Source organism: Phacochoerus africanus, chromosome 9 (assembly GCF_016906955.1).
Source record: "Phacochoerus africanus isolate WHEZ1 chromosome 9, ROS_Pafr_v1, whole genome shotgun sequence".
Classification (NCBI taxonomy): Eukaryota; Metazoa; Chordata; class Mammalia; order Artiodactyla; family Suidae; genus Phacochoerus; species Phacochoerus africanus.
This window is the reverse complement of record NC_062552.1, coordinates 80,772,322-80,844,410: the sequence shown is the minus strand read 5'-3', so window position 1 is coordinate 80,844,410 and position 72,089 is coordinate 80,772,322. Positions and strand designations below refer to the sequence as shown.

At 37.2% G+C, this 72,089-nt stretch overlaps 1 protein-coding gene and 3 pseudogenes across 1 annotated transcript; all 4 read left to right on the top strand.

The window, feature by feature from the left end:
* The first annotated feature begins 170 nt into the window (after window positions 1-170).
* Window positions 171-1,106, top strand: LOC125136703 (olfactory receptor 4F3/4F16/4F29-like; annotated as a pseudogene).
* A 32,145-nt stretch (window positions 1,107-33,251) lies between these two features.
* On the top strand, window positions 33,252-34,192 carry LOC125135996 (olfactory receptor 4F3/4F16/4F29-like; annotated as a pseudogene).
* Window positions 34,193-52,924: 18,732 nt separating this feature from the next.
* Window positions 52,925-53,879, top strand: LOC125135891 (olfactory receptor 4F3/4F16/4F29-like). The gene is given in 2 exon segments (XM_047796387.1): window positions 52,925-53,197; window positions 53,199-53,879. Coding segments are annotated over 2 exon segments (954 nt in total).
* Window positions 53,880-72,059: 18,180 nt separating this feature from the next.
* Window positions 72,060-72,089, top strand: part of LOC125136702 (olfactory receptor 4F3/4F16/4F29-like) — an 890-nt pseudogene continuing 860 nt past the window's right edge.

Sequence of the window (72,089 nt, the reverse complement as noted above, 5' to 3'; positions counted from 1 at the left end):
GCCACTAATTTTTCTGTGTGATCACATTGCAAAGACTGTGAGGTCACTTTTCATGCTAAAGTAGAAATAAGCATTCATAATTGACTTCTATTCTAATTTATTAACATAATTATTATATTTTAAATTTTCTCCTATCATCTTCCTTCAGGTAGCAATTGCCTACAAAACCAATGTATGAAGCAAATGAATCTGTGGTGTCAGAGTTTGTGTTCCTGGGACTCCCTAATTCATGGAAGATCCAGCTTCTTTGTGTTCTCCTCCACATTTTACATGGCAAGCATGATGGGAAACTCCCTTATTTTGCTCATGGGGATTTCTGACCCTCACATTACACTCCCCATGTATTTTCTGTTGGCCAACCTCTCATTCACAGACCTGGGAGTTTCTTCTGTCTTTACTCCTGGGATGATTTATGACTTTTTCAGGAAGGAGAAAGACATCTCCTTTAATAGCTGCGTCAGTCAAATCTTCTTCATCCATGTTTTGAGTGGTGTGGAAATGGTGCTGCTCATAGCCATGACCTTTGACAGATATGTTACCATATGTAAGCCTCTCCATTATCCAACCATCATGAGCCCAAAAATATGCATCTTCTTTTTAGTAGCTGCCTGGATAATTGGCCTTACCCACTCCACAGTTCAACTGGCTTTTGTGGTAAACTTACCCTTCTGTGGTCCTAATGTGTTGGATAGCTTTTAATGTGACCTTCCTCAGCTCATCAAACTTGACTGCATAGACACAGATCAACTAGAGTTTATGGCCTGTGCCAACTGTGGATTCCTCTATTGGCTCCTTCTTCATCCTGATCATTTCCTGCATTGTCATCATTCTAACTGTTCAGAAACACTCTTCAGCAGGTTCAACCAAGGCTCTCTCCACACTTTCAGCTCACATCACTGTGGTAGTCTTGTTCTTTGGTTCTTTGATATTTTTCTATATGTGGCCTTTTCCCTCCACACACCTGGATATTTTTCTATATGTGGCCTTTTCCCTCCACACACCTGGATAAGGGCATCTTTGATGCCCTTCTCACTCCTTTCTTGGATCCTGTCATTTATACATTCAGGAAACAAGAAATGAAGGTGGCAATGAGGAGAGTATGCTGACGCCTAATCAGTTACAGAATGTCTCTCTGTTTTTTTTTTCTTTTTTTGGTTTTTAGGGCCATACCCATGGCATACGGAGGTTCTCAGCCTAGGGGTATATTCTGAGTTACAGCTGCCAGCCTACACCACAGCCACAGCAACACCAGATCTGAGCTGCGTCTGTGACCTACACCACAGCTCAAGGCAATGCTGGATCCTTAACCCACTGAGTGAGGCCAGGGTTCGAACATGCAACCTCATTTGTTTCTGCTGCACCATGACAGGAACTCCCCAGAACATCTCTTAAGTGATGACTGTATTGTAATTGTCCTTGTTGTTTATCAGTGTTAATTACTGATGATCAACCTTTCAAAAAAGCTCTTGTTTGTACTACCTTGACTTAATTATACACTGACATTGACTCCATTTTTCCTTTCACATAGGAGGCAGAGACATTCACTTTTGAAAGAGAGACTTACATAGAAAGTATTTGCAAACCCAGAGATTATAATAATCTTGAGCCTAAATTCCTGTGATAATATTTATAAAAAGTTGTTTTTCATAAATAACTATAAGGGAATATTTCTTTGAGGCTTTCAGAACAGGAACAAATCTTTCCCAATCTACCCTAATGCAGGAGGAATCCAACTTAATTTGACTACATCTGCATGCTTTATATTTCAAATATCATCGGGTTCAGAGAGACAGAGGCTTAGGATTTCAACATGTCTGTTTGGTTTGGACACATATCAATCTACAATACTAATACAGGTAGTATAGTTATTTGGAAAGAAGGATGACTGTAGGATTAATATACCTACTGATAAATGTGAAAATATATTTAATATAAACAGTACAAGACACTTCGGCTCTTTTAAATGCAATTAACTCATCTACCCATCTACTTACTTAATCACTCCTCCAACCACCACTATTATAGCCGCCCCATTGATGGGAGTGGTGCTGGGAGGCCTGTGGGCATAGAAAAATAGAAAAGGCTCAGATGTTTCCCTGAAAAAAATTTAGAATTTTATGCAGTTTATCAACCTTGGCATATATGGGGCTGGGTAATTCTTGGTTGTGGAACTATACGTTATCCTATGCAATATAGGATCTGTAGCAGCATTTCTGACCTCTACCCACTAGATGCCAGCAACAACTTTGTTCTCCCTACTAGCCTCTCCCAGCACCCCCACCCTAAAAGTGTTTTCAGGCATTGCCAAATGTCCCTGTAGGGAAGTTCAAAGCATCCTCAGTGAGAATCCTGGTTTAGTGAGAAAGACTTAAAAGAACATCATTTCCATGCATTTGATCAGTCCTACAATACAGGTGTGTGTGTTGGAAATGTGTTTTGGATATATTCTGGCCTTGCGCTGGTCATTACTAATATGCTTCTGCAAACTAGTTCTTAGTTCAATCCCAAAAGGAGATCTGGTATTTCCCTATAACCCATGGTTGACTTCTGTGCTCTGCAGTGATTATTGTCATGCCATGTGATAAATCTTCAGCCATGTGAATATTTTAGCCAAACAGCCAGTTAGACTCTATTGCTTTTTTTTTTTTAAATTTCACTGTGGTGAATAACTGTCAGAGCTATGTAAAAGAAAAATCTCTTTTTTAAAAAGTATTTATTAAATATTAAACTGTTGAAAATGAACCAGTGTATAGATCAGGATGGGAAGAACTGGAATTTGTAACCAACTCAGCAAAACATATTTGGGTTGAGGAGGATATGTTTCTTTAAACAAAAATGTTTTATTACTTTTAAGTGAGGTTATTATTACTTTTATTTTAATAATTTTCCAAGCACAGAGCTGTAGTGATTAGGTCAAAAATGAAGACTGACAATAGTTAAAGTAAATGATATTCTATTAAATCTAACTGGGTTTGAGGCAGTTGCACTGATTTGCTCATGTAGCAGATGATATGGGTCCCTTATTTTTATATTTCCTTTGCTTACATAATTACATTTATTGACCCTCTCATGGTGCTTTCTCTTAAATTCTAGATTGAAACATATTTTTGTTCAGTTTGGGAAACTGTTGATAAAAATGTTATGGTTCTTTATGTATTTTTAATTCTAACATTCAAGTGATTATTTGAATATTGCTTCAAATGCTTCACCCTCCTCACTCAATCCTATAAAACTTTGAGTATGTACAGAAATTCTCTACCTACTGTCGCCAAGTGTAAGTGGGAAGAATTTGCAATATCTCTTTGCTGAGGTTTCTGATACTTCGTAGGTTTCAGTGACAGCAGAGTTGTTCTACTATAGTGTTGACTATTATTAGCTCTTTACTTTCAGAGATGAATATTCTTCAGTGTTTAATTCACCCTAGCTGTACACCTATCTAGAGAGGCTAGGGAGAAGTAGCTTCTCCTGTGCCTAACTCCTTAGAGATGTCTTAAGGAGGAGTACAACTGACACTTGACTGTAATAGTCCAAGGTTCATCCCTGGAGGTCTTCAGTTAACTACACACAGATTACTCCGACAGCTCTAGATGTCTTGGCAAGACAAATGCATGTAAAACAAAAAGAGAATGATTCCCCTGTGTCTTTTGCCATTTATGGTAATATAAGTGGCTAATATATTCTTTACAATATATATCATATATCAAAAATTCCAACTAGGTTATGACAATGTATTCAGCCTTTATCACTATTTGTGTTATTGAGTTCAATAATGTTCTACTTATTGTATGAAGGATCATTCATTTATTTCCCTCAGATTCCATTATTAAAGCTTAAAATGCCTATTTATTCTAGAGTCCATTTTAAATTTGGTGACTAAATATATATTTACTCTATTAGCACCCTTCATACTTTCATAGATTTGGGGTTTTTTTGTTTCTTTGTATATGAAAACTTGGCATCAAGGTGCACTATTTCAGTCTCCAAATGTCAAGGTTGTTTACAGGGCTGGACATTTTACTCTGCATCATCTCAGAATATCAAAACTATAACCACTTCTCACTACCTCTATGTTTTATCACCCTGATCTGTCACCATCCCCTCTTGCTTGGGTGATTGCAATAGCTCCCAATAATCTCCCTAATTCCAACCTTGAAAGTTTAAGTGCATTCACAATGCAGCCACCAGAGTGATCCTTCAACATTGTAAGCCAATTTTATTGTTCTCCTGATCAAAATCCAATTGCTTATCTCACTCAGAATAATAGCCATAGTCCTTACAATGGCTTATAAGGCCCTCCCCGACCCCACCCCCATCTGCCTATTCAGGTTCAGCATCTCTAGCCTTCTTATAGTTCATTGAACATTCCATGAGTGCGCACCTTATGGTTATTCTTGGTATATTCTCACCTGGTATATTCTTTTCCTAAATAACACTCATGGTCTTCTGATTCATCTTCTTTAGCTTTCTGATCAGTCAACTTATCCACAACTGCCAAGGTCCAGCCCCAGCAGCCAGGGAGTGGTGAAGGAGAGGATGGGCTACAAACAGCGTGGAAAGAATTGGAGCCAACTCCTCAGCTGCATGCTGCAGATGACCTGATTTATTAAATGAAAAGCATCAGCTTTTATACCATTTCACAATCAAGTCTTGTGTAAGATTTGACATTAACATTTGATTTAAAGCCCTTTCTGTTCCCTCCACCTGAGATTTAAAAAAAAGAGGTTAGTTAAAACATGTTCCTTCAGTTTCAAATTTTTCTTCAAGATTACAAACTTAAAGTTTCACACTGTATTTTTCTTAAAAGGTCAATAACAGTAGCTATTCTATTCTATATTAAGAACAAAGCTTTAATAAGTAACAGACTGTGGTACCTAACATTCTTTAGCTAGAGGTATATGTAGTTAACAGAAATGCATGAGAGCCTTAGGCTCATGACATTCTTGAGGCTGCGGTTTATTTGGCGCCAGCAAGCTAAGCATATAACCTATTGTCCTGACTTACGTAAACTCCAAACCACCAATTTCAATAGAGAGGAGTATTATACCTGAAAATTGCCAAGTGCCCCCACAAGGGATGATAAAAGTTACAGGTGACACTGTTATTTCATAAAAAATATATCTGTTGTAAAAAACGGCAATTTGTAGGCCATACAACACTTTTACCAGCCCCGGACTTCTCATGTGAAGGGACTGAAATCATAAAAGTTTCCCTGTATATTCTTACAAAATAGGTGCCATAAATTGTTACTCCAAAACAAAGGCTTTTTCCATTACACTGTTTAAGCGACTTCACTCTGTTTTGGTCCAGGTGTTTATGTACCCAGGGCAAATCCCTAGCTATAAGAAAACTGTGAATCAAAGATAGAAAGAGAAGGATAAACACAAAAAAAAGATTAACATATTTTTTAGGGGGTGTCATTTTTCTCTTCTAGGAAACTGATGTTTTTCAAGGAATTGTTCCGCAATCCTTCTTCTTTCTTCAGGCTGTCTGTAGCTCTGCCAACCAGACAAGCCTCACGCATCTGTAATCCTTTCTTCAGCTTGTCTGTAGCTCTGCTAACCAGACAAGCCTCACGCAGGTGCTGACTATGGCTTTGTTTTCCTTACCGGAGCAGCCATGTGGCTCCTGACACACAAGGAATTTCCTTTTAAACATACTTTATAATAACACTCCCAATTCCCCTTTCTAGCTTAATTTTTCTTTACAGTGAAATTGTTATCTAATACCCTATGTAGTTTTGTGTATATTTATTTTTAATTATCTTTTTTTCTCTGCTATAGTATAATTTTATGAGGACAGAAATTTTTGTGTGATTTATTTATTTATTGTCATTTTAAGGCCACACTAGTGGCATGTGATGGTTCCGAGGGTAGGAGTCAAATCCAAGCTATAGTCTCTAGCCACAGCCAGAGCAATGCCAGATCTGAGCCACATCTGTGACCTATACCACAGCTCACAGCAACACCAGATCCTTAACCCACAGAGCAAGGCCAGGGATTGAACTTGCATCCTCATGGTTACTAGTCGGATTCATTTTCTGCTGAACCGAGATGGGAACTCCCGTCTGATTTATTCTTAGCTATATTTCTAGTGCTTAGACTCTTCCCTGACACATAGAAGATCCTTGATAAATATTTGCTGAAGGAAATGAGTTAATAAGTAGTAAGTATTTCATTCCAATCATTTATTCATTCATTAATACTTTTTCACCACCTAATATTTGCAAGATACTGTATGAGGATAAAAATTTAAAGTCAGGGTGATTTATAACCTTGAGTAGAGGAAACAGACATTGAACAACTATAAACAGAGTAAGAAAATGTAAATGTATAGTTAGGTTATGAGGAAGGTTAGGCAAATGAGGTACCATTTGATCTGAATATTAAAGAATTAATAATATTTGGGGAGTTCCCTTCTGGCACAGTGGGTTAAGATTCCAGCCTTGTCACTCCAGCTCCCTGAATCACTGCTGAGGAATGGGTTTGATCCCTTGCCTGGAAACTTCTGCATGCCACAGGCATGGCTAAAATAATAATAATAGTAATAATAATTGGATAAATATAAAAACAGGGAAGGATCATTTCTGGTTTGAACAATGAAATCAGAGTCACAGGATCTTACAAATCTTTCTGTCTTCTGTCACATGATAGTCTTCTTTGGAAGAGGATGGTTAACAGTCACCATACTGATAAGCAAGTTAACATCCCTTTGTCTGTGTTTTCATCAGGTGCACCCCTGGGATGAGTCCATAGATCATTCACCATTCCTTGTGTTAGCAAGACCACCTGGCAAGTCAGTTACTGTCATATATAATCACAATACTAGTGGCTAATAGATGATACTAGATTTCTGTGAAATGTTCAGGTCATTTTTGACTTCTGAAATTTATACACATATCCATAGATGGTGTTAATACAATACTACTAATTTATAATTGAATTATTTTCTTATTATTTTGGGGGATTTATTCACTTATTTTTAGGCCCACACCCTTGGCATATGGAAGTTCTGAGCCTAGGGGTTGAATGGAAACTACAGTTCCCAGTCTCTGACACAGCCACAGCAATGCCAGATCCAAGCCGAATCTGAAACCAACACTACAGCTCACAGCAACACTGGATCCATAATCCACTGAGTGAGGCCAGGGATCAAACCCATATCCTCATGGATCCTTGTCAGGTTCAGTAACCACTGAAGCATGAAGGGAACTCCCTCATTTTCTTCCTTTAAATAACAGAAGAATGAACAACAAAATAAGCCAATGAATGCAGCCAACAGTCTGTGGTGTCTGAGTGTCTTCCTGGGAGTCTCCAATTCCTGGGAGATCCAGCCCCTTCTTTTTTTGCTTTTGTCTTTCCTATGTGTCTAATATGATGGGTAACCTCCTCATAGTGGTCACTGTGAGCTCTGACCCTTATTTATACTCCCCAAAGTATTTTCTGTTAGCCAATCTCTCCATCATTGCCCTGATAGCTTGCTCTGTTGCAGCACCCAAGATGATCTGTGATCTTTCCAGGAAGTGAAAAGTCAGCTCCTTTGGGGTCTGTATAGTTCAGATTGTCTTTAGCCATACAGTCGGGGGGCACTGACGTGTTGCTGCTTATCACCATGGCCTATGACAGTACATGGCCATGTGTAAGCCTCTTCACTGCCTGAACATCATCAGCTCACGAATGTGCATTCTGATTTTAGTGGTTACCTGGCTCATTGGTCTCATTCACTCATTGGCCCAGCTGGCTTTTGCGGTCAGCTTTTCCTTCTGTGGACCTAATGTCTTAGGCAGCTTTTACTGTGTCCTGCCTGAACTCATCCATCTTGCCTGCACAGATAGCTATAAACTGGTGTTCGTGGTCATTGCCAACAGTGGCTTCAGTTCCTTGGGTATTTCCTTCCTGCTCATCCTCTCTTATATCTTCATCCTAGACACCCTCCAGAAACACTCCTAAGGGAATTCATCCAAGGATCCTTCCACTCTGTCAGCTTATATTGCCATGGTGCTTTTATTCTTTGGTTCACCAATTTTTTTTTTCCTAATATGGCCCTCTCTTTCAGGACATCTGGATGAATTTCTAGACATATTAGATGCGGTTTTAAATTCTTTCCTCAATCCAGTCATCTACACACTCAGGAATAGGGGGATGAAGATGGCACTAAGGAAAGTGTTTTGTCAGCTTACGAATTTTAGAAAATCACAAAGAGGCTTTGTTAAAACAAAATTTCCAAGTGACTATTGATAAACTTTCTGTCCCTACTAGCCAATACTCATGAAAAAGGGACTACCTTTCTGAGGTTTTATCTCTCCTTTTTTTCCCCCCTTTGGAACACATTCCTCTGTTTCTTCATTTTTGCTACTCCTTGTGTTGGTTTCAATGCATTAGATAAAACAATCACTTCTCCCAGTCTTGAAGGAGGAGCCTTATGTAGGGGATGAAGCCTATGGTTCAACCCTACCCTACTCATGGTAGTCTCTCAAATATTTGTGATTGTCCAAGTAACCTATTATATTTTTAATTGCCCGCAGGAGTTGAGGGTGTGCCAATAACTGTCAGTGTCAAAAAGGGAAGGATCCTAGATTCAGGCTGATCGGAAACTAGACCCTCAGGCATTAGGTTTCAAAGAAGCAAATAGAGTAGTATTCTGATGGTTCAGCAGGTTAAGGGCCCATCATTGTCACTGCTGTAGTGCAGTTTTATCCCTGGCCTGGGAACTACATGCCACAGACATGGCCAAAAAAAAAAAAGTGCAAATAGATGTAGTCCTGAAGGGCCACAGCATAAGCCCCACTGTCCACCAGAGCCAGGAAATCTAAAGGTGTCCACTGGGTGGCAGTGGCAAAAACGGATGCTACAGAGGAATAAATAAGCTCCCGTCTGGAGGACAGCAGTGAGTTCTACTGAGGCAGAGGGAGGGTAAGAGTTGCCTGAGTTTCCTGGAGGCAAGTCCATCCACAGGCACCTACAGGAGGCCAAATCTGGAGCCACCCCTCACGCTAAAGCTCCAGGACAGGATAATTACCAAAAGACTACACATGGGTCTACAGTCTGTCAAGTACTGTCAGGGGTGGTAGCCTGCCAAGAACTCTCTCTCCAATTGTTACAGTCCTGTGGGACCCAGGAACCAAACCCTGGCCACCAGAGCCACCGGCATCAAGGAGCAAGTGGCAGCTGCACAGATGAGAGAACACCAGCCACAGGTAAAAGCAGCCACGTGTAAAAGCTCCCGCAAGAAATCCCCGCGTGGGGGCGTGGCTGGAACGTGAAGATGACGCCACTCCGTCTCCTTCCCGGGAGGCGTCAGCCGGCCTCCAAGTCGGCCGCAGACCAACTGCCTGCCCCTCAGGCCACCCTCCAGGACAGGCACAGAGCAAAGGAGCTTCTCCCACACAGTCTGCGTGGCCTTGGATCACAAGGGTCCTCAGGTGCTGAGCCCTGCCAGGCAGGTGAGAGTGGAACACCAGCCCTTTAAGAGCTGATTTTCAGATGTTCCGTGGAAAAGAGCCCCGCTGGTTTTCAAAGCTAGACGTTTTTGGACACTCCGTATTCAGGTGCAGGTTTTAATATTTACTGGTGCCTGGTGGGGAGTTCAAACCTTTTGTTCCTGAGGAGGAAGCGCTGGGTTTTGAGTTCCCTGCTGACTCTGGTCTCAGCGCAGGGAATGAGGTGGGGGGAGGGGGGCGGAGCTGTTAGGCGGGACCCTGGACCAGTCGCTGAGACTTGCTTCCCTTTGAGCTTGCTCTCCTTGGCCTGAGGCACATTTTTTTTTTTTTTTTTTTAAGAGGTAGCCATTCTACACGAAGCTGTAGATTCAGTGTGTTCACAGGAGGAGGGTGGTCAGGACCCGCTTACGTCGCCATCTTGAACCAGAACAGGGACCGTCTTTCTAATGTGGATAGAAATAATCGGCTACCAGTCTGTAAGAGGAATAGAAAAGAGTGTGAGCCAAACTGAGGACTGTAGCCCAGGAGTCACAGATTCAAGAAGCACTTGTACTGTGTTCCATGGACTACAAAATAGGGGAGACCTATAAAGGCCAAAAGCAAAAAATTACATAAATTGTCAAGAATTAGGGTTGGAGCTGTCAGGAAGTAAGGTGACTGTTAACAAAGATTGATTGGGTTCTGAAATGGTTGCAAAATTATAAGGGAGGAACTTGAGACTATAATGTTGCAACTAGCACCTCCTAGCAGATAATAGTTTTGGGAATGGTTAGTAGTGTCCTTAGTTTGATTCAGTTCAGAAATTTCAGGTTGTCAGCAATACCGAATGTGCCTAAAACCACATCCACAATGGCCCCCTGGCTTCACTTTCAATGCCCAAACCATAGTTTTCAAATGTATTTTTTTCTTTAATGGTTAAAGCAGATGTACAGTGCATGTTTAATAGGCTACAAAGAGGCTATTTTGGATCACCTAAGGTTCCAGTAAAACCATGCATAAGCCAGAATGAACTCTGCATTCCTCAACATGTGAAAATTTCTCCCATCACTATCACTCACCACTAAGTATTCATGGTCTTTCAATGCCTAGAGGATGGGTCTATTTTGTTCTCACTGAAGAATGTATGACATTCTTCTGTAAAAAGTGAGGGGGTGCTTTGTACTAATGATATAGAAAGAAAAGTTTATATTAGGCCTTAATTTTCAGTTCTGAAATAACTGTACCAGTAACACATTTCACCTATATTAAATAATGATGTAAGTAAGTTTGTTTCTCACAATGAGCATACTACTGTTATCAAACTATCCTGCCCCATAATTGGTCCATTTGTTAACATCATGCTTCATTATCTGTATTCCATATCTCCCTTTTCACTTGTTCTGCTTTATTGTTTAAGTCTTTTGGTGATGAGTCTGTGGTTACTTTCACATTCTGATTCACGAGTCTTGTTTTCATGCCTTGTTCCATATGTTGAAGAATGTTCTTGACTTCATTTTTAGCCAGGTAGATCAGGTGTTGGCAAATTTTTTTCTGTAAATGTATAGATTGTAAATAGTTTTGTATGTGGGCTATATAATTTCTATTGCATCCACCTAGTTCTGCTGTTGTCATATCCAAATAGCCATAGATAACACATAAATCAATAGGCATTGCTGAGTTCCATTAAAATGTTATTTACACAAGGAGGAGCCAGTCTAGATTTGAGGGACCCACTATATAGATTTGGCTATTCTCCCAACTATCAATCTTTGCCTTAAGACAAGAGTCTAAAATGAAAATTAATATAGCATCTCACAAACTTTGCAGGTAAAATTCAGAGATTCTGGTTCCAACAGCACCAACTTATTTGCTGTGTTATCTTTCCAAAGCCAGTTAATGTCTCTGAATTTGTTTCTTCAAAGGCTCCAAGAGAATTCACAAGTTTATGGTTATGACCTAATGAGATGCTATTTGAAAAAAAACTATCAGTTTCAAATTAGCCTGTTTTCCTTTTCTGGACTGTAACCATTTGCTTGGAGTCTATAAGCTTGAACATTAAAGGTGTTTTATTTTGCAGTGCACATTAAACTTGGTTTCTATTTGTTCCCTGTCTCTCTCTCTCACACACACACACACACAAACATCTTGTGATGTGTCTCCTTTATCTTGTCTTCATGGTATTGTGGTATGTACTTACATTGCCCTCTGTCCCCTGCCAAATTGAAGATTTAATAGTGTACTTCCTTCTCCAGTTCAGTGAAAAAATAATAATGGGAAATATTTACAGAGTACCTGTTGTTAGTCATACACTGCTCTTAGCTTTACCTGTATTAACTCATTTAATCCTCACAGCAGTCTTTGAGATTGATGCTTCTACCATTATCTCCATGTTACAAATTTGGAGATGAAAGCACAGAGAGGTTAAATAGCTTATCTAATGTTACAAAGTAGTAGAGTTGAGTTTTAAGTCCAAGGAGTCTGAATCCAGAGGCTGCATTTTTAATCATTATGCTATTTTTGTTCTTAAGAAATAGGTTCATATTGATTATTGGATAATGGTAGCTTACTTTATTTAGGGAAAATTTGTCTAGGTTATGTTTCCCCTATATTTATGTTACTTGTTGTTATTGGTAAAGCAGTTTTAAACTGAAGTATGTTATGAACCCAGGCACAGTGTATTATGCATATAATACAGCTCAACTATTAAGTAAAGAATATTTAATTACATGAAAATTTGCTCAAGATAATAAGTAAAAAAGGCAATAACAAAACAAGGTTTAAAACTTGATATAGTGTAAAATAATATCTGTATATGAGGTAAAATATTAACATCTTCCTTGGGAGGATATAGGTGTTTTTATTATCTTCTTATACTTATTTCTAACTTTAATACTCTCATAACAAATACTATAGTGTAATAACAAAGGAAGCTACTAAAGTTGTCACAAAGATCTCTTAAACCCTGGTAGTTTCCTGGGAGACCAGCTCAGCAGGATGGGGCTGAAGAACAGGTGCTATGGGGCTGAAGAACCGGTGCTGTAAAACTTAAGGAAAAAAAAGTTAACATAAAACAAGACACAGAGACATTTATCTTAAGTAAAGTTCGGAACTGGGGGACTCAAGGTCTCAGGGACCAAGAGCCCTGCCTCAAGAAACCACACTGCTTTTATTGTGCTCTTGAGGATTACATCAAGCGAAAAGGGGGTTGTAGGTGCAGGGTATAGGTTTTTCTTTATTATTTTAAAAGTCACTTAGCTGGTAAATGGTTAAAGTTTTTACTCTAAACTGTAGGCATTTAAGGATCATTAGCATTTAAGTTAGCTATCTATGCATAGCATTTCAGAGAACCCTCAAATCATTTACCATCACCATGACTGTTTCTCAATCTGGAAGACAGGACAAAGTAAGGAAGGACAAGATGGAGTTTTCAGCAAAGAGGCTAAGAAAATATTATAAAAACATGTCTCACAACAGTTTCCATAGATTTTTGATTCTGATTCTTAACAAAGGCATTTCACTAATCTATGTAAATCATAATCATTTGTGGTACTTTATTTTCCTTCATAATTGGCCTCTAAAACAATCCTAACAGTCATAATGTTTAGAAAAAAATAAAAATAAATCATATTTCCCCTAGTATATCTCTGGTGAATCTAGAGATCATTCTATATTTTATCATCCTCTCTGATAGGGAAGTATATCTAAGTGGTCCTACAGAACCTTCATTGTGTTTGGGGCCACCAGTAATACTAGGATACTTCCATATGCAATTGATGTACTCTTTAAAAATGGAGGTTACAATGGAAACCCCTAATTCTCTGCATAATTCATAAGAAAGTACACTTTGGACAGGTTGATGCTACTTTAAACCTTGGGTATTTGTTGTTGAAAGTAAGAATAGACCAACTGGAGTTGTCACCAAGAATGTGTGCAGTCTGACTTAGAGGAAAGCACTAAAAGCCAGTTACCACATTAAGGAAAGATAAAATCCTCTTAATGTTTTTCCATACAGTAATCAAATATGGTATTTACATGGACTGCTGTGGCATATTTAGTATAGCTTGTCTTCGTACCTTCTAACAATCACTGAATGTCTACTGAATGCACAGTGTTCCATGAGTTATGGATAAATGGACAAATATGGAGTTAGGGATAAATATTATAAACTGCCATTGACTTTGGAAATTTACAGTCCAAGGGAACCAGGCCTTTAGAGAAGGAAAGATAGTCTATTTTCACTTCAAGTTAGTGGAAGGGAGATGAAGAATTCCCTGAAAAAAAAAGCCTTTCTTCCTAGGAATTTAGCAATACTTGGAGTAAAGGGCGATTTATGTGGAGCAAAATGTTTACATTGATATGCTTCCAAAATCAGATATATGTCAAAGAGAAAGACCTCATCACAGGAAAATTCACAGAAGAATGCTGTAAAGATTGTTATGCTTTAAGTTTGTATGACTTAATATTTTTGAGCCATACCTCATCCACTCTAATCCAGAATTTGCATATTCTCTGTCTTCACACCAGGTAAAATTTAAGGTAGCATATTAAATAAAAGAGTATTGCAATTAGTTATCTTCTAAGAAGAGAAATGAGGACCCAGAAAAGTTTAAATGTCTCTGAAAGGTTGAATAATTTTTTTACTGAGAGCTATTTAATTGTGATATACCTTTTATATAGTTAATATATATATTACCTCAGTTTTATTGAGATATAATTAACACATAGCACTCTAAAGATTTGATGTATAGCATTGTTTGACTTACATCATGAAATGATTATCACAGTAAGTTTAATGATTATCCATCATCTCATATAAATATACAATTAATGCAGTAGAAAAAAATTTTCCTTTTGATGAAAAATGAATCATAGGATTTACTCTCTGGACAGCTTTCATAAATAACATACAAGTGTTAATTATATTTATCATGTTATACAGTACATCTCTAGTATTTACTTATCTTATAACTGAAAGTTTATACATCTTGATTGCCTTCATTCAATTGCCCTACCCATCCTCATTTCTGGTAACAAAAAAATCTGATCTTTTTTCTATGAGTTTGTTTGTTTAATTCTGAAGTATAATTGGCCTTTCACACTATTTAGTTACTTTTATGAAACATAGTGCTTTGACATTTCTATACATTTCAAAAAGATCACCAGGAAAAAATCTAGTTATGCTGTGTCACCACAAAAATATTACATGTTTATTGCTAGATCCCCAAACTGTACATTTCATACCCATGAGTTATTTGTGTTGCAAATAGAAGTTTTTACTTCTTGATTTCTCTCACTTATTTCTTTCTTCTTTTTTCTTTACTTACAATGTTGTGTTAATTTCAGGTGTACAGCCAAGTGAATCAGTAATGTATGTGTGTGTGTGTACCCACTCTTTTCGCATATAGGTTATTACAAATGATTGAATAGATTACTCTTTGGTATACAGTAGGTTCTTTTTAATTGTCTATTTTATACATAATGTATATATGTTATTCCCATCAACCTAATTCCTTCCTCCCTCTGCCCCACAGTTTTCCCTGTAGTAACATAAGATTGATTGTGAAATCTGTGAGTTTTTTTTGTTTTATAAATAAATTTTTGTATAATTTTTATTAAATTCCACATATAAATGATACTATGTGATCATTGTCTTTCTCTGTCTGACTTACTTCACTCATGATATGATATGATACCATATCATGATAATCTCTAGGTGCAGCTAGATTGCTACAAATGGCATTAGTTCAGTCTTTTTGTGGCTGAGTAAAGTCCATTCCTCTGTCAATGGACATTTAGATTGCTTCCATGTCTTGGCTATTTTAAATAGTGTGGCATTGAATTTTGAAGTGCATGTATATTTTTGAATCATGGTTTTCTCCAGATATATGTCCAGGAAAATGACTGTTAAATTATATGGTAGTTCTGTATTTAGTTTTTTAAGGAACCTCTCCACTGTCCTCCGTAGTGCTGCACCAATTTATATTCCCATCAACAATGTAGGAGGGTTTCCTTTTCTCCATACCTTCTCCAGCATCTATTGTTTGTAGACTTTTTGATGATGGCCATTTGGACCAGTGTGAGGTGAAACCTCATTGCAGTTTTGATTTAATTAGTAATGTTAAGCATTACTGTAATACTTAGTGGTGTTGAGCATCTCTTCATGTTCTTTTTGTACATTTGTCTGTCTTTGTTGGAGAAATGTCTATTTAGATCTTCTGCCCATGTTTTGATTGGGTTGTTTTATACATAGTTGCATGAGACATTTGTATATTTTGGAGATTAATCCATTCTCAGATACTTTTTTTTGCCAAGATTTTCTCCCATTGTGTGGGTTGTCTTTTCATTTTTTTTATGGCACCCTTTGCTGTGCAAAAGCTTTCAAGTTTAATTAGGTCTCTTTTAGATATTCATGTTTTTATTTTCATTACTCTGGGAGTTGGATCAAACAAGATATTGCTGCAATGTCAAAGAGTGTCTCTGCTTATGTTTTCCTCCAGGAGTTTTCTAGTATCAAGCCTTTTGTATTTCCATACAAACTTAAATTTTTCTGTCCTAGTTCTGTGAAAAAAGTTATTGATATTTTGATAGGGATTGCATTGAATCTGTGGATTGTCTTGGATAGTATGGTCATTTTTACAGTGATAATTCCTCTAATCCATGAAGATGGCATATCTATCAATGTTTTTGTTGTCTTCAGTTACTTTCATCAGTGTCATAATTTTCTAAGTATAGGTTTTGTATCTCCTCAGTTAAATGTATACCAAGGTATTCTATTCTTTTTGATGCAACTGTAAATGGGATTATTTTCTTACTTTCTCTTTCTGATAGTTTGCTGTTAGTATACATAAATGCAACAGATTTCTGTATGTTACTTTTGTATCCTGCAACTTTATTGAATTCATTGATGTCATGTTGATTATGTCTTTAGGATTTTCTATGTGTAATATTACATCATCTGAAAACTCTGAAAGTTTTTCTTTTTTTGGATTTTCCATATTTCAGCTTTTATTGACCAACAAGTAGACTGACAGGGAAAAATACCTTTGTTCTATCGTTGAGAGTTTTCACTTTGAAATCTTTTTTGTTGTTATTGTTTTCATTTTTTTTATTTCCCCAATAAATTATTTTTTTCTACTGTATACCATGGTGACCCAGTTACAGATACATGTATACATTCTTTTTACTCACATTATCATACGCCATCATAAGTGACTAGACAGAGTTCCCAGTGCTACACAGAATTAAAAGGCATCCAAATAGGAAGAGAGGAGGTAAAATTGTCACTGTATGCAGATGACATGATATTATACATAGAAAACCCTAAGGACTCAACCCCAAAACTGCTCACACTGAACAACAAATTCAGCAAAGTAGCAGGATATAAGATTAACATTCAGAAATCACTCACATTTCTGTACACTAACAATGAAATATTAGAAAAGGAATACAGAAATACAATACCTTTTAAAATTGCACCCCCCAAAAATCAAATACCTGAGAATACACCTGACCAAGGAGGTAAAAGACTTATCTGCTGAGAACTATAAAACATTAATCAAGGAAACAAGAAGATGTAAAGAAATGGAAAGATACTCTATGCTCCTGGGTTAGAAAAATTAATATTGTAAAAATGGCCATACTACCCAAAGCAATCTACAGATTCAATGCAATCCCTATCAAATTACCCATGACAGTTTTCACAGAACTAGAACAAACCATCCAGAAATTTATATGGAACCACAAAAGACCCAGAATTGCCAAAGCAATTCTGAGGAACCAAAACCAAGCAGAAGTCATCACTCTCCTAGACTTCAGGCAATATTACAAAGCCACAGGCATTAAGACAGTGTGGTACCGGTACCAAAACAGACACACAGACCAATGGAACAGAAGAGAGAACCCAGAAATAAATCCAGACACCTATGGCCAAGTAATCTTTGACAAAGGAGACAAGAACATAAAATAGGAAAAAGACAGTCTTTTCAGAAAATATTGCTGGGAAACCTGGACAGCTACATGCAAATCAATGAAACTAGAACACACCCTCACACCATGCACAAAAAACAAATTCAAAATGGCTTAAAGACTTAAAATATAAGACAAGACACCATCAAACTCCTGGAAGAGAACATAGGCAAAACGTTCTTTGACATCAACCTTACAGGTCAGTCTTCCAAAGCAACAGAAATAAAATAAAAAATAAACCCATGGGACCTAATCAAACTGACAAGCTTTTGCACAGCAAAGGAAACCAAAAAGAAAACAGACAACTTAAAGAATGGGAGAAAATAGTTTCAAATGATGCAATTGACAAGGGTGTAATCTCTAAAATATACAAACAACTTACACAACTCAACAGCAAAAAAGCCAACAACCTAATTCTAAAATGGGCCAAAGTAGTGAATAGACATTTCTCCAAGGAAGATATACAGGTGGCCAACAAGCACATGAAAAAATGTTCAACATCACTAATTATTAGAGAAATTCAAATCAAAACTACCATTTGATACCACCTCACACCAGTCAGAATGGCCGTCATTAATAAGTCCACAAATAACAAATGCTGGAGGGGCTGTGGAGAAAAGGGAACCCTCCTGCGCTGTTGGTGGGAAGGTAAGCTGGTACAACCACTATGGAGAACAGTATGGAGGTACCTTAGAAAACTGTGCATAGAACTACCATATGATCCAGCAATCCCACTCTTGGGCATATATCCAGACAAAACTTTCCTTGAAGAAGACCCATGCACCTGCATGTTCATTGTAGCACTATTCACAATAGCCAAGACATGGAAATAACACAAATGTCCCTCCAGAGATGATTGGATTAAGAAGATGTGGTATATACACACAATGGAATACTACTCAGACAAAAAAAGAATGAAATAATGCCATTTGCAGCAACATGGATGGAAGTAGAGACTCTCATCCTGAGTGAAGTAAGGCAGAAAGAGAAAGACAAATACCATATGATATCACTTACATCTGGAATCTAATATTCAGCATAAATAAACCTTTCCACAGAAAAGAAAATCATGGAATTGGAGAACAGACTTCTGATTTCCAAGGGGGAGGGGAAAGGAGTGGGTTGGATTGGGAGCTTGGGGTTAATAGATGTAGACTATTGCCTTTGGAATGGATTATCAATTAGATCATGCTGTATAGCACTGGGAACTATGTCTAGTCCCTTATGATGGAGTATGATAATGTAATAAAAGGAATGTGTACATGTATGGGTAACTGGGTCTCCATGCTGTACATAGAAAAAAATAATGTATTGGGGATATTTTTAAAAAAACATATTCTGTTTGTGTTTTCCTATAAGAGTTTTACAGTGTCCATTCTTACATCTAGGTCTTTGAACTCTTTTGAGTTTATTTTTGTATATATTTTAGAAAGTGTTCTTATTTCATTCCTTCTTTTGTAACTATCCAGTTTCCCAACATCATAACTGAAGAGACTGTCTTTTCTCCATTATATATTCTTGCCTCCTTTGTCAAAGTTTATTTAGCTATAAGTGTGTGGGGTTTTTATGGGCCCTCTGTCCTCTTCCATTGATCTATGTGTCTCTTTTTGTGCCAGTCCCACACTATTGTTCATACTGTGGCTTTGTAGTATAGTCTAAAGTCCAAAGTCCTCCTGGTTCTCAAGATTTTTTTGGCTATTTAAGGTCTTTTGTATTTCCATATAAATTTTGAAATTATTTGTTCTACTTCTTTAAAAAATGCCACTGGGAGTTCCCATCGTGGCGCAGTGGTTAACGAATCCAACTAGGAACCATGAGGTTGCGGGTTCGGTCCCTGCCCTTGCTCAGTGGGTTAACGATCCGGCGTTGCCGTGAGCTGTGGTGTAGGTTGCAGACGTGGCTCGGATCCCGCGTTGCTGTGGCTCTGGCGTAGGCCGGTGGCTACAGCTCCGATTCAACCCCTAGCCTGGGAACCTCCATATGCTGCGGGAGCGGCCCAAGAAATAGCAACAACAACAACAACAACAAAATAAATAAATAAATAAATAAAAAATGCCACTGATATTTTGATTACTGTGAATTTGTAGACTCTCTTGAGCAGTATGGACATTTTAGCAATATTAATTCTTCTGATCAAGAGCATGGTATAGCTTTCCATCTCTTTCTGTCATAAATTCTTACAGTTTCTGAGCGTAGATATTTTACTTCCTTAGGTAAATTTGTTCCTAGGTATTTTAATCTTTTTTGATGCAATGGTAAATGGAATTATTTCCTAATTTCTCCATCCAATAGTTTTGTTGTCAGTATATAGAAATATAACAGATTTATATATGTTAATTTTGTATCTTTGTATCCTGAAATTTTACCAAATTTGTTGAAGATCTCTAGTCATTTTCTGGTGACATCTTTAAGATTTTCTATGTATAGTATCACATCGTCTGCAAACACTGATAGTTTTATGCTTCCTTTCCAGTTTGTATTACTTTTATTTGTTTTTCTTCTCTGATTGCTATGGCTAGGACTTCCAAACCTATGTTGAATTAAAGTGGCAAGAGTGGACATTGTTGTCTTGTTCCTGATCTTAGCAGAAATGCTTTCAGCTTCTCACCATTGAGTATGATGTTAGCTGTGGGTTTGTCATATACAGCTGTTTTTTTTGTTGAGGTATGTTCCCTCTGTGCCCACTTTCTGGAGAGTTTTTATTGCAATTGGATGTTGAACTTTATCAAAGTTTTTTTCTGCATTTATTGAGAGAAGCATATGATTTTTATTCTTCTGTGTGTTAATGTGGTGTAACACACTGATTTATCAGGAAATATTGGAAAATCCTTGCATTCCTCAGATAAATCCCTCTTGTCATGGTGTATGATACTTTGAATGTACTGCTGGATTGGATTTTGTTAATATTTTGTTGAGGATTTTTGCTTTGTGTTCATTTATCAGCGATATTGTTCTGTAATATTCTTTTTGTGATATCTTTTCTGGTTTTAGTACCATAGCAATGCTGACCTCATAGAATGATTTCCAAAGTGTTCTTTCCTCTGCAATTTTTTTTGAATCATTTCAGAAGGATAGATGTTAACTCTTCTCTAAATGCTTGATAGAACTCACCTGTAAAACTGTCTGGTTCTGGACTTTTGTTTGTTTGGAGTTTTTATATTACTGATTCAGTTTTACTAGTGGTAGATTGTCTGTTCATATCATGTAATTTCTTCCTAGTTCCATCTTGGGAAATTATATATTTTTAAGGAATTTATCCATTTCTCATTGGCATACATTTGTTCATAGTAATCTCTTATAATCCTTTATATTTATGTAGTGTCAGTTATAACATCTCCTTCTTCATTTCTGATTTTTATTTAAGCCTTTTCCTTTTTTTCATGAAGAGTCTGACTAAAGTTTTATCAATTTTGCTTTTGGATGGATGTCATATATGGATATGTATATCTAGATAGATATAGATCATTGGTTGCCAGGCCCTGCCTTGTCTAGAGGCAGCCAACTGCTGGTGGGTTTCAGGTCAGAAGGCAGCTGGCTAAAGAGCCCTGGGGGATCATGGAGCTGGTACTAGCCCATTGGTGGATGCAGCTGGGTTCCAAGGAGTGTGATTGTGGGGTGAGGGTTCCTAGATCTGGTCTTAATCTGCTGGTGGGCAAGTTCACTTCCTGAAATGATTGATGGTGAAGTCCTGAATAGTCCAAAACTGGTATCAGCCTACTAGTTAGTGGGGCTGTATCCGAAGATGACTGGTAAGTTATGTCCTGCTACTCCACCATCTTAGACCTCCTCAGTTGCAATCAGATTCTTAACCCACTGTACCACATCAGGAACACCTATGTTTTTTATTTGTGTTTACCATGAGGTTTATTTATAACAAGCTAGGTATATATGTGGTTATTTTCAGTTGCTGATCTTTTAAGTTCAAATATATTTTAACAATCCTGCATTTTATCACCCCCTTTTGCATGTTTCATGTTATGATTTCAGCCAGCTCTTGGGTGGGGTAATTCCTCACATATCTGTTGGTGGAAGCCAGGGTTTCCCAAAGTTCTGTCTGCATACTGGTGTCTGGGGTCAGATACAGACAGTCTGGCTGAGGTCACTATACTTTTCCATTGCATAATAGTGGGAGGGATCAGGGCATGGGGATTTTCAGGGGTAGTACCAAACTGCTCATTGGTGGGCATGGTCCTGCCATGGCTGGCTGAAGGGCTCTAGGGGTTCTGTGGCTGGTTACTGTCCTCTGGTGGATGAGGCTGTATCTATTCCTGGCTGACTAGGATTGAGCTAGGTTGTGGGGTCTTTGATGCAGGGCCCAGGGATCCTAATGCTCTTGTTGGCCCATTGGTGGGAAAGGCCAAAACCCAAGGTGTCCCTGAGCAAGTGCCAGTTCTCTGGTATGTGTGACCAGGTCCTGGGTCCTCTGGTGAGTAGAGTGAGATCCCAGAGCAGATATAAGCTCAGGGGTTCTTAAGACAGCCAGTCAATTGATATCTGTGGCTATGTTCCTGTCTGGCTAACACTAGGCCTGAGACTTCCTTGTACTGGTGTTGACAGGCTGGTGGGGTAGGCTGGTTCCCTGCTCTAATAAGCTAGAGGGAGAATTCCAAAATGGCGCTTCCCAACACTTTGTCTTCATGGTATTACAAGCTCCCCATGGCTTCTGCCACTGTCTGTGTCCCCAAGGTAAGCTAGAGTTGCATCCTGCCTCTTTAGGGGGCTCTCCAAGACCAGCAGATGGGTCTAACCCAGGCTCCTTTCAAATTACTACTTCTGCCTTGGGTCCCAGAGTTGTGAGATTTTGTATATGCCCTTTAAAAGTAGAGTCTCAGAGTTCTCAGGTGCAGCAGGTTAAGGATCTGGCATTGTCACCGCAGTGGCTTGCTTGGGTTGCTCCTGGGGCACAGATTTTATCCCTGGCTTTGGAACTTCTGCATGCTGCAAGGATGGCCAAACATTAAATACAAAATAAAATAAAAGTAGAGTCTCTATTTCCTATAACCCCCTGCCTCTCCCTAAAATCGGCCCTACCATCCTTCAAAGACCAATGTCCTTGGGACTCATGTTTCTGTTACAGGACCCCCAAGTTGGGGAGCCTGATGTGACACTCATACCTCTCATTGTTTGGGGAGCAACTTTGCAGTTCTAATTATCCTCCAGTTTCTGGGTTGTCCACCCAGAGGTATGAGCTTTGATTAATCTGGGTTTCTACCCCTCCTACTCATCTCATTGTGTTTCCCTCTTTATAGCTTTAGTTTTAGGAAATCTTTTCTGTTGGTCTTCCTGTCTTTCTCATCAATAATTGGTCTGTAAATAGTTGTAATGTTGGTGTGCCTGTGAGAGGAGGTGAGGCCAAGGTCTTCCCTCTCTGCTATCTTGCCCACCACTCCTAAAATTTTGAATATTGGATATGGTACAACCAGTGGACTTTGTGTTCAAATGAGAATACACCATTGCAAGGAGTGATGGTATTCAACACTTACAAAGGTGATTGTTCCTGTGATTACCACACCCCACAGTAGGAATTTGGAGGAGTCATTAGTTTACAACATTAAAAAAAGAACATTAGAAATGATATAGATGTAAATTACATGTAGACAATTGATCTTTGGCATTATCAGTTTACCTATCTTGTAGCCCCAGATTATTTCAAATAGAACCTTGTTTTGATTTTATATGAGATCATCCATGATAGTAAGGACAAATGTGCCATGTATCTAAATCAGTAGTACCAGGGAAATTTTAGAAAAATCACTTAGAATTCCTCTAATACATGCCTCATTTCCAAGAAAATAATTCTGAAACCTCTAAATGTTGGGCTTATATGTGAGTCACGGACTCGCCAAAATGTGGGTGCACATTTAAATACTTCCAAATTGACTTCCTGCTATTACTTTCGATGATGGTATATGAATATGTGTGCGTGTGTGTGCTTTCAGAATGGTCAAAGTCTTTCTCCATTAAAGATCAATGACTGACACTGGTAAAAATTTCCTCACTTTTATTTTCCCTCTTGGGGAATTATGATAATACTCTCATTAAGCAGTTCTGCAAGGCATTATTATTTTCACAAAAACTCCCCTATCCATACCATCTCTCATCATCTGGCATAGTAGAAAAAAGCAAGTGAAATTCTCAAGATAAAATTAGTCAAACTTTCAGAAATATTGGAGCTGGCATGGTCCATAGTCTCCCTTCTTGTGGTTAGTGACAGGCTAATCTGTGCATCTAAGAATGTCATGTGATCATAGACTCCACTCTGTTGCAAGCAGCCCTGCCCAAATACTACAAGGAACTCATGTAATACATTCAGTCTTATCATCAAGTGTGAACATCTTTTCCTTATGTTCCCAAGGAACTCTACATGACCCAAAACCTGGAGAATTTCCCAGAGGCACCACTGATTCACTTTTTCTGGCACCATCCAAGAGGGGGATTATTAATTGGAAAACATGTTCAGAAATTTGTAATTAACATTAGCCAAACTTATAAATGACTCTGTGACAGCTCTTGAGGTTGAATAGGCAAGTCTGAACATTTTTGACTATGTGATAGTGGACAACCGAATATCTTCAGACTTTCTATTAGCTAGCCAGGTAAGTGATGCCTGTGCTATTGCCAAGACTTGGATAAATGTGTGAGCCAGAAGGAACAATTAATTCCTAAACTGAAGATGATAACTTACAAAGGTAGATAAACAGCTTCTGAGACAAATGATTTTGGCCTGTGTTTGGTAATCGTAAAGTATGTCCCTGAAGCATTCTGCATTACTCAGCTATTGAGTTTCTGTGCATTACAACTGCAAGTAATTTCCAAAGTTTTAAGTGCTACTGTACAGACCCAGTTATATCACATGATCCAACACTCATCACCTGACAAAAGGATCGTGGAGCTCAGTCCTTAACCGGACTTAAGACTTTTGTTTTTATGTCAATGATGCCATCTAGAAATGTTGACAGTGATGCAGATCAGGAGTGAGGCTACTTTTTTTTTTGATGGCCCTCTGATTTGGCTAAAGCACAATTTTTCAACATTGAGCACTGGAACAGAAATTTTCATCAATTGTGTAACTACAATGAGGGGATATCTTGTGATTCACATAACCCTTCCTGCCTTGCATCAAACCTCACTTTTCCTGCATTAACTCTTAAGACATCAACTGATCTATCATTAAGATCACAGCAAAAAAAAAAAAAGACATGGAGCAAAGAAAACAATGGGAAAGATCAATGAAACTGAAATGAAAAGATAAAACCAACTGATATACCTTTATCCAAACTCATCAAGAAAAAAAGAGGGTGGGGAGAGGGCTCAAATCAAAATCAGAAATGAAAAAGAAGTTGAATCAGAAATATGAAAGATCTTAAAAGAGTACTTCAAATAACCATATGCCAATAAAATGCAGAACCCAGAAGAAATGGACAAATTCTTAGAAAGCCACAACCTTCCAGCACTGAACCAGGATGAAATACAAAATATAAACAGACAAATAACAATTATTGGAATGGAAACTGTGATTCAAAAGCTTCCAACACACCACAGTCCAGAACCATATCACTTCATTGGTAAATCCTATCAATCATGAAGAGAGGAGTTAAATCTATTCTTCTGAAACTCTTCCAAAAAAACTGCAGAAGGAACACTCTCAAGCTCATTCTATGAAGCCACCATCACTGCTGACTACCATTATAATGATACCACAAAAAAAGAAAATTACAGGCCAATGTCACTGATAAACATAGGTGCAAAAATCCTCAAAAAAATGCTAGTAAGCTGAACCCAACAATATATTGAAAGAATCATACACCATGATCAAATAGGATTTATTGAAGTAGTAAAAGATACTTCAATATACACAAATCAATGTGTGATACAGCACTTTAATAAACTGAAGAATAAAAACCATATAGTCATCTAAATAGATGCACAAAAAGCTTTTGAAAAAATTCAAAACCAAATTATGATTTAAACTCTCCAAATATTGGGCATAGAGGAAACATACCTCAACATTAAAAAGGAAAACCCACATCTGCTATCATATTCAATGGTGAAAAACTGAAAACATTTCTGTGAAGATCAGGAACAAGGCAAGGATGTCCACTCTCACAAATTTTATTTAACATAGTTTTGGAAGTCTTAGCCATGACAGAAAAGAAGAAGAAATTTTAAAAATCCAAATTGGAAAGAAGAATTAAAAGTGTCACTGTTTGCAGATGATATGACATATACACAGAAAATCCTAAACATGTCACTAGAAAACTACTAGAGTCATAAATGAATTGGGTAAAGTTGTAGGATATAAAATTAATACACAGAAATCTCTGGCACTCCTTTTCACTAACAATAAAAGATTAGAAAGAGAAATCAGGGAAACAATCCTATTTACTATCACATCACAAAGAATAAACTGCTGAGAAATAACCCTACCTAAAGAGAAAAAAAACCTATACTCTGAAAACTATAAGATGCTCATGAAAGAAATCAAAGATGACACAAACAGATGGAAAGATGTACAGTGTTCTTGGAAGGGAAGAATCAGTGTTGTCAAAATTACTATACTACCCAAGGCAATCTGCATATTCAGTAAAATCCCTATCAAATTACCAATGGCATTTGCACAGAGCTAGAAGAGAAATTTTTAAAATTTGTATGGAAATACAAAAGATCCCTAATTTCCAAAGAAATCTTGAAAAAACAGAAGCAGAAATGTAGGAATCAGTCTCCCTGACTTCAGGCTATACTACAGAGCCACAGTCATCAAAACAGTATGGTACTTGCACCAAAACAGAAATATAGGTCAGTGGAACAGTATAGAAAGCCCAGAAATAAACTCAAGCATCTGTGGTGAACTAATCTATGGCAAAGGAGGTGAGAATATGCAGTGGAAAGAAAAGGCAGTCTCTTCAATAAGCAGTGCTGGGAAAACTGGACAGCTACATGTAAAAGAAAGAAATTAGAACATTATCTAACACCATTAGAATACACACCAAATAAAACTCAAAATGGATTAAGGACATAAATGTAAGTCTGAATACTATAAAATTCTTAGAGGAAAACAACTTTCTTTGACATAAATCACAACAATATCTTTTCAGATCCACCTCTTAGAGCAATGGGAAAAAAAAAACAAAATAAACAATGGGACCTAATTAAACTTAAAACCTTTTGCACAGCAAAGGAAACCATAAAGGAAAAGACATCCCACAGAATAGGAGAACATCTTTGCAAATGTAGTGCCTGATAAGGGATCAATCTCAAAAATATTTAAACATCTTATGGGGCTTTATTTCAAAAAAGCAAACAACCCAATCAATAGATGGTCAGAAAGGAGTTCCCTTGTGGCACACAAAGTTAAAATCCAGTATTATCAATATAGCTGCTCAGGTCACTACTTTGGTGTGGCCTTGATCCCTGGGAACTTCCATGTGCTGTGGTTGCCCACCAAAAAAATAAATAAAATAAAATAAAATAAAATAAAATAAAATAAAATAAAATAAAAAGATCAGAAGATCTAAAGAGACATTTCTCCAAAGACAAACAGATGCCAAAAAAAAAATATTCAACATCAATAATTATTAGAGAAATGCAAATCAAAACTATGATGAGGTACCACCTTACAGGAGCCATAATTGGCTTCATCAAAAAGTCTACACATAAATGCTGGTGAGAGTGCAGAGAAAAGGGAACCTTCATTCTCTGTTGGTGAGAATGTAAATTGGTCCAACCACTATGGAAAACAGTGTGCACATTCCTCAAAAAAACAAAAAATAGAACTACCATATGACCCAGCAGTTCCACTCCTGGGCATCCATCTGGAGAAAACCACAATTTTAAAAGATGCATCCACCCCAAGGTTCATTGCAGCACTATTTACATTAGCCAGGGCATGGAACCAACCTAAATGTCCATCAACAGAGGAATGGATTATGATGTGATTATTTATGGCATAGATCTCTATTATACACATACACAATGAAATATTACTCACCCACAAAAAAGAGTGAAGTAATGCCATTTGCAGCAACATGGATGGACCTAGAGATTAGGAAACTAAGTGAAGTAAATTAGACAAATATCATATGTCTCTTATATGTGGAATGGAATTAAAATGATATGAAAGAATTTATTTACAAAACAGAAACAGACTCAAAGATTTTGAAATCAAAATCTTTATGGTTACCAAAGGGGAAACATGGGCGAAGGATAAATTAAAGGTTGGGATTAACATATACACACTGCTTTATATAAAATAGATAAGTAGCAAGGACTTACTGAATAGCACAGGGAAATCTACTCAGTACTCTGTAATTACCTATTTGGGGAAAGAATCTGAAAAAAATGGATATATGTATATGTATAACTGAATCGTTTTGCTCTACACCTCAAAATAACACAATATTTTAAATCAACTCTATTCCAATAAAATATTCTTAAAAATAAAAAAATCAAAATTAGAAAATGAATTTTCCTTTCATTAGAGAATCACCCTGGATCATATAATAAAATAAAGATTAAAATTATACAAAAAAGCAAAGGTGGATCTTTGTTTTTATAAGAAAATTATGCATTCCTATGCTCCCTCCCTCACAATCCTGTGAAACAATTCCCTTGGCCTGATGACCTCAGTCTGACCATCCCAGAACTCTAAGGCATCACTTGGTCACCATCTTCTAAATCTCATTAGTCATCTCTGAAAGATAGCAGCTTCTTCTTATAGGGCAGGTGGGTGGAAGGATGTGGGCAATACTTACACACAGGAGAAAACTTAGTTTGTGGGACTTCTCAGACTCCCTAACCATGCTGCCAACTGAGATCTTTTCATAGATTAGGTAGGTGGTGGTAGAGGGGTTGCTAGACTGTAATCTACCACAAGAAGAATCTCCATCTTATGGCTCCAGAGAGGAATGCTGTAATAGAATTAGCTGCAGCAGAAACTGTGTAGGAAGGAAGAGTCAAGGAAATTGTGTAGAAATAGGCACATGAGAGAAAATGAGGATGTTTTATTTTTCCTAGATTTATTGAAAATAATGACATACACCATCATATAAGTTTGAAGTGTACAATAAGATGATCTGATTTATGTATATTGTGAAATGATTACCACAGTAGGTTAATATCCATCATCTCATATAGATACAATTAAGAGAAAAAATTCTCCTTGTGATGAGAACTCTCTTATTTACTCTCTTAATAACTTTGCCAATATATCATGAAGCAACATTAACTCGTCATCAGGTTGTAGTGAAGTTATTTTTTAATTGGAATCCAGATTGGAGAATCAAGATAGGGGAAAAACAGGAGTTACCATAAGCTTCTCATTGCTGTTCCTGCTTTTAAGATTCTGTGATCCATATTCTATTTTTCTCCATGTTCCAGGTCATCTTTGGCTTCACTCATATTGCCCAAAATGGAATTTGATCAGACAACATCAGTGTAACATGTACACCCAAGGATCTCTGCTTTTTTTTTGATACTTCATTCAGCTTAATACGGTAAGCAAATGTGCTACTCAAAAATCCTAAGTATTTTGTTCCTGAGTGTTTCGGAATGATGTCACAAAAATACACCATCTAGTGTTTGCCCAAGTTCATGAGTCTCATCTTCAATAAGATTCTCAAAGTTGCTTGGAAATTTTTTTTATTTTTTAACGGTTTATAGATTCCTGCCACTGTACAAATTTTGTGCACATAACAAATTCCCTTCTTTTCATAGTCACCCTGAAAAAAACATTTCTTCCTCTATTGTTGAAATGATTGCCATTCTGATTTTGCTTTCTCCACTTGGTCACCATGGTTACCCCCTACAATCTTGATTTTCTCTTTACTGGTTGATTTCACCTCCTCTCCTTAATGGCACCAAAGATATCTAAATCCATGCATTTTTCTTAGTCTTTTTCCTTTTTGATCTCTGTGCAACTTGTGAAAGTGACAGCCATTACTTACCCCTTTGGCATTCCCTTCTCTCTTGATTTTATTGTCATGCACAGAAAAGGGTCTTTTTAAAGGCCTAATGTATTAAAATGGTGGTAAGAATAATACAATAAGAATGGTGATAAATACGAAGTATTTGTTCTTTAGGGGCCATGTGTGTTTTCTCCATTAATTTTCTTTTATCCTGTTTATACGTTGTGCTTTAAACAAACCATCTTTCTCATAACTTCACCTTTTAGATGGCTTCTTAAATTTTGTCTCTAGCTTGGGATTTTTCTTGCCTCTCAGTTATTACCACTTTTTAGGAATAAATTGCCTTGTAATTTGGTGAATCTTTTACTGGCACCAAAACCTTGGTGTATTTGGTTCTTTCTCATTCTAACCAGAAACACCTTTTTCCTTTCCCCTTAACTTATACCAGTAATGCGTGGATTTACTGTATATCCTCTGCTAGTAGAAGCTGATGAAATCTTGGGTGCGTTGATGTATGTGTGTGTTAAATATTTACATGTATAGGATGGGATATTCTTCAGAATAAATTGTATGCTTTTTTTCCAGCTTTATTGAGATATGATTGACATGTAACTTTATGTAACTTTCAGGTGTACATTTTTTAAAATTCTACTTTAAATTTATGATAGGAATAATTTTTTAAGATTATGAACAAAGAACCATATTGCATTCTGCATGTTGTAGTTAAAGAGCAAGGTATTTAGTATCAGAAATGCCTAATTTTGGGTTCCAAAATCAGTAAGTTCTGTTTTGGGATAAGTTACTAACTTGTCTGAACTTGCAGTTCCCCCTCTATAAGTGATAATAATGCTACTATGGAAATATCCCTCCAAAAGTAATCATAACAATCCAATATGTAGTAAATATGTGCCATACAGGTAATGCATGCTTTTCCAGCTCTAAAATTCCATCGTTAACTATTTCAGGAACTTTAATAATGTGATTTTAAAATATCTATATTTTCCTCTCTGACTTTAAGGATGCCATGAAAAATGACTACTACCTATATCATGAAAAATGGAAATGGAAAAACTTGAGATTGTATAAGTTCCCTGCTATGCAGGCTGTTTTTAGAATTACTGCTTCTCTCTCTTTCTATGTCTCTTTCTGTTTGTCTCTGTCTCTGTCTCTCTCTCTCTTCCTCCCTCTTACCCTTCCTCCCTTATTCCTTCTTCTCTCTCTCTTTCTACATGCTTCTTACTGTTTTCTAAACTTCAGAGGTTAAACCATGGACCACAATAAGGCTTGAGGTAAGCCTTCCCTACTCCACAGCTGGAAATTTATAGCAAGAATATCAGGCATTCTCTTGGGAGTGGTTGAGAAATGTGTTAATGTTCAATTTTGATTTTGGAAACTTTACTTATCCTTACTGGACTTAATGAGAAAAAATGATAAGCTGGAAAATGAGAACTGTGGAAAACTATGCACCTAAAAAAATGGCTTTACTTAGAGAAGTGTTGTTGACTAAACAATCAAGTAATCTTTGCTACTTCTTTCAAGCAGTATTAAAAAAATACACAATATCCTGAAAAATGGTCATTGTCTTCTATATTTAGGTAGAAAGAATCGGTAATATTAAAAGTTTTGGAAGTTCCTGTGTTGGCTCAGGGGTAATGAACCCATGAGGATGTGGATTCAATCCCTGGCTTCACTCAGTGGGTCAGGGATCTGGTGTTTCCATAAACTTTGGTTAGTTCATAGATGTGGCTCAGATCCCACATTGCTGTGGCTGTGATGTAGGCCAGTGGCTGCAGCTTCCCTACCCTGGGAACTTCCATATGCCTTGGATGTGGCCCTAAAAAGACAACAACAAAAAACTCTTGAAGGATTATGATAAGTGGCAAAGGATTTGGCCTAAATAAAGGATCATTTATTCTTTTCTCAGAATACCTTCCACTCTGCTCTCAGCTTAATAAACTCTCATTACTGTTTCAAATCTCACATCAAGTCTTTCTCTATTACAAAGCTGTCTCTAAATTTCCCAGCAGATTCCCGTGTATCCTTCCTGGCCAACAACAAGCACCTAGGGTTTTTCAGATGCCATATATGTGGTTTATTTTTGTTATTTTTAGTTTTCAATAAAATTTGTTTCCTGATTTATAGTAATAATATAGGGGAGGCTAATATAAGAGTCAGAGTTACTGGGGAAATTTTTTTGGCAGAAATGGAATTTTGATCGACTTTTAATGGATGAGCAGTGATTGTAAATGTTCTGTATTGTGTACATAACCACTAGCCCCACAGAGCTACTGAGTACTAGAAGTATGGCAAGTGCAACTGAGAAAATAGATTTTTAACTTCATTTAATAACCACATGTAATAATGGCTACTGTTTTCACTGTTAGAAGTTTGGCTAATGTCTTCTCACTTTGTTATTTTTCTAGTATGTGGACTCTGAAGCCACATGTAGACTAGAAAAATCTAGTTTCTCTGTCCCTAACCAGTTACTTGTTCCCCACTGATCCATGGTATTCTCACTGATAAATTATTAACTTGGTCTAAATCATCACTATTGACATTTGTGGGAAAATAATTTTATGACAGATTCCACTCATAATGTAGACAGATGTGTGCATATGTGTGTGCATAAACGCCCATGTTAAAAGGCAAAGCTTTGAGATCCATTTTTTCTATTTCTGAGTTTCTCTTGCCCCTTCAGAGTCAGGTCTGAGGCTTTTTGTGTTCCTGTACCTTTATTTTACCAGCCCTTTACTGTGTATGCTCCAGCCTCCTCTTTTTCTCAACTCACTCCAGTTTTTAGCTGCATGTCCAAATATTCTGGGAGCAGAAGGACTTGACACTGAAGGATTAGACTCACAGAAAAGAGTATTTCTTCTATGTGGCAAAAGTGTATTCCCTGAAAGATCTAGAGAAGTTCATGTAGTATTCCCAAAATATGGTCAGGAAAGAGTCAGACTTGTCATCAGATGCCAGACAAGGGAGGTTTAAAGTATAGAGATAAGATAAGAAGGATAAAGGGGACTCAGGGAGGGGGAGAAACAGTAGAGGGTGAATGGTTCTAGAACAACTGTGACATGAATGTGCATCTCTTCATTGCCAGGAAATTCTAAGGGTAGTGCTTAAATAGCTATAACCGAGCTATATGCAAACCTCAAGAGAATGAGAAGAATCTGGAGACATAAATCAAATTGGGCCTGCTTAACTCCCTGATTTCCTGTAACACAACTTCCCCACCCCAACCTCCAGTCCCACCACACACATCCTGAACATGGCCTGGCTGCTAACCACTCTTCTAGGTACTTTCACTTATTCTCCTGGGAGCCCATGCAGATGCCCTGTGCTATGACTATCTAGTCTATCCTTTCCTGGGGCCTGTCCTAGTCACCTCTATGCCCCATGACTGATTCTCTTATGCTCATCACTACTCTTGATCTTTGTGTAAATTGTGAATGTGCTTATAAGAGTGTTATAAAGTGACTCAAGAGACATATTGTGCCTGAGATAGGTGAGGTTAAGAAATGACTACAATTTGAATAGCCAAAGAATTGTTTTATGACCAGTTTTAAAAATAGAACCTGTGAGTTCTGCCAAATGCCATTGCTACCTCTTCCTTTTTTCTATCTTTCTGTTGCACTGTACCATCTAGACTGCCCATCCCAATCTTTGCTCTCCACAACTACTATGTTTTCATACTTGTTTCATTCTCTTTTATTTATAGCCAATTAGTCCTAGAGGATGTGGTAAAGGGATATTGCATGTGGAAGTGACACAACCACTTTAAGTGACCACAGGTAAAATGCTTATTTGGTAATGATATAGCCTTGAGGAGGAATTCTGCAAGAGTTATAGTCTTCACACTGTTTATATCCTTGAATAATGAATTATTATAATATAGGACATTATTAACATACCTATTTTCATTTTCTTTGCCTTTTCCTTTATCTGAAAACATTCCAGCTAACAAATCGATGAACAGAGATAATCATTCTGTGGTGTCAGAGTTTGTGTTCCTGGGACTCAGCAACTCCTGGGAAATACAACTTCTCCTCTTTCTGTTCTCATCTTGTTTTTTATGTGGCAAGCATGATGGGAAATTCTCTCATTTTGCTCACTGTGACTTCTGACCATCACTTACACTCCCCCATGTACTTTCTGTTAGCCAACCTCTCCTTCATTGATCTGGGAGTTTCTTCTGTCATTTCTCCCAAGATGATTTATGATCTGTTCAGGAAATGTAAAGTCATCTCCTTCAGTGGCTGCATCACTCAAATCTTCTTCATCCACCTCATTGGTGGTGTGGAGATGGTGCTTCTCATCGCCATGTCCTTTGACAGATATGTTGCCATATGTAAGCCTCTTCACTAATTAACTGTTATGAGCCCCAGAATGTGTATTCTGTTCCTGGTCACTGCATGGATAATTGGCTTGATCCACTCTGTGGTTCAACTGGCATTTGTTGTAAAATTGCCATTCTGTGGCCCTAATGTTCTAGACAGCTTTTACTGTGATTTTCCTCGGTTCATCAAACTTGCCTGCACAGATACCTATAGGCTAGAGTTCATGGTCACTGCCAACAGTGGATTTATATCCCTGGGATCATTCTTCATACTGATTATCTCCTATATTTTTATCCTGATTACTGTTCGGAAACACTCTTCAGGGAGCTCATCTAAGGCCCTCTCCACCTTGTCAACTCATGTCATGGTGGTGATTTTATTTTTCGGTCCCTTGCATTTTTATTTATATCTGGCCTCATCCCACATCCCACCTAGACAAATTCCTCGCTGTTTTTGATGCAGTTCTCACTCCTTTTTTAAATTCAGTCATCTATACATTCAGGAATAAAGAAATGAAAATGGCAATGAGGAAAGTATGCAGTCAGTTTTTTATTTATAGAAGGATTTCATAAATGCCAAAAGTATCATGAAGTCTCCTTAGTCACATGGAGTAATATTGAATTTCGATTATTTTAATATCAGGAGTGTCTAAGTACCTTATGAACATTTAGTTGTCCCAAATTAAAATAACATGGTTCTTTTAAAAATGTTAAGTGGGAGATTATGTTACTCTATATGGTTGGCGGAAGAATGTGGTAAAATGTGTCTCTGGAGAAGGCCAAAATGCTTATCTCTCAGGAGACACGACCTTGATGAATTTACTATTGCCTATGCTAAGTCTGTTCAGTGTCAGAGTGGGTTATATATGAGGAAATGCTGATTGACACTAAGTAAATTGATGCTAGATGGGAATACATACATCAAGATCCCAGTTTATTAATTTGCCACAAAAAATATCAAGTGGTCTGAATAACTTCCACATAAGTATTACTCATTATTTCACTATAAAGAAATTTCTGAGAATTCAAATGATGACAGAAACATCAATGAGCAGGAAATCAGGCAAGAAGAGTTAGTTGGATTATTCAAATATTTAATCATATCAATTTGACACTTAATGCCTGTATGTCCCATGCTAGGATATGCCCATCATCACATTTGGAAAAACAAGATCCTTAAGCCAGGCCTTTAATCTGAATAGTGCTGGCAGTTTTATTACAAAACAACCTTACATTTTGACATTTTGTTTGTTTGTTTGTTTTGTCTTTTTGGGCCACACCCCAGCATATGGAGGTCCCCAGGCTAGGGGTCTAATCAGAGCTACAGCTGCCGGCCTACACCGCAGCCACAGCAACGCCAGATCCGAGCCACATCTGCGATCTACAGCACAGCTCACAGCAACGCCAGGTCCTTAACACACTGAGCAAGGCCAGAATTGAACCCATGACCTCATGGATACTAGTCAGGTTCGTTAACCACTGTGCAGTAATAGGAATGAGTTCCCATTTTGACATTTTTAAGTCAGTTCCTTAGCATGCAGAGGTTCTCAGGCTATGTATTGACCCCTAGCCACAGCAGTGACAAGGCCGATCCATAACCCATCGTGCCAACACAGAACTCCTTTACCTTTTGACACTTGTTCGTATTATTTTCCTACATACATACAGATGCATTTTTATTTCCACATGTAATCAACCTACTTCTTCCTTTTCCTTCTGCTGACATGACCATTCTTGTTACATCGGAATGATTTGAGTCACTGAAAGCTAAATTTTAGTTTTGGAGATGTTTTACTTATAATGGTATATGTTGAATATCTTCCTATATTCAATTCTATAGGAATAAGGGATTTGCATCAACAGATTTAGAAATTTCAATTCTTGCCCATTTCAACAAAGATCCAAGACTCACTCTCAAAGATGTAGAGCAGATAACTCTGATCGTTATACACCCGAACACACATTCAATATACTTTAACCAGTTTACCAATGCTCCTTTGGGCTACTTGGCCCTTATTGATTTCACAACTTTTTTTGTTTGATAAGTTGTTTGCCTTTTCTTTTGATTTCCATTGCTCTTATATCTATTTTTCTGTTTTTGACTCCCTTTTCTTTGTACCCTTAGAAAACCAATATGCATATCAGTTTACTGACTAGCACTTATACTCAGCTTCCTTATAATTTGTTTGGAAGTGATGTTTTTAAAATGGAAGTTTCACTGGGTTTTCTCTTCCACTGACTAATGTTCATTAGATCTATAAAAGATTCTCAGATTCTTTATTATTTATGTTGATTTAAATGCCTGCTGCTCCCAATCTTTTCCCTTTCTGTGTTTGTGTTAGTTCTTTATCCATGACAAGATAGATTCTTCAACTGCATAGTGAATAAACACTTTATGTATCATCCAATTTAAAACTGTTTTAATGTTATTCCTTGTTTATACATTTTATTTGAGTACAGTTGACTGACAATGTTGTGTTAGTTTCAGGTGCACAGCAAAGTGAATCAGTTGTACACATATATAAATCTGTTCCTTTTCAGATTCTCTTCTCATTTAAGGTTATTGCACAGTATTGAGTAAAATTCCCTGTGCTATACAATAGGTCCTTTTTACCTATCCATTTTGTATATAGTAGTTTGTACACGTCAATCGCAAACAACTAATTTATCCCTCCCACATTTCCCCTTTGGTAACCATAAATTTGGTTTGAAAATGTTTGAGTCTGTTTCTGTTTCATAAGTTCCTTTGGATCATTTTTATTAGATTCCACATATTTATGATCTCATATGATATTTTTCTTTCTCTGTCTGACTTATCTCACTTACATGATAATTTCTATGTCCATTCATGTTGCTGTTAATGGTATCATTTCATTCTTTTTATGGCTGAGTAGTATTCCACTGTATACATGTACTACATCTTCTTTAACCATTCCTCTGTCAGTGAACATTTAGGTTGCTTCCATGTCTTAGCTATTGCAAATGGTGCTGTGATGAACACTGAGGTGCATGTATCTTTTGAATTACAGTTTTCTCCAGATATATGCTCAGAAGTTGGATTGCTGGATCATATGGTAGTTCTATATTTAGTTTTTTAAGGAACCTCCATGCTGTTCTCCATAGTGGTCATACCAGCTTATAATCTCTTCATATTTTATTCTAAAAAATTATTGCTTCTGGTGGACACCTGCTCTGCTGTTTGCCCAAATAAGCAACCTTCTCCTTCTTCTAAATGTGTGTTATCTTGCAGCAACCATGTGGTACGATTAGATGACATGTAGAGCCTACCTCTCTGACCACTACTGCTTGGTCAAAGTTTAGGCTTCTCAACCGAGTGATGTAATGACAGTGATGTATCTGCAGGCCACAGTTAAATGGAGCAGGTATGTGTCTTTGACCAAAATGGGCCATATCTGAGCTTCCCCCCAGGAAGGGACTTTGAGAATAGAGAGAAAGCAAACCTCAGTCCCTTTTGGAGCTGTGGTATGTTGATCTGCCGGCAGGCATACATCCTGCTGTCAGAAAAACTTTCCTTAAAAAGACACATGCACCCACGTGTTCATTGCAGCACTATTCACAATAGCCAAGACATGAAAACAACCCAAATGTCCCTCTACGGATGATTGGATTAGGAAGATATGGTATATACACACAATGGAATACTACTCAGCCATAAAAAAGAACAAAATAATGCCATTTGCAGCAACATGGATGGAACTAGAGACTCTCATCCTGAGTGAAGTCAGTCAGAAAGAGAAAGACAAATACCATCTGATAGCACTTATATCTGGAATCTAATATTCGGCATAAATGAACCTTTCCACAGAAAAGAAAATCATGGACTGGCAGAACAGACTTGTGGTTGCCAAGGGGGAGGGGGAGGGAGTGGGACGGATTGGGAGCTTGTGGTTAATAAATGCAAACCATTGCTTTTGGAATGTATTAGCAATAAGATCCTGCTGTGTAGTACTGGGAACTATGTCTAGTCACTTATGATGGAGCATGATAATGTGAGAAAAAAGAATGTATACATGTATGTGTAACTGGGTCACCATGCTGTACAGTAGGAAAAAAAAGATTGTATTGGGGAAATAACAATTTTAAAAAATTTTTAAAGAGAAAAATTAAATTTGCGATAATTTTTTAAAGACATGTGAAAGAAGAAGCTGTAGGATTTAAAGACAGAAGCTTGGTGGTATTAAAAGTTCTTGGTTCCAGCTGTCTTGGGCATTCAGCTTCATTCTTGCCCTGTATTCAGTATGGTCAATACCTGAGCTAATAAATGAGCCAATTCACCCATGCTCTGGCATAAGGTTGTTTAAGTTGTGATTCTATCATGTATAATCAAAAGGGTATTGATATGAATTGCCTTAGTGGATCAGCAGGTTAAAGATTCAACATTGTTTCTGTCAGGATGTGTTTGATCCCTGGCCTGGCACAGTGGGTTAAGGATCCAGCATTGCCTGAGGTGCAGCATAGGTGACAGATGTGGCTTAGATCCAGTGTTGCTGTGGCTGTGGCATAGGACTCAGCTGTAGCTGCAATTCGACCCTTGGCCCAGGAACTTCCATATGCCATGGGTGCAGCCCTTAAAAAGGAAAGAAAAAGAGGGGCATTGAGAAATACAGCTCTGATTCTCAGGAATCTGATTTTTTAATTAATTCTGATGTGAAATCCTTTTTTATTTTCTTATTCCTTTACTAAAATACTAATTTTTTCTTGTAATAAAAGGAAAATATTCTCATTATGCAAGATTTATTTGGAAATTAGAAATAAAAATATAAATATAAATCACCATATGAAAATAATTATTAGTAATATCTCAGTATATCTGTTTCTAGTATTGTTCTATGAATAAATATAAATATATATTTACAAAATTAGGATTTTATAGTCTCTTCATTTTTATCCTGCCTTCTTTGATAAATATTATGTACTGAGATTACTGTCACATTATTACATATTGTAGCACAAGAAAATTTTTAATACATACATGATATTGCATTGTGCGATAATAGCATAATCACATTTGTTATTACTCTGATGTTGGTCAATTAGGTTATCTTCAGTTTTTTATTCTGCCTTGAGAATTTATTCATATGCTTCTCTGTATTTTAGATGACTTCCTTTATAGATTGATATTTTTAGATTAGTAGGATATGATGTTATTTTAAAATCTATATTATCATTTCTCTCAAAAGATATGTACTTGCTGACAAGTATATCCATTACAATACCCCCCCAAACACTGAATGTGATTATTTGAAATATTTATCAAGTTAACAGACAAAAAAATATTACATATTATTTTAAATTTCTTTTGGAGTCCCCCAATGGAGCAGTGGATTAACAATCTAGCTGCAGAGGCTCAGGTCACTTTGGAGGTGTGGGTACAATCCCCAGCCTGATGCAGTGGTTTAAATGATCTGACATTGCCACAACTGCAGCATGGGTCATAGTGTGGCTTGGATTCAGTCCCTGGCCCAGGAACTTCCCCATGCCACAGGTGCATAAAATGAATAAAGAAATTAAATAAATAACTATATTTGATTACTTATACTTGTATCTTTTCACATGTTATTAATCTGAACTCTTTGAATTACCTGTCAGGAATCTAATCCAAACAAGCTTAAAATAACTAAAACAAAAAATTGTAGAATTTAAGTTGTTCAAAAGAAATAGATCTAGAGAGCTCTTGTACAACAATGTGAATGTTCTGAACAGCTTGAATTGTAAATTTGAAACTGGTTAAGATGATAAATTGTATGTTGTATGTGTGTGAATTTTTATCACAATTAAAAAATTTTTATATATTTTTTAAAAAGGAACTGAATTGACTTAAGTTATTATTTTGATATCCAACAGAGGAGTCAGCCTCTTGGGTTCCAGGGATTCACTGACTTTCACACTCTTAGATTTTCTCTATCATTCACTCTCTCTCTCTCTTGCTTTTTTCTCCCTTTCTTTCTCTCCTCCCTCTCTAGCTATGGATTCTGTAAATCTCGGTACAATGGTCTTATTTTCTCGTTTTGCACTTGGGTTTTTTATGTACGGGGTGGAAATTGAGTAGAGGCTACAAATAACTCAAATTAAAATCATTACAGGAAAACAACCTGGCAGAAAAGGAAAAGTTTTTTTTTCCTAATGTCTGTATTAAAACACAATGGAAGAATCCATACTGGTGTTTTACTTCCATGCCAGGTCTCTCATAGGCCAGGTCTGGACACATCCCTACCTTGGCAGGAGCCAAGGTTATCTAGTTGATAGCCACCAGAGAACTACATGAGTTTGAGGAGGAGCATTTCCCAAATTGGGGAGCTGGGGTAGAGCCAACAGTGGAAGGAGATAAGTGATTCAGTACAGCAAAAATTGCCCCATGTTTTTTCTTATTGAAACAGGAATTAATATCATTTGATGAGGTATTCTTCCTCCCTATCCATATTGGTGGTATATTAGTTTTTTTATATTGATTTATTAGTCCTACATATATGTTAAAGATATTAATTCCTTTATTATAATATTTATGTTCAAAATATCTCTCCCAATTTTTTACTTTCTTTTTAGTTTTACTTACCATATTCTGAAACATTAAAGTTGTACTTCTGTGATACTGTCTACATAGAGCTTTTTTAAATTGTGACTTCATGGTGATATTCTTAAGTTCTTTCCCATCCCAATACCTAATGAATATTCATGACTCTGTATTTCTAAGATACATTATCTACCTATAAATTATTTTGTAGCATTGTTAAAATGGAAATATTACCCAAAGCAATTTATATATTTCACGTGATCCCTATCAAATTACCCATGGCAATTTTCACAAAACTAGAGCAAATAATCCTAAAATTTATATGGAACAATAAAAGACCCAGAATTTTCAAAGTTATCTGGGGTAGGGGGAGCAAGAGGCATAACTCTCCCAGTCTTTAGACTATATTATAAAACTACAATAACCAAAAAAGTGTGGTACTGGTACAAAAACAGGCATACAGATCAATCAGAGTAGAGAGCCCAGAAATAAACCCACAAACCTACAGTCAGTTAATCTTTAACAAAGGAGGCAGGGATACAAAATAGGTAAAAGACAATCTCTTTAGCAAGTCATGGTGAAAAAATTGGACAGCTGCATGTAAGTCAATAAATTTATAACACAGCCTCACACCATGTACAAAAATAAACTCAAAATGGCTTAAAGATTTAAACATAAGACATGACACCATAGAATTCCTAGAAGAGAACATAGCAAAATGTTCTCTGACACAAATTGTACAAATGTTTTATTAGGTCAGTCTCCCAACACAATAGAATTAAAAAACAAAAATAAACAAATGATAGCTAATCAACTTATAAGCTTTTGCACAGCAAAGGAAGCCATTAACAAAATGAAAAGACAGCCTGAAGGATGGGAGAAAATGTTTGCAAATGAAGTGACTGAAGGGACTAATCTCCAAAATATAAAAACAACTCATACAACTCAACAACAACAAATCAAAAATGGACAGAAGACTTAAACAGACATTTCTCCAAAGAAGACATACAGGTGGCCAGTAGGCCCATGAAAATATGCTCAACATCACTAATTATCAGAGAAATGCAAATCAAAACTACAATGAGGTGCCACCTCACGCCAGTCAGATTGGCCATCATCAAAAAGTCCACAAATGATAAATACTAGAGAGTGTCTAGATAAAAGAGAAGCCTCCTATTCTGTTGTTGGGAATGTAAATTGATAAAACCACTATGGAAAACAGTATGGGGGTTCCTCAGAAAACTAAAAATGGAATTACCACATTATCCAACAATCCCACTTCTGGGCATATATTGGGACAAAACTATAATTCAAAAACATACATGCACCATTATGTTCCTTGCAGCACTATTCATAATAGCTAAGACATGCAAACAACCTAATTGCCCATGGACAGAGGAATGGATTAAAATGATGTAATACATATACACAATGGAATACTACTCAGCCATAAAAAGAACAAAATAATGCTGTTGCAGCAACATGGATGCAACTAGAGACTCTCATACTAAGTGAAGTGAATGAGAAAGACAAATACCATATGATATCCCTTACATATGGAATCTAAAATATGGTACAAATAAATCTATCTCCAAATAGAAATGCCATGAGCATAGAGAAATGCCATGTGGCTGCTAGGGAAGGGGCGGGGTGGAGAGGGATCAACTAGGAGTTTGGGGTTAGTAGATGCAAACTACTACATTTAGAAAGGAAAAACAACAAGGCCCTACTGTATAGCACAGGGAACTATATACAATATCCTGGGGTAGACCATGATAAGAATATTACAAAGAATAAGATATGTATTTTTAAAAATATGTATATTTATAACTGAGTCACTTTGCTGTACAGCAGAAATTGGTACAACACTGTAAATCAACTAAACTTAAATTTAAATTTTTTTATTTTGCTGCAAATAATAGAAGAGGATGTAAATTTTTCAAAAATTTTTGTTAATTACCTCAGCACCATTTAATGAATAATCATTTCCCTTATGACTTGTACCCATTTTATACTACATTATCACGTAGATATAGCCCTTGTGTCTTCTAAAATCTAGACCTATGTGTAATATATCTTCTATCATCTCCTCTTGGGTGCTTCAGATTTCATTTCAATGGATTCAGTGATGATCATTGAAAACAGTGTCCTCCTCCACTAACATCTATCCAGTCACGAAAATAAACCCAAGAGTGATTCTCTCCCTCTCTCTCTCCCTCTTCCACTTCCCCCTCCTCAATTTTTCACTCATGCAGTAAATATTGACTGCCTACTAAGTGCCAAGCATTATTATAGATTTTGGATGTATGTCAATATATAAAATATAAAAAAAATAATTCCTACTGTTTTGAAGCTTATGTTTTACTGGAGCTATTTAGACAATAAATAATAAGTAAAATAAATAAGTAATTTTCTAGGTGGATTGAGACTCCAGAGTTGGGAGAGTGGGTGGGATTTGTAAATAGTGTAGTTAGGGTAGGCATCATTGGGAAGGTGTCATTAAGCAAAGGTTTGGTATAGCTCCATGAGTTTGTAATGCAGCTATGAGAGAGGAAAGACATCCCAGACAGGGGGTAGGGCCAGAACAAAGACCTAAAGTGCCTGGTGTGTTCAAGAAACATCCAGAAGACCAGTGTTACTTTGTCAGGATAAAAAAATAGGGAAAATGCAATGAGGTAAAAGGAAGCCAAATCATGTGGGATTCTATAGACCATGGTAAATAATTTGGCTTTTACTCTGAGGAAGGTGGTGAGGACAGTGGAGGGTTCTGAGCATAGAGGTGACATGTGTCATTTATGTTTAAAATGATTTTTATGTCTGATTGTCCTTCTAAGAATAGTCTGGGGAGGGGTGGTATAGTGGTCTCTGCAGTGAGAAGTTATTAGTCTGTTGCAGAAATCAAGGGAACAGAGAGATGGTGGCTTGGTTAGCAATGTACATGGTAAGATGTCAGTGGTAAGATTTTGAAGCATTAGCTAATAGGATTCTCCAACAGAGGGGATGCTGAATGTGAGAGAAGTGACTCCAAGTTTTTTCACTTCAGCAAGTGGAAGAGGAATTTCTCATCACGTAAGGTGGAGGAACAGGTAAGAGCAGGACACATTTAGTACACATTACATCTAGATGTTCATAGGATGTACAAGTGGAAAATACAAACCACTGTTCTCTTACCATGTCTCACAGTGGGTGAGTCTGTATTCTGCCCTTTAGCTTTATATCTCCCTACCACAGGTCACCATGATAGTTGTGGGGTTCCCATGTTTCATCATTCCTACCCATTTTTAGGTGGACCATCTCTGGGCAGTAGCTATTGAGTCAGCCCCTAGCTCTTCTTCAGCAGTAATTGCTCTATATGTAGGTATAGACTCAGTGTGCCTGTGGGAAGAGATGAAGTCAGGGTATTCCAATGGTGCTACCTTGCCCTTCCCTCAGTCAGAGAATGCCTTTAGTTGTACTTGTCCTTTGGAATGAGAGATGGCCTGTGATACAGATTCCGTTCATTTGTGGACAGGGCTAATTGTTGTTTGGCTCAAGACCTAAGAAAGAACGAGGGTATAAATTTCTTGAGGTGGAGTCTGGGGAAAGGGACGTGGATGGACTTTTCAAAGAGGGCACAGAGAATGCCCATGTGAAAGACTATTAGAGATTATTCACTATGAAGGGACAAGATGACTTACTTCTGTGATGGAAATCAGCCTCCTTTCCCAGCTATCCTCATATCGCTTCATTAGTATCATGCACTCAGTCGTTCTTAATCGGTACTAAACAGTGACCATAGCAGCATAAGTAAAGTCTCGGCATAGACTTAACCACGTAAATTTCTGCTCACTCATCACCGTGGATGACTGAAAACGCTGCCAATGCACAAGTAAAGCCTCAGGACACTCCATAGTGCCAAACCTCACCATGCTCTCAGTAGACTCACTGTCCTCTTGTTCTGGAAGGATTAGAGAATTGTCTTCATAGTAATGTAAATCTACGCTGAGTACTAATTTTCATTTCCCAATCATGTGGCTTCTGCTGACACTACCACATATGGACTTATAGAGTACCTTTTCTGCTTTATCAGCTCCTATGATCTCTAATGAAACATCAGCTCTAGACACATTTTTACAGAAGATGAAGTATGACCACCAGACTCACACCCAAAGAATTTACTATATTTACTCATGCTCCATAACCAAGAAGCAACTCACCAGTGTGGTGATGGGATGGCCTGGTGAATACTAAGCTTTTATATCAATTGGGAAGTGAAAACTTTGCATGCTTACAATGTTGTTTATCTGATTCACTACATAACTTGAACCAGTAGCTAATATATATTGCCACCTGTCCTATAGCCAGCATGTATGAACCCAAGATGTAAACAGTCACTCTAACAATAGGACCTAAATCTTACTATGGAAATTTATGTTTCTTTCTGATTCTTGTAAACTTTGGTTTTATAAGTTCAGAGGTCCTAGTGCCCCAGGGAAGAATGTTCCAGAGAGAAAACAGCTAAAACTGGCCTCTGACAACTTGGAGCTCCTCGTATAAGTGAATTTGTACATGGAAAAGAGCTGGCCTTTGACAATTGTGGGAACTAGGGAAACAGTAAAAATGGAAACCCATAAAATATACATTGAAATATTTGACTTTTTCTTTTTCTTTTTTTTTTGTCTTTTCTCCTTTTAGGGCCACACCCACAGCATATGTAGGTTCCCAGGCTAGAGGTTCAACTGGAGCTGTTTCTGCTAGCCTAAGCCAGCTCCACAGCAACACCAGATCCGAGCGACCTCTGCGACCTACACCACAGCTCATGGCAACGCCGGAACCTTAGCTCACAGGGCAAGGCCAGGGATTGAACCTGCAACTTCATGGTTCCTAGTTGGATTTGTTACTGCTGTGCCACGAAGTCCATATTTTACATTTCTAACTCACGGTAACAAAATATTGAGTACAGTGTGTTCTGTCCTTCTGTGTTAATAAACATGTCTGCTCTTTGTCTCTAGTGTCTAATTATGAGTCTTGAGGACCTTTGTTTTGGTCAAACCAAATAGGTCCCTAGGGGGTAAATTCCCTTGATACATGAGTTCCTTCCAAACTCTGGTCTTTGCAGTATCACTTGGTCACTGTCCTCCAGAGCAGTTAATTAGCATTATTTCCACAATGGCAAGATTTTGTGGCACTTTGTGTTAGAGAACACAGGAAAATCTAATTCTCTATGAGGAGGCTTTTTCCTTTGTCCAGGTAAAATAGAAGGATGGGGATCAATTTAATGATAAATAGAGTACCTTTAGGGTCAGACATGAACTGCTGTGGACATGAGTCATATCTTCAAATGCATTAGTGTTATCCTTATGCAGGGCAGTTAGCATCTGAGGTAACAAGTAGACTAGTAGTGGGGAATAAATGTGAAAGGGGTATTGACATGTTGGAGAAGGTAAAGTCACTTTGACTTTTAACTGGAATCACAGTGTTAAGGTAATGCAAAAGATATTAGGAAAAGACAAATGGTTTTATAAGGTTTGGGGTTTAACGCTCTGTTGCCAGGATGATGGTATGAATGATTCTCACCCTCTATATTTTGATTAAACAGGTAAGAAAAATAGGTGACACAAGAAAGTAAGAAAGCAAGGACTCTTGCAGTCTCCATTAGTTTTTCAAAGAGATGGAGTATAAATCAGTTTTCTTCTCTGACAAGGAAAGTGAACTTATTAGGTACTTTCAAAATTTTCAAGATGAAAAAAGTCTGAATGGAAGATACCTGAATAGAAAAGATATGCAAAAGCCTGAATAGAAAAGATATGCAAAAGCCCAAAGCTGATTATTGTTTCCAAAGTAAATGTCATCTCAAATAGTATGTGGAAAGTATACAATAAAGTGAAAACTACCAGATCAGTTGGTCCTTCTGCTTTCTTAAGTGCTTTACAACTTTAGAATTGTGCTTGTTAATTTTGTCTCTAAACTCTAAGTAGCATACAGATACTTTAGAGAAAGTTGATAACTGTGATTTTTTTTCTTTTTTTGCAAGGTGGGAGGTAGGTGAGAAGGTTATCCTAAGAGAAAATATGAAAGGAATTGAGTTTTTGAGTATTGAAAAACAGAAAGCTAAGGGGCGATAGAGTTTGTTGAGTTTGTGTAGATAAAATCTTAATTAAAAAAAATCATTGAAAATATTTCTGTTGCATGCGGTTATAACAAGTAAAAGAAATGGTCTTAAATTAGGAGAAGCAGTTGTGAAGAAGAATTTATGACAATTTTTAAAATAAAATGCAGGGCATTTTACCTGAGGGAAGTTATAGCCTCTCAGTATTTTTAGATTGAGAGGGAAATTTATATGAATTATGGTTTAGCTTCTTAAGGCCAAGAGATGTCTATAGGCCCCTTTCAGCCTGATAATTCTATTATTTGGAACCCAAGCTATCAATACTTTTCTCATCTACAAATATAAAATATCTGGGAATCTGTTTCTAGAAAATTGATTGATTCTATGTGAGTCAAGAAAAAGGTTTAGTCAAAATAAAAAGCGAAGAGCTAGTTCTTTTCTTTTATATCATAAATAATTATTTAAAACAGATGGTTATCATTAATGTGTTTGAGAAGAATAATCTAACAACTTTCTCTTTCAAGCCAAACCAGGCTATAAGAGAATGTGGTTTCAGAATATCATCTATCAGCATGTCGATTATAGGTATTTGATGACTTCTGGGTGAACCAGCATCATATACTAGTGGATCCATTTAGAATCCTGTCTAGTATTTTACACGTCAAACTCTGACTTTTTCTATATTCTAATATTTGTTCATATATTTCCTCTTCCTTTTAGTACATCTATGAAAAAATTATTTTTGACTTCTTCTAACCATTTTTTTTTCCAGTACTCATCCCAGGGTAACTAAAGAACTGTCGATACTGTCCTATTAGGTTCCATATTTATATTTCCTTCCCCTGTAAACTCATTTTCTTCAAATTTTTTGTTCTTACATTTTATTGGAAGGTATTGGAGATCCAAAGGGAAAATTAATATACAACTTGTAGTTGTTAATATGACATGTTTAACTGGTAAAGGTTTATGAAGAAAGACTTCCAAGAGACTAAGGACTTAAAAGATAGCTCAGACGTAGTACTAAAACTTGTTTATGATTATAGAATTTCTGAAGCATAGGAAGTAATGACAATCATATTCCATAAACTGTCTCTTAATTTAAAGTAGGCCTTTTCTTTCTTCTTTGCCCTTATATACATACTGTCTTTAATTCTTCTTCATTTTAAGTTTTCATTTTGGCATAGTTTCTTTCTCCTTAATTCTTCTTCACTTTTATAATCTAGTCTCTTTTTTTTTTTGGTTCTTCAGAACTCTTCTCAGCCTTTATGCATCCTGCCAGTTACAAATCAGGCATATTTTAATGTCTTAAGCATCCAATTATATCCTCTTCTATACTTGTTGCATTGTTATATTATAAACACATAATCTGCTATATCTGTTGAAATATGAATTGCAGTCTGATTCTCCCATGTTGAAGGCCACCTTCACTGTGTCTAGATCAGAGATTTTACATCACTAAAACCTTGAACCGATTTTTCACAGAGGCAGTATTTTTAGTGTCTCCCTCCCTCCCTCTTTATTTTATGTATGTGTTAGCAGTTGAGGTTACAAAAAAAGGATAAACGCAATTATTCTTTTCAATCCATTTACTTATAAACTAACCATAAAGTAGTATGATCAGGATGCTTTGGAGCATGAATAAAGTGCCATGAATAGGAAAATAAACAAAGAAGGTATGAATCTGCTTAGACTGTGAAGAGGTGGTAGGAAAGGCAGTCTAACCATTATTGCATGTGTTTACTTTGAGGTGTGGGTTGTACTTCTCTTCCAGAGAAAATAGAAGGGCAGCTGGTGGAGACTGTGGAATGGTGGAAGGGAAGTTGGGAAAGAAGAACTAGTATATTTACAGGCATGTAGTGTGTGGCATTGTCAGATAATAATCCAGTGATGTCAGATCATAGAGTTCAAGAAAGGTGATGGGAAAAATGAAAGAGGAAATGGGGTCTAAAAGAACCAGATACCAGAGGGCTTTGATTGCTCTTATAGCAGTTCGAGGGTTATCTGGAAGCAAAAAAAAAAAGGACCCATTAACACTTTGATTGGGTCTACATTGAAAGCCATTGAATTTTTGTTGGAACAGCAAAAAGTCTTGAACAAGAGGATTGTAATAGAGTTTGTGGTAGATCTAGTAAAACTGATGAAAATAAGGGCAGTGAGAAGAGAAAGGTTTAGATACATAGCAGATGTACTAAATTTAAAAAGAAACTGGACATATTTCCCTGATTTAAAAAGTATTCAATAGAGTTCCCATAGTGGCTTAGCAGGTTAAGAACCTGACACATATTTATAAGGATGTAGGTTCAATCCCTGGCCTTTTTTTTAGTGGGTTAAGGATCTGGCATTGCTGTGGCTGTGGTGCAGGCCAGCAGCTGCAGCTCAGGTTCAAAAACTGGCCTGGGAACTTCCATATCTGCACGTGCAGCCCTAAAAAGAAAAAAAAAAGTATTCAAAACTGAATGTTTGGCAATGTTCAGTATTTTACAATGTACATTTGTTAATTTTTATCAGATCGTTTTGTTATTAAATCATTACAAATAAAATTAAATTCACTCATTCTATAAAATCACTCTTTTATATTCTCCAGACAAAATCACAATACTGAAGTTGTTGGATAGCCTTCTTCTTCAAATGCTTATAGTTATTTATTTGTTTACTTGTTTGTTTAACAATTATTTTTTAATTTAAAAAATTATATCACTTAACGTGAATTATAATTTTATATTTTCACGCATTCTATGTTTAAGGTTTTTTTCATGATGACAAATACAAATCTGGTTTATTCAGTTTCCTTTCCAAATGCTTCATTATATGTTGTTAATTTACAATAATTTACCAACATATGGCCTCCCTGAGGACATATATGTTACTTCCATTACCAAGGGCATCAAAGAGGAAGAAGAAATTGTATTTTGTGATAAATATTATCTCACATTCTCAGTTTTGTAAGACATGAGTTTTCTCCATTTTATAGATGGGAAAAGAGCTCAGAGATGAAATATATGTTACCCAAATCACCAAGTGATTAGATAGAAATGTATGAAATATGCTTTTTCAGATAGTGAAGCCTATACTCATTTTATTATTGCATGCAGCTTCTTTAAAAAATAAAAGAAAATAATTGATTTGAGATACTGTAAGAGATAAAATAGAGGCAGATTCAAAGAAGGATGAAATTATACCCAAGGTCTGTCTTTAATATGAAGTCCCAGTGGGAGTCTAGGATTTCTGTATCCATGAGATTGGTGATCCACCTCAATACACTTTGACTTGAATGAGGTACTCAAGCTTTTCACTGAAGGCCTGTTATGTCCTCTAGCACTCTTCTAGGCAATGTGCTGTTTATAAATAAATATGATGGGTCGAGTTGTCTCATGGTCCATGTGGGGAGTTAAAGTGAAACACTAGAAACAGGAAATTACTCAGGTTGGAGGAATCAAGAGTGATTTCATGAAGAAAGTAGAACTTAAAATCAGGAAACTTTATGGACTACTTCTAAGTAATTAGCTTCATGCTGATCCCTATCTGGTGTCCTGAGGTCCCTCTGGAGAGAGACAGCTTGCGTACACCAAGGTAAACTGGCATTTTGTATCATGAGTCCATCCAAAAAGCCTTCTGTTCCAAATAGCAGTACTTGTCCAAATAAGCAGAGTAAGAATGAATGTTTTAGCAGACTACCAAGTTTCCCAGGACACCGAGGTACCTTAATTAGTGATAGAAAGTTGTCAAGGGTGACTAATCATGGCACCCAGGGCAGCAGTTGCCAGTATGACAGTATATGGCAGTCATCACCTATATTAGGGGCTTATCTTTCCCCCAACAATTTCTACTCTCACCCTGCCACATGTGTTTTTTTCAGGTTGTGTCCTCAGGAAGTCATGAATAAAGAAAAAAGTAAAGCAGGAAATAGGAGAGGGACTGATCTCGGAGTTTGTAAATATGTTCTAAGATGATCTCTAACACCAAGTCCATTTATGGTTTTGGTCAGGTTTTTTAGTTTACTTGGGTATTGATTTCCTGATTTATAATGACTAATGATTTTCCTGATATAAGGGACATTAAATTTACCAGCTGGTCCCAAATGGAACTCATTTATTTCAGTTTTTTTGACTAGACTGAAGACTTCTTTTAGTCTTATTCCTACTTTGAGTTTCCCTCCAGACATAAATTTCACTTTGCTGAAATTTCCCCACCCTCTTGAACTTTCCTTCTTTTCTCACCAGGTGAGTGTCTAACACAAGCAAATACATTTGATCCTTGAAAAACTTAAGGATGTGGACAGCAGCTCCCTGGGCAGTGGAAAATACATGTATGACTTTTGTTCTTCCAGAATTTAATTTCTATTAGCCTATTGTTCCCTGGAAGACTTATAGATAACAACTAGTGGATTAACACATACTTTGTACATTAAAGGTATTATATGCCATATTTGTACAATAATATATGTGAGAGAAAAGAAAATGTTATTAAGAAATCATAAGAAAAAATACCTTTACAGTATTGTAAGTTTACACTATCTGTTTACAAGATAAATCACCTGCCAATGACTACACCTATATGTCTAATAGGATAAAATGCACTGTGGATGTTACACATATTACTAACACTAGACATAAAACATGAAATGAAGAATGGAAGAACTTGATGTTTAGTTATAACAAATTATGTACTGATAATGAAGAAGCAGCAATATGGTTGCCTTATGGTAGCCTAGGGTAATCAATACAGTTGCTTCATAGTAGCCTTGCATATACACAAGCAATGAATTGTTATAAAATTTTATGACATATAGCATTAAAATCATAGTCATAACTTAGTATTGGAAACATTGCTACATTTTTTTATGTATGACCACATTAACCTGTGACTATAGGCTGACATACAGATTCTCCGGTGGAGAGAGAGAGAGAGGTATACTGTATGGTAAAGTAATTTTTGAAAACAAAATTATAAAAGAGTAAGAAATCTAATACCATATTAATTTAAGATTAAATATTACCTTATGCCTATGTAAGGATAGGATATCTACTTCAATACAAGTCTTACTCAATGTTCTACACATATATTTTTGTATATGTTGGAAATCATATACAAAAACTCCACATGTAAATGGATTCACAAAGTTCAAACTCTTGCTGTTCAAGTGTCAGCTATACATTTTATTCACCCTTTTAGTAAATAATTATTTGTGATTGCAAAAGTTAATACATTGGGTTGAAAAATACAGATGTGGTCCATGATTTTCTAGGGCTTGCAAGCTAGTTGGGAAGAAAAAATTAAACAAATAATAAATTACATTTGTGGTAAGTATTGCTAAGAATACAGTGTTCTTTAAGAACAAATCAATTAAAATTATAGAAGATAGTTTAATTTTCCATCACTATGAAAATGTGAATGTTATATGTATCATAATTGTTTACTGAAAAATATTTTCTGATATAAAACTACAATGCTCCTTGTTGATCAGTAATGTTTGATTTTCTTATTCATCCACTGTCTCTCAGGTTTTGAGTGCTGCTAGGGCAAGTTAAATAAAGAGAAGTAAACATAACATTTACTGAATACTTAATATAACCATATGATTGAGGTATGAGTTATTTTACTAATTAAAATTTCATAGATAAATAAACTGAAGCTCCAAGAGTTAAAGTAACTTGCACAAGATAAAGCTATCAATGGATGAACAAACATTAATATAAATCTTGAAATGTAAATCCAAAACCCAATTTCCTTTTGATAATCTGTGATGTATTTTTAAGAGTTAATAATTACAAGGTAATGGGACAAGCCCTTTTCCTATTAGAGATTTGTACAATATGGTTTCTACTACAATATGCATTTCATTGTTTTAAGATTTTCAGATCATGTATGAAGTGTTTCTAAAATTACCCGTGTCGAAGGATTAGATTTTTTTCTTTAATTTCTAGTCCTTCAGGAACTATTAGTTTTGTAAGATATAAAATCATAAACTTGAGGTCACTATATATCAAATTGCTAGAGAAGTTTTTAGATAGTGAATCACAAACTCTGTTCCTAGTGTGATACAAATTGACCTGCCACCTCTCTGTGTGGGTCACTTTTTCTTTGCTTCAGGGAGTTCAAATATGAATGAGTCAAAATCCCTGCCTTCAAGAAACTTAGAGTCTATTTGGTGAGTTAGAACTGTATGCCATCCATTACACTACAAAATAAGAGTAAAATAAATGCTAATAATAATAAAACAAAACCTTATAGATCTCCTAAACATATAAGGAACAATGAAGATGAATATAATCCCCAAAGTGGTGCCAGATGAAGGTCTGTAGGCTTGGAAGAGATTGAAATAGCAATTAGTTCTCTGTGATGGCAGTCAGATGATAGGAGATTTGAAATAAAAATCAAAAATTTGGGGTTGAATTCATATTACTCTTGTTGACCAGCTTGCATCTCATGAGTTACAGGGCATGAACCCTGGGAGAAAGCAAAGGGTATTAAATATTAAAGGTAGAGACAATTTGGTGGTAAGAACAGCTCCATGTGACAGACACTAATGTCTTGGTATGAGCACGGTTTAGAGGTCATAAGCATATTGGGTCAGTTTTAACACTATTGCATAATAGGCTTACATACCTTTAACCGCTCTTCTTCTAGTTTATTAATGTAATTACCATCATTTACATTTTTTCCTATTGTGTTCCTTCAAGTAGCAATGGTAATGAATCCCATGGATGGAGCAAATCATTCTGTGGTGTCAGAGTTTGTGTTCCTGGGAATCACCAATTCATGGGAGATCCAACTTCTCCTCTTTGTGTTCACCTCCATGTTTTACATGGCAAGCATGATGGGAAACTCCCTCATTATGTTCACTGTGACTTCTGACCCTCACTTACACTCCCCCATGTACTTTCTATTAGCCAACCTCTCCTTCATTGACATGGGAGTTTCTTCTGTCACTTCTCCCAAGATGATTTATGACCTTTTCAAGGAAACGTAAAGTCATCTCCTTCAGTGGCTGCATTGCTCAAATCTTCTTCATCCACGTCATTGGTGGTGTGGAGGTGGTGCTACTTATAGCCATGGCCTTTGACAGATATGTTGCCATATGTAAACCTCTCCATTATCTGACCATCATGAGCCCAAGAATGTGTATCTCCTTTTTAGTGGCTGCCTGGATGACTGGCCTTATCCACTCCATGATTCAACTGGCTTTTGTGGTAAACTTACCCTTCTGTGGGCCTAATGTGTTGGACAGCTTTTACTGTGACCTTCCTCGGTTCATCAAACTTGCCTGCATAGACACAGATCAACTAGAGTTCATGGTCACAGCCAACAGTGGATTCATCTCTGTTGGCTCCTTCTTCATTCTGATCATTTCCTATATAGTCATCATTCTCACTGTTAAGAAACAGTCTTCAGCGGGTTCATCCAAGGCTCTGTCCACACTGTCAGCTCACATCAGTGTGGTAGTCTTATTCTTTGGTCCTTTGATATTTGTCTATACATGGCCATCTCCCTCCATACCCCTGGATAAGTTTTTGGCCATCTTTGATGCAGTTCTCACTCCCTTCCTGAATTCTGTTATTTACACATTCAGGAATCAAGAAATGAAGGTGGCAATGAGGAGAGTATGCCGACAGCTGATGAGTTATAGAAAGATCTCTTAAGTGATTCCACTATTGTGAAGACACCTGCTGGTCACTGATATTCATTATGATGGTTAAACTTAGAAAAAAAACTTTTCTTTTTCCACTTAGAGTTATTATACACACTGATATCAAGTCTACTTTGTCTTTCATTTAGGAGGGAGAGCCATTAACATCTAAAAAGAGAAAAGGAGTTGCATGGAAAGGAGTTACATGAAATATTTATTTATTTACATAATGCTTTTAATTATTTTTCCATTATATCTGGTTTACAGTGTTCTATCAATTTTCTACTGTATAGCATGGTGACCCAGTTACACATATACATGTATACCTTCTATTTTCTCACATTATCATGCTCCATCATAAGTGATTAGACATAGTTCCCAGTGCTACACAGCAGGATCTCATTGCTAATCCATTCCAAAGGCAACAGTCTGCATCCAACTTCCCAATCCATCACATCCCTCCCCCTCCCCCTTGGCAACCACAGGTCTATTCTCCAAGTCCATAATTTTCTTTTCTGTGGAAAGGTTCATTTGTGCCATATATTAGATTCCAGGTATATGCTCTAAGATTATGGTAACTTTGAGCCTCAATTCCTAAGGAATAATATTTACATGAAGTAATTATCAGAAATACATACTTCCTTAAGGTCTTCAGGCAGAGAAACTTGTCTCTCTCTCTCTCTTTAACAGAATCCTGTGTCATAGACAGGAATTCCTATCAGTACCTAACAGGGGGTTTTCTAAGTGAGGATTGAACTGAGTCTTCCTGTCATAGCTGTAGCCCACCACATTCTACCCTCCTATGGGTCTCTGATAGGACTGTGCAAGGAGGGCAGAATCTTTGAGAACTTGCCTGTCAGAGCCCAGTGGGCACACACCTCTGGGTAGAAGCCATGGGAGCTGTTCTTGAATACAGAGAACTGGGAAACACCAGGGTTTTTCTCTGTGATTAGCTTGATGCTACTCAAAGCCATTAAATTTTCATTCCTCTATTCTTCCTATGACCTCCTATTACCTTTTTTTCAGCCACTTATGGCACCTAGGCCAGGGGAAAACACACCCCTTTCCCCTTTCCCCTTTTCCCCCTTTCCTTTCTTTTCCTTCTGGTCCCATTGTTCCTCCTCTACCTACATTTGCTGATCTGTCTTCTTCTAACCTCCCTGACTGCTACCCCTTTTAAATTGCTTGGTTGTAGTTATTATAGAGTGCCTCCTCAACAGGTTTCATGTTTTAGGAAACTGGTTGTTTGGGTCACAGAAGCTCAGCTGTGGTCTGTGAGTGAGCCAGAGCTGAATGGCAAAGGTAGTGTCACTTATAAAAGTGGCTTTCATATTTTCAACTGTGACCCACAGTAATGAATACTGTGTACATTGAAGTACATATCAAACCTCATCCCCATATGGAAATGAAACAATATTTTACATAGGTATATTTATTTTTTGGAAAAAAATTACTTTTTTCTCTTCAATTAAAAACTTCTTTTTATAGCCCACTCTGTGAGTTACAGAATCTATGCTAAGAAAATTCCACAGAGGATGGATAATGTCATTTTCTGCTTCTAGTTCGGAACAGAATGAACACCCCCTAAGATAAATGTGTTGTCATTCTAGGAGTTCCCACTGTGCACAGCAGGTTAAGGATCTGGTGTTGCCACAGCCATGGCATAGATCACAGCTGCAGCTCAAATTCAGTACCCAGCCCAGAAACTGCCATATGCTGTGGATGTGGCCATAAAAAAATAAAAATTTGTTATGTCATTCTAAGAGTGAATATAAAATTCTAGTATTGGCTTAATGTAATATTTGCTTGTAAAGCAAATATAATCTATTTATATAAGTCCATCAAAGCTGAGCTGTGAACATGTAGCCAAAATTTAGCACATCATTATTTTATTTTGGACTCATTACTTAAACTCATTATGTAAACTACTGGCAAGGGTTTCACAGGGTATTTTTGACTCCCAGGACAACTGGGTTAAAGTCAGGCATCTGCTGGGAAGTTTTTGCAGTGCTAGAGAGCTCCCATGACTATGGGAGTAGGGCCTGGTACCTACTGGCAGTTTTTGCTGGGGTATCTGGGGTTCAGACACTTCAGGGATCTCAGAGGCAAGTCTCAGTGCCTACTTGCCTCCACTCTCCTAGCAGCTGCCAGTGTCTGAATCTCACAGTGGTGCCAGAGACTCACAACTGCCCCTGCCTAACCCATACTCTACTAGGTGATTTCCTGTTGCCTGAAAGGCTCACAGAGGAGGAAGCTCTAGTGGTGGCCCCTCCCTTCTCCTCCAGCACCCCTCCACAGTGGTGCCTTGCCTTTCTGGCAGGACCTGGTTTCTTCTGAGTATAACCCCCAGTGTCACCAGGCAGGCTCCTCAGTCTGACTCTGTACAGGTAACCCCAATCAACCCTGGAATCTGAAGCTGGATTAGGTGTTTCCAGATCTATTCCCTGGGCAGCACTGGTGCCTAAAGCTAGATTGACTGTAGCCTGGTAGTAGTCCTTGGATGGGTATATCAAAGGAGGACACCTTGGTAGGAGGTTGAGCTGCATTGGCTGGAATAGGGGCAGTCCTTATAGAGCCCTGTGCCCAAGGCTGTCTTGGAAGGATAGCTAAATGTGGAGTGGATCCAAACTAGGAGAGTCCATAAAGAATGCTGCATGCACTGCCATCTTGGCAGGCAGGCTGGGGCTGTAGCTGAAGTGAGTACAGGGTGGGGAAAGTCCCAAAGGGACTCAAAATGAGACTGGCATCTCTGACCTCAGAGAGGTTTCCAATATTTCCCTGTTCATTGGCAGAACCTCTAAAGTTCCTAAACAAATTTCCTTCTTGTATAGCCAACGTAGCTTAAAATTGATGTCTTATCACTGTGTCCCAGGGTAGGAAGGTCTGCATTCCTACCCCTCAGCTATATTCCTCCCCACTGCAGGTTACCACAATGGGGTTAAGTTGGGATTCCTTCATATATTGTGTCTCTGTCTTTCCTACCCTTTTCTTTGCAATCTGTTTGTAGTAGCTGTCAAATCAGCCCTCAGGTCTTCTTCAGGACGAATCGATCTCTATGTAGCTGTAGATTTGTTCTGTCTGTGGGAGGAGATGAGCTCAAGGTCTTCCTATGCTACCATCTTGCCCTTCTCTCAATCCAGGGATATGTGTAGTTATACACTTCCCATGAAAGGAAAGATGGCCTGTAGCACAGCTCTTACTAACTTGTAGACAAGGCTAAAGGTTGGTTTGGTAGGTTAAGGCCTAAGAAAGAACAAGGGTATAAAGTTCTTGAGGTGGAGTCTAGGGTTTGTGGATGGACTTTTCAGAGAGGGCACAGAGAATGCTGATGTAAAAGACTATAAGAGATTATTCACTACAGACAAACAAGATGACTTGCCTCTGTACTGTCAGTCAGCCTCATACTGTTTCATTGCTATCACATAAAAATTCAGTTTTAATGCTACTACGCAGTGGCTGTAACAGCAAAGTCTCTGCATAGACACAACTGTATGAATTTCCCCTCACTGTGGGTGATCTGGCTGTCATGACTGAATGCCAAAGCTTTCAATATGGAAGTAAAGCCTTGGGACATTCTATACTGCCACACCTCATCAAGCTCTCAGTTGACTTGCTGTCCAACTTTTCTGGAAGGATTAGAAACTTGTCTTCATAGTGGTATAAATGTATTCTCGGTAGTTATTTTTCTTTCCCAACCACAGTGCTTCTGCCAGCACAACGACTTATGGACTTACAGAATAGCTTTTCTGCCTTATCTGTTCATATAGTATCCCATGAAACTTTGGATTTGGACACATTTTTGTAGAAAATAAAGTGTGAAAACAGGCTCACACCCTTAGAATTCACTAACTTATTCATGCTCCATAGCTCAGAGAAAAACTAACTGATGGGGTGATAGAATGGCCTGGTGAACAAATGCTCAGCTTTTGACCAACTAGGAGGTAAACAACTTAAAAGTTTAGGAAACTGCCTACTTGATGCAGTACATATCTTAAACCAATGGCCACTGTCCTATAGCCTGTATATACCTGTATATATGAAAGCAAGGTATTAAAAAGTCACTTTAAAAGTAAGACGTAATTAGCAGGTATGCAAGTTTTTGCTTCCTATTCTTGTGATCTTTGTTATACCAGGTTCAGAGGTCCTAGTGCCCCAGGAAAGAGTGTTTCCAAAGGAACACAGATAAGACTGGCCTTTGACAACTTGGGAATCCTCATGTCGCTGAACCAGCAGATGAAAAAGGGCTTGCCTCTGATACTTGTGGACATGGGGGTGGGGAGCAAAAGTGAAAATGGAAGCTCATAAGCCATATGCTGAAATATTTGAAAGTTTTAAATCAAGATAATTAAAAACTTGAACACAGTATATGCTATCCTTCTATGTTGATAAACATATGCTTTTTCCTCTTGGTCTCTAGTGTCTAATTAGGAGTCTTGAGGACCTTTGTTCTGGTCAATCCAAATAGCTCTCTAGGAGTAAAGTCCCTTGATCCATGAACTCCTCTAAACTTTAGTCTTTGCGTTTTCAGTGGTCAGTGTCCTCTAGAGCCGTTACTAACCTTCACTTCCACATATGGCAAGATTTTATGGCACTCTGCGTTAGAGAGCACAGGAAAAGTCAAAGATTTCACGGAAATGCTTTTTCTTTATAGAGGTAAAATAGAAGAATGAGGATAAGTTTAACAATAAGTAGAGTGGTTCTGTTGTCAGACATGATTCTGTTGTTGAAAGTCCTGCTGTGGACATGACTACATGAGTGTTACTCTAAAAAGATAGCTAACATCTAGAGTAACAAATTGACTAGTAGTGGAGAATAATTGTGAAAAATGTATTGACATGCTGGAGATGATAAATAGACCTTGAATTTAACTAGAATTACACAGTGTTGAGGTAATGTGAAAGATATTATTAGAAAAAGTCAAATTCCTTTATAATGTTGGGGGTCGGCATTCAGGTGTTTCCAGCAATGATTATTATGAATGATTCTCATCTTCCAAATTTGATAAACAAGTGAGAAAAATTGGTGACCCATGAAACTAAAAAAATCATGGGTTCTAGGAGTTCCTGTCGTGGTGCAGTGGTTAATGAACCTGACTAGGTGGAACCATGAGGTTGCAGGTGCGATCCCTGACCTCACTCAGTGGATTAAGGATCTGGTGTTGCTGTGAGCTGTGGTATAGATTGCAGATGTGGCTAAAATCCTGCATTGCTGTGGCTCTGGCATAGGCCGGCTGCTGCAGCTCCGACTGGACCCTTAGCCTGGGAACCTCCATATGGCACCGGTGCAGCCCTAGAAAAGACAAAAAAAAAAAAATCATGGGTTCCTATAATGTCCACTAGTGCTTCAAAACATAAAGTATAAGTTAATTCTCAGTGAAAATTGTTGTTTAGGTCATACTTTCCACTTTATTAAAAAACTTTAGCCTATATTCGATGGAGGAATAATTTTTATTTTTTATTGTCGTTGATTTACAGTGCTGTGCCAATTTCTGCTGTATAGTAAAGTGACCCAATCATACATATATAAGTATTATTTTTCTCATACCAAACCCCATACTATCCCAACATGGAATCTGAATCATGTATGTGACCTACACCACAGCTCACAGCAACACTGGATCTTTAACCCACTGAGTAACTCAAGGGATTGAACCCGCATCCTCATGGATATTAGTTAGGTTTGTAACCCAGTGAGCAACAATGGAAACTCCCAACATTACATTTTTTTTAATATATTTTTTAATTTTTGTCTTTTTGCTATTTCTTTGGGCCGCTTCCACGGCATGTGGAGGTTCCCAGGCTAGGGGTCCAATCGGAGCTGCAGCCACCGGCCTACGCCAGAGCCACAGCAACGCGGGATCCGAGCTGCATCTGCAACATACACCACACCCCATGGCAACGCCGGATTGTTAACCCACTGAGCAAGGGCAGGGACCGAACCCGCAACCTCATGTTTCCTAGTCGGATTCATTAACCACTGCGCCACGACGGGAACTCCCCAACATTACATTTTTGAGACTTTTTTTCTCATGATGACAAATACCAATCTAGTTCATTCAGTTTCCTATCCAAATAATTTCTTATGTTTTATTAATTTACAATAATTGACTTATATATGACCTCATCATGGACATATATATTATTTCCATTAGCCCGGGCATCAAAAAGGAAGAATTAACTGGACTGGGTGACAAATATTATCTCACATTCTCAGTTCTGCTAGACAAGAATTTTCTCCATTTTACAGATGGGCAAAGGGCCCAGAGATGAAATGTCTGTTACTGAAGGTCAACAGGTAATTAGGAGACAGAGTGTGAAATATGTTTTTTTAGATACTGAAGCCTATATTCATTTCATTATCCCATGTACCTTTTTAAAAGTAGAAGTTAACTGCTGTAAGATTTTGTCAGCACTAAAATAGAGACCAATTCAGAGACAATGCAATCGTACACATAGTTGATTTTGAACCAGAAGTCCCAGATGGAGTCCAGAGTCCCTGCATCCACACGGAGATTGATGGTCAGTCTGAATATACTTTTACTCAAATAGGGCACTCACAATTTTCACTGATGACCTGTTATGTCCTCTAGCACTTTTCTAGGCATTGTGCAGTTTACAAAGACATGAAAGGTAGAATCATCTCATCATCCATTTGGGAAGTTAAAATGAAACACTGGAATCAGAACACTACTCAGGCTGCAGGAATCAAGAGCAATTTCATGAAAGTGATAGAACCTGAGTATAGGCAACTTTATGGAGGCTTTGAAGTAGTTAGCTCATTGTGGACGCTGTTCGGGGGTCTTAGGAATCTCTAAAGAGAGAGAGATTGAGCAGAACTAATTCAACTGGCATTTTATATCATGAGTCTATCCAAAAAACTTTCTTCCAAATTAGAGTATTTGTCCAAACAAGTAGTGTAAGAAGAAATGTTTCATCAGACTGCCAGGTTTCCCAAGATGCTGGGGTACATGACTTAGCTGCTAGAGAGTTGTCAGGGATGAATAATCATGGACACCGAAGAAACAATTACCAATATGTCAATGAATGTCAGTCATCAACTATGAGAGGGGCTTATCCTTCCCCCTGGAATTTCTGCCATCACCCCATCACATGTTTTTATTCATGAATTCATGAAGAAATAAAAGAAAATAAGGGAGTTCCCGTCGTGGCGCAGTGGTTAACGAATCCGACTAGGAACCATGAGGTTGCGGGTTCGGTCCCTGCCCCTGCTCAGTGGGTTAACGATCCGGCATTGCCGGAGCTGTGGTGTAGGTTGCAGACGCAGCTCAGATCCCGCGTTGCTGTGGCTCTGGCGTAGGCCGGTGGCTACAGCTCCGATTCAACCCCTAGCCTGGGAACCTCCATATGCCACGGGAGTGGCCCAAGAAATAGCAACAACAACAACAACAAAAGATAAAAGACCAAAAAAAAAAAAAAAAAGAAAGAAAATAAAGTACTGGACAGAGACCTGTGGAGACCATAGATTGGAGTTCTAATAGAAGCTCTAACACCAAGTAGATTTATGTTTGTGGTCAAGTTATTTGACGTAATTGGCTATTTACTTCCTGATCAATAATGACTTGAGAGTTTCCTAAATTAATGATATTGAATTTATCACTAGGTCCCAAAGTGGACCTCATTGAGTTCTCTCTTTTGCTAGATTGAAGACTAGTACTTCCTTTAATCCTATTCCTACTTTTGCCTTTCTTTCCAATTTTTCACTTTACTGAATTCCTAGACTCTAGACTTACCTTTTTTCTTCACATAGTCAGTGTCTAATGCAAGCAAATACATTTTATGTATTCTTTCAGCAAATTTTTAGTTATGATCTAAATTTTTGATACATTGGTTTGAAGAAACGCGATGTGGTGTATGAATTTATGGGGCTTTCAGCCTAACTGGGAAGGAGCAATAAATAATAATTTACATTTGTGGTGGTAAGTACTGCTAAGAATACAGTGTTCTTTGAGAGCTAAACTATTAAACTTATCCAAGATAGCTTAATTTTTTTTTGTTTTTTTGTCTTTTCTAGGGCCACACCTGCAGTATATGGAGGTTCCCAGGCTAGGGATCTAATCAGAGCTATAGCCGCCGGACTAAGCCAAAGCCACAGCAACACCAGATCCGAGCTGCATCCGTGACCTACACCACAGCTCACGGCAACGCCAGATCCTTAAACCATTGAGCGAGGCTAGGGATCAAACCCACAACCTCATGGTTCCTAGTCAGATCTGTTAACCACTGTGCCACAACAGGAACTCTGAAGATAGCTTAATTTAACACTAAGAAAATGTGAACAATATATTCATAAAAATGTATTGAAATATATTTTCTGATGTGAAAGGTTTTTGCTTCCTGTTACTCAGTAGTGTTTTTTTTTTATTCATTTATCCATTATGTCTCACATATTAAGTGTTATTAAGGCAAGTGGAAATAACATTTACTGAATGTAAACGTAACATTTACTGAAAATTTAAATAGACATGTGACTAAGTCAGGACAGATTCTACTCTATTGCAAGCAGGCATGCCCAAATATTACAAGGAACTCATGTAATACATTTAGTATTATCAAGTGTGAACATCTTTTCCTTATGTTCCCAAGGAACCCTTCCATGACCTAATACCTAGAGAATTTCCCAGAGGCATCACTAGATTCACTTTTTCTGGCATCATCCAATATTGGGATTATTGGAAAACATGTTCAGAAAATCTGTAATTAACATTGGCCAAACTTATAAATGATTCTTTGAAAGTTCTTGAGGTTGAATAAGCAAGTCTAAACATTTTCAACTCTGTGATAGTGGACAACAAAATAGCTTTAGACTTTCTATTAGCTAGCCAAGTAAGTGATGCCTGTGCTATTGCTAACGCTTGGATAAATGTGCAAGCCATAAAAACAATTAATTTCTAAACTGAAGGTAGATAAATAGCTTCTGAGACACATAATTTTGGCCTGAGTTTGGTAATTGTAAAGTATGACTCTGAAGCATTCTGCAAAGTTTAATCATTATTCTGCTCTTGAGTTTGTGTGAATTACAACTGCAAGTAATTTCCAATGTTTTATATGCTGCTATACAGACTCAGTCATGATCCAACACTGATCATCTGACAAAAGGAGCATGGATCTCAGTCCTTAACTGGACTTAATATTCTTGCTTTTATGTCAATGATGCCATCTAGAAATCTTGACCGTGATGTAGATCAGGAGTGAGGCTACTTTTTTTTTTTTTTTGACCCTCCAATTTGGCTAAAGCACAGTTTTGCAGATTGAGAACTGGAACAGAAATCTTTATCATATGTATAACTACAATGAGGGACTATCTTGTGATTCACATAACCCTTCCAACCTTGCCCAAAACCTCACTTTGTCTCACCCAAAACCTCACTTTGCCTCCATTAACCCTTGTCTTAAGACATCAACTGATCCATCATAATGATGAGGAAAAATAAATGACAAGGAGACAAGGAAAACAATGGGAAATATCAATGAAAATTTATGAAAGGATAAAAACAGTTGATAACCTTTAGAAAGAGTCATGGAGGAAAAAAAAAAGTGAGAGGGCTCAAATCAATAAATTCAGAAATGAAAAAGAAGTTGCAACTGACACCACAGAAATACAAAAGATGTTAAGGGACTACTTCAAGCACGTATATGCCAATAAAATGCAGAACCCAGAAGAAATGGACAAATTCTTAGAAAGCCACAACCTTCCAGCATTGAACCAGGATGAAATACAAAATACAAACAGACAAATAACAATTACTGAAATTGAAACTGTGATTCAAAAACTTCCAACACACCACAGTCCAGAACCATATCACTTCATTGATAAATCCTATCAATCATGAAGAGAAGAGTAATATATTCTTCTGAAACTCTTCCAAAAAAACTGCAGAAGGAACACTCTCAAGCTCATTCTATGAAGCCACCATCACTCTGACCCATTATAATGATACCACAAAAAAAGAAAATTACAGGCCAATGTCACTGATAAACATAGGTGCAAAAATCCTCAACAAAATACTAGTAAGCTGAACCCAACAATATATTGAAAGAATCATACACCATGATCAAATGGGATTTATTGAAGTAGTAAAAGATACTTCAATATACACAAATCAATGTGTGATACAGCACTTTAATAAACTGAAGAATAAAAACCCATAGTCATCTAAAAGATGCACAAAAAGCTTTTGAAAAAATTCAAAACCAAATTATGATTTAAACTCTCCAAATATTGGGCATAGAGGAAATATACCTCAATGTAAAAAAAAGGCGACATAACACAAACCCATATCTGCTATCATATCAATGGTGAAAAACTGAAAACATTTCTGTGAAGATCAGGAAAAAGGCAAGGATGTCCACTCTCACAAATTTTATTTAACATAGTTTTAGAAGTCCTATCCATGACAATCAGAAAAGAAGAAATTTTGAAAATCCAAATTGGAAAAGAAGAACTAAAAGTGTCACTGGGGAGTTCCCGTTGTGGTGCAGTGGTTAACAAATCCGACTAGGAACCATGAGGTTGCGGGTTCAGTCCCTGCCCTTGCTCAGTGGGTTAACGATCGCATTGCCGTGAGCTGTGGTGTAGGTTGCAGACGCGGCTCGGATCCCGCATTGCGTGGCTCTGGCGTAGGCCGGTGGCTACAGCTCCGATTGGACCCCTAGCCTGGGAGCCTCCATGTGCCATGGGAGCAGCCCAAGGAAATAGCAAAAAACAAAAAAAAAAAAGTGTCACTGTTTGCAGATGATATGACATATACATAGATAATCCTATACATGTCACTAGAAAACTACTAGAGTCATAAATGAATTGGGTAAAGTTGTAGGATATAAAATTAATACACAGAAATTCTGGCACTCCTTTTCACTAACAATAAGATTAGAAAGAGAAATCAGGGAAACAATCCTATTTACTATCACATCACAAAGAATAAACTGCTGAGAAATAACCCTACATAAGAGAAAAAAACCTATACTCTGAAAACTATAAGATGCTCATGAAAGAAATCGAAGAAGAGACACAAACAGATGGAAAGATGTACAGTGTTCTGGAAGGAAGAATCAGTGTTGTCAAAATTACTTACATATACCCAGGCAATCTGCATATTCAGTAAAATCCCTATCAAATTACCAATGCATTTGCACAGAGCTAGAAGAGAAAATTTTAAAATTTGTATGGAAATACAAAAGATCCCTATATTCCAAAGAAATCTTGAAAAAAACAGAAGCAGAAATGTAGGAATCAGTCTCCCTGACTTCAGGCTATACTACAGAGCCACAGTCATCAAAACAGTATGGTACTTGCACCAAAACAGAAATATAGGTCAGTGGAACAGTTATAGAAAGCCCAGAAATAAACTCAAGCATCTGTGGTGAACTAATCTATGGCAAAGGAGGTGAGAATATGCAGTGGAAAGAAAAGGCAGTCTCTTCAATAATTAGTGCTGGAAAACTGGACAGCTACATGTAAAAGAAAGAAATTAGAACATTATCTAAACACATGCACAACACACACACAGACACACATTCAAAAATGGATTAAATATAAGTCTGGATATTATAAAACTTTAGAAGAAAACATAGGCAGAAACACACTTTGACATAAATCACAATATCTTTTCAGATCCACCTCCTAGAGCAATGGGAAAAAAAACAAAATAAACAAATGGGACCTAATTAAACTTAAAAGCTTTTGTGCAGCAAAGGAAACCATAAAGGAAAAGACATCCCACAGAATAGGAGAACTTTTTTGCAAGTGAAGTGCCCAATAAGGGATTAATCTCAAAAATATATAAACATCTCATGGGGCTTATTTCAAAAAAGCAAACAACCCAATCAATAGATGGTCAGAAAGGAGTTCCCTTGTGGAACAGCAGGTTAAAATCCAGTATTATCAATATAGCTGCTCAGGTCACTACTCTGGTGTGGGTTTGATTCCTGAGAACTTCCACGTGCTGTGGCTCCCCATCAAAAAAAAAAAAAAAAAAAAAGGTCAGAAGACCTAAAGAGACATTTCTCCAAAGACAAACAGATGTCAAAAAAAAATGCAAGAAAAAATGTTAACATCAAAATTATTAGAGAAATGCAAATCAAACTATGATGAGGTACCACCTTACAGGAGCCATAATTGGCTTCATCAAAAAGTCTACACACAAATGCTGGAGAGGGGGCAGAGAAAAGGGAACCTTCATTCTCTGTTGGTGAGAATGTAAATTGGTCCAACCACTGTGGAAAACAGTGTGGAGGTTGCTCAAAAAACTAAAAATAGAACTACTATATGACCCAGCAGTTCCACTCCTGGGCATCCATCTGGAGAAAACCACAATTTTAAAAGATGCATCCACCCCATTGTACATTGCATCACTATTTACATTACTATTATATACATACACAATGAAACATTACTCACCCACAAAAAAGAGTGAAGTAATGCCATTTGCAGCAACATGATGGACCTAGAGATTAGGAAACTAAGTGAAGTAAATCAGACAAATATATGTCACTTATATGTGGAATGGAATTAAAATGATATGAAAGAACTTATTTACAAAACAGAGAAGATTGAAATCAAAATCTTTATGGTTACCAAAGGGGGAAACATGGGTGAAGGATAAATTAAAGTTGAGATTAACTATACAACCCTTCTATATATAAAATAGATAAGCAGCAAGGGAAAGCTACTCAGTACTCTGTAATTACTCATTTGAGGAAAGATCTGAAAAAGAATGTAGATATATATAACTGAATCATTTTGCTCTACACCTCAAAGTAACAAAATATTTAAATCAACTGTATTCCAATAAAATATTCTTAAAAATAAAAAAAAATCAAAATTAGAAAATGAATTTTCATTTCATTAGAGAATCACCGGGTCTATAATAAAACAAAGATTAAAATTATACAAAAAACCAAAGGTGAATCTTTATAAGAAAACTATGCATCTCTATGCTCCCTCCCTCACAATCCTGTGAGACAATTCCCTTGGCCTGATGACTCAGTCTGACCATCCCAGAACTCTAAGGCATCACTTGGTCTCCATCTTCTAAATCTCATTAGTCATCTCTGAATATTGCAGCTTCTTGGTAGGGAGGGTAGGTGGAAGGATGGAGACAATATTTACACAGAGGAGAAAACTTAGTTTGTGGAACATCTCTGACTCCCTGACCATGCTGCCAACTGAGATCTTTTCATAGATTAGGTAGGTGGTGGTGGAGGGTTCCTAGACTGTAAACTACCACAAGAAGAATCTCCGTTTCATGGACCCAGAGAGGAAGGCTGTAACAGAATTGCTGCAGCAGAAATGGTACAGGAAGGAAGAGTCAAGGAGTTGTGCAGAAAAGGGCACATGAGAGAAAATTAGGATGTTTTATTTTTCCTAGATTTATTGAGAAATAATGATATACACTACTGTATAAGTTTAAAGGTACAGTAAGATGATCTGATTTACATATATTCTGAAATGATTACACAGTAGGTTAACATCCATCATCTCAGATAGATACAACTAAGAGAAAAGAGAAAAAATTCTCCTTTGATGAGAACTCTCTTATCTACTTTCTAATAACTTTGCCAATATATCATGAAGCATCAGGTTGTAGTGAAGTTATTTTTTAATTGGAATCCAGTTAGAGAATCAAGATGGGGAAAAGCAGGAGTTACCATAAGCTTCTCATTGCTGTTCCTGCTTTTAAGATTCTGTGATCCATATTCTATTTTTCTCCATGTGCCAGGTCATCTTTGGCTTCACTCATATTGCCCAGAATGGAATTTGATCAGACAACATCAGTGTAACATGTACACCCAAGGATCTCTGCTTTTTTTTTTTTTTTTTTGTGATACCATTCAGCTTATACGGTAAGCAAATGTGCTACTCAAAAATCCTATATTTTGTTCCTGAGTGTTTCTGTATGATGTCACAAAAATAAACCATCTGAGTTTGCCAAGATCATGAGTCTCATCTTCAATAAGATTCTCACACTTGCTGTTTATAGATTCCTGCCACTGTACAAATTTTGTGCACATGACAAAATCCCTTCTTTCCACATTCACCCTGAAAAAAACATTTCTTCCTCTATTGTTGAAATTATTCACCATTTCTGATTTTGCTTTCTCCACTTGGTCACCATTAGTCACCCCCCTGCAATCTTGATTTTCTCTTTACCGGTTGATTTCACCTTATGGCACTAAAGATATCTAAATCCATGCATTTTCCTTAGTCTTTTTCCCTTTTTGATCTCTGTGTAGTTGTGAAAGTGACAGCCTTACCTCTTTGACATTCCCTTCTCTCTTGACTTTTATTGTCATGCACAGAAAAGGGTCTTTTTAAAGGCCTAATGTATTAAAATGGTGGTAGAATAATACAATAAGAATGGTGATAAATACGAAGTATTTGTTCTTTAGGGGCCATGTGGTTTTCTCCATTAATTTTCTTTTATCCGTTTATACGTTGTGCTTTAAACAAACCATCTTTCTCATAACTTCACCTTTTAGATGGCTTCTTAAATTTTGTCTCTATTGGGATTTTTCTTGCCTCTCAGTTATTACCACTTTTTAGGAATAAATTGCCTTGTAATTTGGTGAATCTTTTACTGGCACCAAAACCTTGGTGTATTTGGTTCTTTCTCATTCTAACCAGAAAACACCTTTTTCCTTTCCCTTAACTTATACCAGTAATGCGTGGATTTACGTATATTCTCTGCTGTAGAAGCTGTGAAATCTTGGGTGCGTTGATGTATGTGTGTGTTGAATATTTACATGTATAGGATGGGATATTCTTCAGAATAAAATTGTATGCTTTTTTTCCAGCTTTATTGAGATATGACTGACATGTAACTTTATGTAACTTTCAGGTGTACATTTTTTAAAATTCTACTTTAAATTTATGATAGGAATAATTTTTAAGATTATGAACAAAGAACCATATTTGCATTCTGCATGTTGTAGTCAAAGAGCAAGGGATTTAGTATCAGAAAGCCTACTTTTGGGTTCCAAAATATAGTAGTTCTGTTTTGGGATAAGTTACTAACTTGTCTGAACTTGCAGTTCCCCCTCTATAAGTGATAATAATGCTACTATGGAAATATCCCTCCAAAAGTAATCATAACAATCCAATATGTAGTAAATATGTGCCATACAGGTAATGCATGCTTTTCCAGCTCTAAAATTCCATCGTTAACTATTTCAGGAACTTTAAAATGTGGTTTTAAAATATCTATATTTTCCTCTCTGACTTTAAGGATGGCATGAAAGATGACTACTACCTATGTCAGGAAACCTGGAAAAATAAAAACTGTGTACCTTCTCTGCTATGCAGTCTGTCAGAACTATTGCTTCTCTCACCTCTGTTTCTCTCTGTCTCTGTCTCTCTCTTCCTCCCTCCCTTCCTCCCTCTCTTCCTCTCTCATTCCCTCTTCTCTCTCTCTTTCTACATGCTTCTTATTGTTTTCTAAAGTTCAGAGGTTAAACTATGGATCACAATAAGGTGAGGTGAGCCTTCCTACTCCACAACTGGAAATGTATAGCAATTATCAGGCATTCTCTTGGGAGTGGTTGAGAAAGCATTAATGTTCAGTTTTGATTTTGGAAATTTCTTTATGCTTATGGACTTCATAAACAAATGTTACACTGGAAAAAGAGAAACTGTGGAAAACTATACCTAAAAAAACTGCTTTACTTCAGAGAAGTGTTGTTGACTAAACAGCAAGTAATCTTTGCTATATATCTTGTTCTGTATTTTAAAAATTTACAATATCCTGAAGAAATGGTCTTTATCCTCTTCAAACTTATAATGAGGAGAGAGAATCTATAATATTAAAACTGTTGGGAGTTCCTGCATGGTTCAGTGTCAACAAAGCAGACTAGAGTCCAGGAGGGAGGGTTCAGTCCCTAGCATCGCTCAGTGGGTGAGGGATCCAGTGTTGCCATGAGCTGTGGTGTAGGTCATAGATGCAGCTCAGATCCCACGTTGCTCCGGCTGTGGTGTAGGCTTGTGGCTGCAGCTCTGTGCCACCACTAGCCTGGGACTTTCATATGCCTTGGGTGTGGCCCTAAAAAGACAACAACAACAAAATTGAAGAATTATGATAAATAGGAAAGTATTTGGTCTAAATTAAAGGATCAGTTATTTTCTTTTCTCAGAATACCTTCCACTCTGCTCTCAGCTTATTAAACTCTCATTTCTGTTCCAAAACTCATTGATGTCTTTGATGTGTCTTTCTTTTTGTCTGTAAATTTCCCAGCAGACTCTTATGTGTCCTTCCTGGCCAACGACAAGCACATGGAGGTTTCTCCTGTGATGCCATATATGTGGTGTATTTTTAAGTTTGGAATTTTTAGAACTAAAATTTAAGTGTCCTGATTTCTAGTAATAATACAGGGAGGGATTAATATAAAGGGTAGAGTTACTAGGGAAATTTCTTGGAGGAAATGGGATTTGGTTGACTTTTGATGTGAGCAGTGATTGTTAATGTTCTGTATTGTGCTATCCAAACATAACCGCTAGCCCCACAGAGCTACTAGAGTACTAGAAGTATGGCAAGTGCAACTGAGAAAATAGATTTTTAATTTCATTTAATAACCACATGTAACAATAGCTACTGTTTTCACTGTTAGAAGTTTGGCTAATGTCTTCTCACTTTGTTATTTTTCTAGTAGTAGACTCTTGAAGCCACATGTGGACTAGAAAATCTAGTTTTCTCGTCTCTAACAGTTAATTGTTCCTCACTGATCCATGGTTTTCTCCCTGATAAATATTAACTTGGTCTAAATCATCACTACTGGGAAAATAATTTTATAACCAATTTCACTCATAATGTAGACTGAGATGTGTGTGTATGCGTGTACAAAACACCCATGTTAAAAGGTAAAGCTTTGAGATCCATTTTTTCTATTTCTGGGTTTCTCTTGGCTCTTCAGATCCAGGTCTGAGGCTTTTTTGTGTTCTTGTACCTTTATTTTACTATCTCCTAACTTTGTATCCTCAGCCTCCTTTTTCTCAACTCACTCCAGCTTTTAGCTGCATATCTAAATATTCTAGGAGCAAGAGGGATTAACATAGCAGGGTTGAACTTGCAAGAAGAGAAATTTCTTCCATGTGGTAACAGTGTATTCCCTGAAAGAAAGGTCTAGAGAGGTTCATGTAGTATTCCCAAATTAGGGTGGAAAGAGTCAGACTTGGCATCATTTGCCAGACAAGGGAGGTTTGAAACAGAGAGAGATGGGATAAAAAAGGACAAATGGGACTCAGGGAGAGGGAGAAACTAGAGAGGGTGAATGGTTCTAGAACAATTGTAACATGAGTATGCATCTCTCATTGACAGCAAATACTAAAGGTAGGGCTTAATTAGCTATAACCAAACTGTATAGCAAACCTCAAGAGATTGTGAAGAATCTGGAGGCATAAATCAAAGTGGCTTGCTTAACTCCTGATTTCCCATAACACAGCTTTCCCATCCCACTCCCCAACCCCACCATGCACATCCTGGCCACATCCTGGCTGCTAACCACTCTACTAGGTACTTTCACTTGTACTCCTGGGAGCCCATGCAGATGCCCTGAACCACGAATATTCTGGTCTACCCTTTCCTTGGACCTGTCATGCGTAGAGTCACCTCTATGCCCCATGCCTGATTCTCTTTTGCTTTCACTATGCTTGATCTTTGTGTGAATTGCAAATGTGTTTGTAAGTAGTGATGTAAAATGACTCAAGAGAACATATCATGTACCGAGATATGTGAGGTTAAGAAATGACACAATTTGAATAGCCAAAGAATTGTCTTATGATCAATTTAAAAATAGAACCTGTGAGTTCTGCCAAATGCCATCGCTACCTCTTCCTTTTTTCTCTCTTTCTGTTGCACTGTACCATCTAGACTGCCCTTCCCAATCTTTGCTGTCCACAACTACTATGTTTTCATACTTGTTCCATTCTCTTACTTGTAGATGATTAGTCCTAGAGGATGTGGTAAAGGATATTGGACAGAAGTGACTCAACTGCTTTAGGTGACCACAGGTAAAATGCTTGCTTAGCAATAAAAATGGCCCTGAGAAGCAATTGTGGAGAGTTACAGTCTTTACACAGAATATACATGAATAATTAATTATTATAATATAGAACATTATTAACACTCCAAATTTTAATTTTCTTTTTCTTTTCTTTATCTGAAAACATTCCAGCTGATAAATCAATGGATGGAGCAAATCACTCTATGGTGTCA